The following is a 62500-nucleotide window of genomic DNA, read 5'->3' as shown; positions in this document are numbered from 1 at the left end:
CACGTTGATTTTTTATGTCATAAATCCTCTTGATATATATATATATATATATATATATATATATATATATATATATATATATATATATATACATATATATATATATATATATATATATATATATATATATAAAGATAAAGATTCTTCTTTTTCTAACATTTGTGACACATAATTTATCCAAAAAATTCCAAAATGCTGCAGCTAAGCTTTTCGAGTGATGGTGTAGTTATCATGTATAAACAAAAATATCCACGTTCATTTAAACTCTGTTTACAAGAGCACTGTGAATTACCGTCGGGTTTATATACATAAAAAAGAAAAAATTTAATCTCTCTCACTTTTAATTACCACATTACCATTGCAGGAGATAAAGAAAAAAATGTTATATTATTTTTAAAACTTTTTTTTGTTATGCAACCACTCTGACTGAGATGTATGTTGACGTTATTTGTCGGCTGGTGTGAAAGCGAAAATTGCTAAAGAGTTTTCCTAAATGCACTGCGACATTTTTTATTAAAAATTAAATCTGTGTTTGCAAATAGTGCATTAAATACTTAATACCGAATGCTGTACATTTTCCAAAGCGCGAAACCTAAGCTCTTTGACGAAAGATGTGTAAACAATATCTCTTTGACGAAAGATGTGTAAACATATATCAGAAGTAAAAACTAAAACTAAAAATTTTTTTTTATGCAATTAAATCAACATTACTTTATGCAGTTCATCCCAAAAGTCTTTGTCAAATTTGTAAATCCATTCCTAACCTCCTCGTTTAGCGGACACATCTTTTAGTACAATAAGTATTTTTCTAAAAAAAAATTATAGCCCAAAGGTATTTAAAAAGTGCTACCTCGAAATTAAATCCAAATTACCAAAGACCTACAATAAATCCTCTATATTTTGAAAATATGATCACACAAAAAATATATTAAATTTATTACATTAATATGTCGGACTGCAATAGTCCAATTTAGTATCAGACGACTGTTCAAAATTTGATTTCATTGTTTGTCCAAAAAGATTATCAAGCCATTGCACATTTGAACGAAACACTGGGAAGTATACATTGTTTTGCTCTTTAAACCACAATTAATGAGCTATTATGTGACTGGCGAATAACATATACAGAAAATTTGACCGGATAAGTTAAGGTGTCTCCTAAAAAAAAACGTATACCTTAGTTTAACCAGACCACTGAGCTGATTAACAGCTCTCCTAGGGCTGGCCCGAAGGATTAGATTTATATTACGTGGCTAAGAACCAACTGGTTACCTAGCAACGGACCTACAGCTTACTGTGGAATCCGAACCACATTATAACGAGAAATGAATTTCTATCACCAGAAATAAATTCCTCTAATTCTTCATTAGCCGATCGGAGAATCGAACGCGGGGCCAGCAGAGTGCTAGCTGACAACGGTACCCACCCTTCCAATGAGGAACAAGGTGTCTCCCTATCCGTCGTATTACACAGACGCACTGGAAGATACAGAGAACTTACAGACACTGGTGTGAGAGAGGCTAATAAAATTTCGCCGATCCAGACTCCCTCCCGGTATACAGTTAAGGTCTGAATTCAATTTTCCATGACACCGAATGAGCTATATGGTTCCAGAGCTTGGCCTCAGGCCTCGACCTGGTGTTTTATTCTAATCCTTCGGGCCAGCCCTATGAGAGCTGAAAGTCAGCTCAGTGGTCTGGTTAAACTGCTTTAATAATGATAATAATCAATTTTCCATGGAGCTTTTGTTCCTATTTTATTTCCGGAAAATAGACGTCTCTTTTCAGTGACTGTTAAGAAGGTTGCTGGGTGATCATGGGAGATCTCTCCATGGGCACGATGTCCTTCTTATTGCCAACTTCGTTTACAGAGATTTTTTAGGGAAGGTCCTTCTTACTACAAACCACGCATACGAATCTTTCTTACAACATACATTTAATGAAGGCATTCGTACTAATAACGTCGATGAAAAATACCTCCTTTCTAGGTACTTCATGAGCTTCAAAAATTCCGAAAAAATAAAGCAAGAAATTATTTTTGTGATGAAAAAAGAATTCGCCCCTCAAATTATCACTTTGAGCTGTAATGCCTTGATTGAATTAATAGAGGGACTGGCATTAATTACAAGGAATTCATAACGGTTTGTAACCTTGAAAGACTGAAAATATTGTAGCTACCACATCTGCATTCTAATACACACCGAAACAAAATGATAAAGACTTTGAAGTTTGGCCCGTAGCCAAGTTCTTATACCCTGCAAGAGAAAAGGGATATATATATATATATATATATATATATATATATATATATATATATATATATATATATATATATATATATATATATTAGTACGCACGTATGCATGCAGTATACAACTAGTTTTCTCAAAGCGTCTTAGTAATTTGAAAGATGCAATATTTCCAAACCGAGTTCTTATCAGTCTGTGAAGCAAAAATATTGACCTGACACTTTCGTAAAACAGCGCCTAAAGCCTTATGGTGAGACAAAAATCTATAAATAAATTGATCATGATGGGTAACCGCATAGTCAAAAAGCTTAGGTAGTGGGATTTTATTCAGAATTCTGTCAAAAGCCCTTAAAAGGTTGAGTGGCAGTAGAATATTTTCCACGGCCCACACAGAGGGCCATCTGACATCTTAAATATAAGATATGTTAACCGTTGCATGGAATGCATTACTTAACTCTAAAATTGTTAGCTTCGTTCACACCATCAACCTCATGTAACGCCAACGCTTTGTAATATTCTTCTCCCATGTGTTAGCGATAAGAGAAATAACGGAAAATAAGGCGGTTTTCAAACTCATGATAAATATTCATGAAAAAAGCGGCAAAGAGCTTTATACCATAAAAACCTATTTTCAATTCTGATCCTTTGCCTCCCATCCAGTCTCTTGTATGTTTATCATATTGTACATAAGAAAGATAACCAAAAAATTCGATGTGTATACAAAAAGAATATAAAATACTTAAAAAAAAAAATAAACAATGGAAAGACTTCCTCGCTTACCACCTAAATACAAAATTGAAGGGAAAAAGCTCATTCTTCTTTCTTTTGGTATACCTGAATGCACCTCCAACAACGAGCCATCCGCTCATACGCCAGAACTGTAAAACCGAATTGACAATCGACGCGACATCTGGGAAACGATTTTTGAACCAGAATACGAATGGGGAACAATCCCTCGTCAAAGGGACCTCAAACGAAACGCCTTTGTAAGGAAGATCTCTCTCTCTGTCTCTCTCTCTCTCTCTCTTTCTCTCTCTCGCCCCTTCGTGGAAATGCCTCAGTAGCCAAGGGGGGTTTCTCTCGACTGTAATGGAGTCAGTGAGATAAGATCCTTTCTAATACCGTCTTATTCTGAGAGAATGCTCTTGGTACGGCAGCCGTTGGAGATACGAGAGCGCATGCAATATGTAAACGCATGTCACATATATATATATATATATATATATATATATATATATATATATATATATATATATATATATATATATATATATATATATATAATAATAATAATAATTCTATGGCAGCCGAAGAAAATGTATATAGAAATATTAGTAATTTACTAGGAATATAATATAAGAGTCCCATAAGAGGCAACATCCTATTTAACACAAACGCACTACATGAGACGATGAAATAAAAATGGACACATCAGCACTCAATTTCATGCAAAAAACCCTACGTAAAGCCATATATAATATCATTATAATTTAAAACTCTCCTAACATTCCCCAACTTACCTCTCTTTTTTTTTTTTTATAAACATGAGCTTTTATTCCAAATTTTCTACGTTCTTTTAAAGAAAATAAATTTCTCTTCCCTGTTTTGGACAAACCTCTTTTACAATCCCTAGTTTTTCACGCCTCGCCCACACATCATCTTCTAATAACACATGGCATTGGTGCAGCGACCCGTTCCCTTTCCGTACAATCTGCTGTACATCTTTCACGGCAGGCAGTTCCAAACGAACGTCAAGCCTTCGACGAGTTCAGGGCTTGGAGTTTTGTATGTGGTGCACCTCCCGCGAGTGTCGCTGATACCTTTCTCTTTTGAGACTAACCACTTTATAGACTCTAGCCGTGGTGGATGTTGGCTAGACTGACTATTCCCCAGCGGTCATTGCAAAGTGCCGAGGGAGACTGGCAAAAAACGCCATCTTAGGAAGTGTAGTTGTCTGTAATTTGGGTACATATTAATCATTCAGAAATTTATTTAAACAGACTTTTTTTATTCATGTTTAAATACATTTCTGAATAATAAATATATAACCAAACTGCAGATAACTACAGTTCCTAAGATGACATTTTTTGCCAGTGTCCCTATGATTCATGATAAGCCTTCTTACAGAACTTTGAACAACTTAATTCAACAGTATGCACCTGCCATTAACTGTAAACTGATTCCAGTTAATTCTCTTATTATTAAATCGTTATTCCAGTTCAAAGACAAAATTAGCCCTCTCGTGACTTCAAGCATCGTTTATTAATTTTCTTGCCCCCGGTGTAGTCAGGGGAGATACGTGGATGCCTCACACCGCCTGCTGAAAGTTCGAATTGATTGTCATAAGAGGGTTAGTTATAGAACTGGAGTCAAATTATTTACTATGGAGTTCTCAAATATTGAGAACACACACACACACACACACACACACACACACACACACATATATATATATATATATATATATATATATATATATATATATATATATATACATCTACCTATCTGTCTATCTATCAATCTATCTATCTATGTACATATATCTATATATATATATATATATATATATATATATATATATATATATATATATATATATCACATATATAAATATATATATATATATATATATATATATATATATATATATATATATATATATATATATATATATATGTGTGTGTGTGTGTGTGTGTGTGTGTGTGTGTGTGTGTGTATGTATTGCCCTGCGTCAGATAAACTGTCTGTCTATTAATAGTAAATAAGAATGATTATATGCTTGGACCAATTTATTCGTTGCAAGATATATTTGACTCGCCATATAAAAATGGATGATGAATCTGTGGTTTCATGCAAATTAAACGATAAATAATAAAAACTTTAAATAAACACTTTTATATACAGAAATGTTTTATACGGACTCATTAATTCTTATATTTTGAGCGCCCACGTTGCCCTGAAAGTCTTTCTATTACGTGATAATTAGGTGACAAAACGCATGGAATATAAAAAAACGTTAGGATTATGAATTATTTCATTGTATCGATCAGCAACCTAATTTGCATACGACATTCAAAATGACCGTCATCTATCCTCTAGCGATAAAAATACTTCTGAACAAGAGAGATTTTCACTGGTGTGCTCACGAACACACACACACACATACACACACGAACGTTTCCCTTCGAAACAATGAAACAAACCAGATTTTGTGTGCCCCATTCAGGGAAATTATCTAGGTCTGCAGCGATTTTATCTGGAAGAGAGGAAACCGGAGTCCCAATATCCCTTTTCAGAAGATGCCTCGTATTTCTGAAGGGTCGTAGCGCTTTTTCTACACAAAGCCAAACTAAATTCAGTTCGCGTCCTCACTCCTCGATCTCCATGCTATTCCTGGTCACTTTCTTTCTCCTCAGTCATGGATTTTTTTTTAAAAGTCATCATTTATTTTGCGAATTTTAACGTTCATTTTTAGGTTTCTGTTAAAGAAAATTGTTGTGACGGCTTTGTCTGTCCATCCGCACTTTTTCTGTCCGCCCTCAGATCTTAAAAACTACTGAGGCTAGAGGGCTGCAAATTGGTATGTTGATCATCCACCCTCCAATCATCAAACATACCAAACTGTAGCCCTCTAGCCTTGGTAGTTTTGTTTTATTAATGGTTAAAGTTAGCCATAATCGTACTTCTGGCAGCGCTGTAGGTAGCAACAACATAGGCCACCATCGGACCATGGCTGAGTTTCATGGGCCGCGGCTAAGAGTTTTATGTACTGTGGCTGAGGCCACCGCAGGACAGAAAACTCGATTGTGCCGAAGAAAATTCGGCGCATTTTTTACTTGTTCTATGTTTTACTTACTTAAACCGTATTTCTTCAATAAGAAATTACAATTTAATAAGCACCCTGTTCTGTCTCAGCCTCCAGGAAAAGAAGAAAAAGGGAAAATCAAGAACGGGGAAAGCCCGGACGGGAGGGGGGGGGGCACAATGGGGCGATACAACTTTCTTCCTCTTATATGGAGAAAGTTGACAAACCATGAGAATCGGAAGCAAGAAGAGAATTCCAAAATTGGAAGACGATGTTCTTTTCCTTGACCTTCTTAATAATTTCATAGTTTCTTTTTCTCAATCACTTTTAGTTTTCTGTAAAAGAAAACTATTGAGAAGGCTTTGTCTGTCCGTCCGCACTTTTTCTGTCCGCCCTCAGATCTTGAAAACTACTGGGGCTAGAGGGCTGCAAATTGGTATGTTGATCATCCACCCTCCAATCATCAAACATATCGAATTGCAGCCCAATAGCCTCAGTAGTTTTTATTTTATTGAAGGTTAAAGTTAGCCATAATCGTGCTTCTGGCAACGATATAGGATAGGCCACCACCGGGCAGTGACTAAAGTTTCGTGGGCCGTGGTTCATACAGCATTATGCAGAAACCACCGAGAGATAGATCTCTTTTCGTTGGTCTTGATCATACGTCGTAACGGCTATAGAGAAACTCGATTGCGCCGAAGAAACTTCGGCGCATTTTTTACTTTTTTCTTTTTTTTACATCATTTTCACTTCCTCAAAACGTGCTCAGTAAAGAGACGGAATTTCAAAATAGCTACTGAGCCGTTGCAACAAGCCAAAAATTTTGTCCTTTCAAATGAACTGTAGATTTGAACAACAAACTGGAAAGCTCATAAAGTATAATTTAAAATTTGCGGACTTTTTGAAACTTCTCGAGCAGGTTATGACGTTGATATCTTTTACATAATCCATAGCCAAAGGAAGATGCTGATCCGCAAAGCGCTTCGGGGTGTACCAATTAGGCTTAAAGGTGCCTGGCCTCATTCTCCATTCCTAATTATGCTAATGAAGGCTATGATGAAAATGAACGGGGCCGAGTCATTATAAGCGTTACTGAGATATATATTTTTTTATTTGTCATATAAATCGATGACGGCTGAAAATATATTTGTCCATCTCCCAACTTATTAAGGATCAGTTTAAATTTGCCTAAATAATATTTTCCGTTTCTCCGCATTTAAAAATAATTTTCAAAACTGAGAAGTCTGCTTTAGTTATGAAAGAACCGACCGAAGTTGAAATCGTGGTCACATGTAAACCAGGGAGACAAAGTCTGGCACTCATTTTCTATGCTGCGAAAAGTGAGGCAATCGAACGGATACTGAAAGGGAATTGACACATTACTCTGTTTGAAATTAAAAGCATGGCTATGTTAATCCCGGTAACAAGCTCATACTTAATCGAATCAGAGAAAAGACGTATGTGGCAGTGATGGAGGCTCGAGGGTGAATTAACTTACGATGGCGGGGATTCCAGCTCCTCGAATATGCTTGTTTTGCCGTGTCATTTTCTTGGTATATATATATATATATATATATATATATATATATATATATATATATATATATATACATACATACATACATACATACATACATACATACATACATATATATACATATATATATATATATATATATATATATATATATATATATATATATATATATATATAAATTCGTTTTTTGATAAGTGATGCATTTGTCATGGACTCGGCTAAATTACTGGTTTTACTTAAATACGAACAAATGAAGAAAAACCTAAAAGTAAGTGTGAAGAACCGTAGGCCTAGGTTAATCAGTTTTTTTTTATCATATAGTGTACAGATTTTCAATTACCCTTGATGAATTATGTGAATTATTGTAAAAAAGTGAATTTATATTGACCGTCAAGGAGAACTGAAGGGAAATAAATGACATGGTGATAAGACTTCTCCACTACCAACTCTGATAAAGCATCTTTCCAACGACTGCCTTTTGGGATTGTGCCAGTATATAAGCAGGAATGGATATTGGATTCATACCTTGGTGTCTGAATGTCTAGCCATATCTTATCTGGCACACTTAAAAGCATACGTGGGGTTACAATGCCACTAAGTTTCCGTCATGATTCCTACAGTTTATTTTTACCTTCTGGATAAGACCGCTGAGCTTCATTTCGGATGATTTAAAAATTATTTTCTTTCTTTAAAGTTAATTAATTTCGGATTATTTAAAACCTGTTTTGTTTTCTTTAAAGTGAGCTTCATTTCGGATGATTTGAAAACTATTTTGTTTTTATTTAAGTGAGCTTCATTTGGGATGATTTAAAAACTTTTTTTTAAGTGGGTTTCATTTCGGATTATTAAAAACTATTTTGTTTTTTAAAGTGAGCTTCATCGGATGATTTAAAAACTATTTTTTATGTGAGCTCCATTTCGGATTATTTAAAACCCATTTTTTAAAGTGAGCTTCATTTCGAATGATTTAAAAACTATTTTGCTTTTATTTAAGTGAGCTTCATTTTGGATGATTTAAAAACTCTTTTTTAAAAGTGAGCTTCATTTCGGATGATTTAAAAACGATTTTTTTTAAAGCCAGCTTTATTTCGGGTGATTTAAAAACTTTTTAATTTTAAGTGAGCTTCATTTCGGATGATTTAAAAACTATTTTTTTAAGCGAGCTTCATTTCGGGTGATTTAGAAACTTTTTATTTTAAGTGAGCTTCATTTCGGATGATTTAAAAACGATTTTGTTTTCTAAAGCGAGCTTTATTTTGGGTGATTTAAAAACTATTTTTTCCAAGTGAGCTTCATTTCGGATTATTTAAAAATTTTTTTCTTTTTTTTTAGTGAGCTTCATTTCGGATGATTTAAAAACTATTTTCTTTTTTAAAGTGAGCTTCATTTCGGATGATTTAAAAACTACAGTATGATATTTTCTTTTTTTAAGTGAGCTTCATTTCCGATGATTTAAAAACTATTTTCAATGACTTCTCTGTCTCTTCCGCCATCTTGACGGGATGGTCATTTACTTCCATCACGCAAATCTTTACTCCTGTGTCTAGCCTTATCGTTCCTCAGAACGCGTTGGAAAATTCCAGGAAAACGTTCTTAACTCAGACTTTAAGTAGTCCGGCCTTTTTGAAAGTCTTTTACTGACAACGCTGATGTTACGGCAATGAGTTCTCGCCATCATTTTATCAAATTTAGGATGTTTTAAAGATGCAGTCACGTAATCCATTATTCGCCAAGCGGGTATTACGACTTACAGCAGAAGGAACTATCAGTTAATGGTAGTACTGTTTTGTGCAGGTATAACCACTTTGCATGTGTTGCCTTTTTTTTTTCAGGCAAGGGCCTATGTGATGAGCAACCTTAATTCCCTTTTTTAGACCAAGTCTGAAGAAAACAACAACAAAAAAGTGGGGGAAGGGGAAGAAGAAGGGTGGACGTGCCCTTTAAAAGGAGTAAAAGCTTGTGAAAGTCAGAAAAAAAACAGGAGCAGGAGGAGAATTCCAAAGTTTTGCAGCAAAATGAAAGATAATTCGGGAGGACTTGGCGATCTAATGGTACTTTCCAGCAGGATCAAGGTAAAAGTAGCCTTCTATGTTCATGTGAGGAAACAGAAGTAGTCGGACAAGAACGAAAAAGCCGCCTGAGGAAGAGTTCTACTCTTGAGCTCAAAAGATGAGGCAACCGAAATAGTACCTGTAGAAGAAGCGACAAGCCACCTAGAAGCAGGAGAGGATCAAGAGTTGAGGTGACAATGGGTTCACTGATCTAACGGACTGCCTTATATTCAGTCCTTGAGAGGAGACAAAAGTCGAAGCCACCAAATATAAAAGAAATACTTCAAACATGGACAAAGAGGTTTAATATGTAAGTTTAACAACTGAAATAAAGACAAAAAATATCGGCATCTAAACATCACATACACCGAATTTCCTAGCAAATACTCAAGCAACTGTAATAATGTGATCTTGGCAGGACAAGTTTGAAGTGACCAGGACGTCGCAGTTAAGTATACCTAAGTTTAACCAGACCACTGAGCTGATTAACAGCTCTCCTAGGGCTGGCCCGAAGGATTAGACCAGGACGTCGAAGGTAAGTATATTTTCACCCAAATTAGTGAAGGACTGGATGGAACAGGAAAAGCAGAAATAAGAAGAAACTGTGCTTTAGAATTACTGAATCTGATTGATCCCTATGCTCATAAGGTCCGAGTTAGCAGATGAGTATAGAATAATCCGAGATCAAGCGCGAAAACAAGAGGACTAGGAAGAAATGAAATAAGGAGGATGATCCTCTTCGGTGGCCGGTAACAAAGTCACAGGGAAAAAAAAAGTCACAATTTTGGCTATGAAAAAAGTCCCAGGAAAAAAAGTAATATTAATTTATGGTGGCAATTAAAGTAATAAAATAAAATACTTTAGATCTTTCCTGTACCTTTGGGGGTATATAGTACTAATATTTCTTGGGGTCATTATCTTTATTTACAGTCTTTTGTTTATGTTTTTACGGTCATCCCCAAAGGGCTTGTACTAAACATGCCGCAGAGGTGGATACATACCGGGTTAAAAACCTTGGGGGTCACTATCTAGGAAAGATTAATGTGACTTTTTTACCTATGACTTTTTTTTTTACCCGGACTCGATTCTTCAACCAAAGCCATAAACAGGAGAAGAGGAGGAATGGAGTAGGTCATCGTCAGTGAGGAGGAAAAGAGTAGGTGAAAAAAAACACCACTACAGATGAGAAGGGGATGCCCGGTCATCAACAACCAATATAAAATGACAGTACAAAAATGACAGTACAAAAATATAACTTGAAAGACAGAAATTTGGTAACAACCGAATGCCCGACTCTTACAAATGCCCAAGAGCTGCCCAGGGCAGCAGCTAACGATTCTCCGAAGTCCCACATCGATGACCAAACGTTTACCTACGAGATAGGAAAGGTCGCCAGGAGATCTACCTTACCTAGACCAAAGTGGTGATCGAACAGCAGGGAGGAAGAGGAGGAGTTAAAGTGTTTTACTATGTAAGAGTTGGGTAAAATTTCGAATACTTTGGTAATAACAGGAGTTAATGCAATCGGATGGTAGATGGAAAGAGGAAATATCCAGCGCATAATCTCAAACACACATACAAACATGTCAAATGCAAGCACACGCGCATACGCCTGACAGAGTTCCCGGTTTCGAGGCTCAAGCCGAATCTGGAATTCTTTCGGCTGATGCCATTAAAGGCTGATTCGCATTATAACATCACGTCACTATCAAGCACACGGCATCCACCGTCACATCACGGCACGTTTTCTTGGAAAGAATATTCTGACGTGACGTGACGGTGCTTACGCAAGTTTCTTAACGCTAAATCTTTGAGTCGTTGAGGTTGGGCACGAACTGAACGGGATTGTGATGGATAGTGTGAACACAAGGCACGGCTGATGGGACGGTGATGTGACGTGATGGTATAACGTGAATCAGCCTTAAATCCCTTGCTCATACCATTCGTGGCCTAAACACTTAATGGGTGGACGGTATGAAGGTGAACGATCACTGAAGTGACGTGATGTGTCGGTGACGTGATGGTATAACGTGAATCAGCCTTAAATCCCCTGGCTCATACCATTCGTGGCCTAAACACTTAACTCGGTGCCTGGTAGCTAGACGAATATGAAGGTGAACGATCACTGAAGAATATAGCCTGTTGCTGGCGACCTCATTCTAAAAGACTTGCGGAAAACAATAAGGCTAACATTTGGAGCAAAGCCTTCTCAAGGGAGACAGCGTGGGGTGAAGAAACAACACATAAATATTTACGACAAAATTCCACGAAGTCTTTGCGTTTGTGCCCACAACCTCTCTTCAGTTTCCATGTTCGGATCCGACTCCTTTTTCTTAAAATTTTTTTTTTTTTTTTTTTACTTTCCGTCGATTATTTTTTTCCTCGGCACTGTGAGTGCATTTTCTACATAACTCATGGGACGAAAGGCTGAATGTACTGTATGTTATATTGCCTAAGAATCCAACATAAATATTCTCAAGAAATATAAACATATATAAAAACAGTATATATATATATTTATATATATATATATATATATATATATATATATATATATATATATATATATATATATATATATAGAGAGAGAGAGAGAGAGAGAGAGAGAGAGAGAGAGAGAGAGAGAGAGAGAGAGAGAGAACGTATTTTTAGCAATGATGATTAAAAATTCTATGCGCAAAAACACACACACACTTATATATACTGTATAAATATATACATATATATATATACATATATATATATATATATATATATATATATATATATATATATATATATATATAATATGAATATACATAAAGAGAGAGAGAGAGAGAGAGAGAGAGAGAGAGAGAGAGAGAGAGAGAGAAGAGAGAGAGAGAAAACGAATTTTTAGCGATAAAGACTAAAAAAGATTTCGTCTATTTATGAAAATGAAATGAAAAAGAATATAACACTCTAAGGATTTTTGCAGTCCTTCAGAAAAAAAATGTCAGTGGCAATCATTGGAACTTTCCAGATGCCTTGTTTGCATATTCATGTAAATATAGCTGTACAACAAGCAGAAATGAACTATATGAGGAATATAAAAACGATATATTGCTACTGACACACAATTAGGTTGTACAATCAAGTCTATTTGATAGCAAGAGGCTGAGCAATTGCTTGAACAACTGAGCAATTGCTTAAACAACTGAGCAATTGCTTGAACAACTGCTTTCTATTCGGTCCCATAATATTTTAAGTATCCCTTAGTGTTTAACCAGACCACTGAGCTGATTAACAGCTCTCCTAGGGCTGGTCCGAAGGTTAGATTTGTTCTACGTGGCTGAGAACCAACTGGTTACCTAGCAACGGGATCTACAGCTCATTGTGGAATCCGAACCACATTATAGCGGGAAATGAATTTCTATCACCATAAATAAATTCCTCTAATTCTTCATTGGCCGGTCGGAGAATCGAACGCTGGGCCAGCAGAGTGTTAGCTGAGAAAGGTACCTACCCGTCCAATGAGGAACTTGGTCCCATAATATAACAACATATAATATTATGCACTGAATTCATTAGGAAATTTGAAGAAGTCAAATCTATTATGCACTGAATTCATTAGGAAATCTGAGGAAATCAAATCAATCTTATGAATTCGAGGAATATTTAGCCACAAGGCAGGAGAATTTGACAAATGTGACGGTATTAAAACTGGATGATCCTGAAGGTCGTCGTTCTTTGGAGAAAATGTTGCGTGGGGTGTTGGGGGGGGGCGAAGAGCACGAAAAAGTTTAGAAAATGCGGGAAAGAAAGTGGAAGAAAGTTCTTTCTCCTCTCATCGCTTTGTCTGATTGTCTTTTGTCAGATAGTTTGCGAAAAAAAAGTTTAGGAAAAGCTTCGAGTCGAATGGTATAAAACGTTTTGAGACTGTGGGACACGCACCACATATAAATGGAAACATTACTTTTAGAAATTCAACGTTCAGTAAATGTTCAGTTGGAACTTCTTTGAGTTTAATTCATATTTCTTTAGCCTTGTCTCATTCAACTAGAATTGGAAATATTTTAATTGGTTTTTTACAAACTCTGCAAGGAATTAGACAAAAATTTATCAAGAGCTATTCAGTCGCTGATAATTCGCGCTATCAACTGATTAACGTAAATCATGATAAAACAGTAAACTAACTATGCTATCAATGGGATAACAATAAGGAATTCTTCGTAAAATACATGTCCGATTTTGAAAAGCAGGTTCCGCCAGCTCCGAAATTCAAGTCAAACCTTTGAAAGTGATCGGAGTCGATGTCAGACCTCTCTCGAACATTTTGTCTCCAAGGGTACGGTTGGATTAACTAACAAGCACCTTTGAGAACCCTTTTCTGGTACTCAGTCTACGCCTGTCATGTGTCAAAGACGCTGTTTGCTCTGCTCTCGTGATTACATCCGTATGAATACAGTTTGGCCTTCCTTTCCATGTATATTCCTTGAAACTAAACATCTCAAACGAGTAATCTGTGTTTCATGAACGAATTGCAGAAGGCATTTTAACTTCTGTTAAGATTCTGTAATGATATGTTCTTTATCTTTCTCTTTCTCCCTTTTATACACACATTATTACACACACACACATATATATATACACATACATATATATATATATATATATATATATATATATATATATATATATATATATACATATACATATACATATATATGTATGTATGTATGTACATAAAATAATATAGTGTATATATATATGTGTGTGTGTGTACTAAAATGTACGTTTCTCCCTTTATACTAAGGTAACTCCTATAACTAGACTTCACGGGTACGCAATCCACTACCTAGGTCAACACAACCCCAAAGATTTCTAGGCAACGTCCACAAATCATTTCAACCGCGAGGGATCGATCTCAAACCCGTTGGTACGATATGGATTCTTAGAACCCAGAATTTTACTAGAAAAATACAATAACACTACAGAAACGAAAAACGGAAAAATTAACGATAGACCAAGAGCGAAATGATTTCCTTTAAAGGCATCTGCACCTAGTCCGAATACCCAAACATGAATGACAGATTTTGAGCCTGTGACCAAATTCTAATGAAAATTAGAGGGAAAAAAAATCATAAGTTTTTATTTAGGTCCCTGTTCCGGTCACCAACATAATGTCGTGATTCACCTGAATTTTAACGAAGCTAAGAAATGTTGTGACCTGGCATTTGCCGAATGTCATGAGAACAAGTCAATCTAGTGTTGCACAATCACCGTTAAGGCAAATGGCAAGGCAATAAGAAAGCACACTTACGGACGGCATGATTGCTACAATCATAGAAATGGGCACTATCAAACTCGTTATGACTTCCGGCAACAGGATCTTGTTAAGTTTTGCTATCACGCCTATGCAATTGCCTGCTATATTGCCAAACATTGCGCTGGAAGTCACGTCACTTCGGGGAAAAACATCTACTTCGCTCAAATCTCCTATTTGAACAGGCCGTAACTGAGGAAACACAAATGTGAAGAAGGACCACTTTCGCGGATATCGGACAACATTGTCGACTATTTGATGAATATGACGAAGTTATCTGCAGTAATGTAAGTGACGTAGGAAAACGCACATGAATATATACAAAAATGAGCAGTTTGCAATGGTATAAATAAGGGAATGTGTTTCCTGTTTCCTTTGCCCGTATCCATACTTTTCCAATAATACTGGTAATGTATTTGCTTCTGGTTGCAGCACAACTCTATTTATGGGTGTTGCTATGCGAGCACCTTATTCTCAGAGCACGAGGGCATTAGGACAGGTTTCACTGGATTCATCATGATTCCCAGGAATTCTGCCCGTGACATCAAATACACTACGACCAATCAATCAACCACAAGAACCCCTCTTGGCTACTGAACCACTTGCACGGAAGAAGGGCGGCTCACATCAGCAGAATTTAGGTTGAGAATCGTTTGACGGGCGAGACCGTCCTGCCTTCGAACTCTCATTTCGGGAATCGCTTCTATAAACATCCTCATAACGAAGCGCCGATTGGCAATTTGGTTTTACAGCATTTGAAGTGAAACGCGAATTTGCTCAACGATACGATGATAAACGAAAGCAGTTAATAGCATTTAAACAAGATTTCTGCATGTATACGACCTTAATATCCTTTATCATTATCATGCACAAACATACATACATACACACACACACACAAACACGCACACACATGCACACGTGTCTCAACACACATATTTGTGTGTGTGGGTGTGTATGTGTGTGTGTGTGTGTATATGTATGTATGTTTTATGATGTATGTACTATATATATTTATGCATGGTAATATATATATATATATATATATATATATATATATATATATATATATATATATATATATATATATATATATATATATATATATATATATATATACATACATACATACACACACACACATATATATACATACACACACACACATTACACACACATATATATATATACATACACATATATATATATATATATATATATATATATATATATATATATATATATCAAACAAACTATAAATGTCGTTTCATATTAAATTCACTAACTCTCAGAATAAACATCGAAGGGAAATTCATAAGTAATATGCAATCCGTTACCAGGAGAACTTGAACCACTGAATGGTTGGGGAACAACGATTTTTCTGTAACGCTAGCAATTCGTCGCTCCCCAACCACTCCGTGGTTCGACTCCCCATACTTCCGGATCGCTTATCACTTATAAATTCCCCTCCGGTGTTTATCCGAGGTTGAGTGAATTCGATATTTAGCGACATTTTGAGCTTACTGTACGTGATTATAGATAATAATGTCACAGTGTATATGAAAAGAAATTCATATATATATATATATATATATATATATATATATATATATATATATATATATATATTTTAACTTTATCACATACACAATTGTTCTGTGCATTAGTAGAATTACTAAAAGGAACTCAATCAAACTGGATGGTATCTAATGGAGTATTTATTCAGAAAAAGTTACAAGCTTTCTTGGACAAACAGTCCACATCATCAAGCATCCGCACCCAAACATGAATGACAGATTTTGAGCCTGTGAACAAATTCTAATGAAAATTAGAGGGTAAAAAATCATAAGTTTTTATCTGGGTCTTTCCCTTATTTAGGTCCCTGTTCCGGTCACCAACATAATGTCGTGATTCACCTGAATTTTAACGAAGCTAAGAAATGTTGTGACCTGACATTTGCCGAATGTCATGAGAACAAGTCAATCTAGTGTTGCACAATCACCGTTAAAGCAAATGGCAAGGCAATAAGAAAGCACACTTACGGACGGCATGATTGCTACAATCATAGAAATGGGCACTATCAAACTCGTTATGACTTCCGGCAACAGAATCTTCTTAAGTTTTGCTATTACGCCTTGATAATGTGGACTGTTTGTCCAGAAAGCTGTAACTTTTTCTGAATAAATACTCCATTAGAATACCATCCAGTTTGAATGAGGTCCTTTTTATATGTATATATATATATATATATATATATATATATATATATATATATATATATATATATATATATATACATATATATATATATATATATATACACACATATATATATATATATATATATATATATATATATATATATATATATATATATATATATATATATATATATATATATATATATATATATTTATATATATATATATATATATATATTATATACTATATATATATATATATATATATATATAAATATAACTATATATATCTATATCTACATTTATATATATAAATATATATATATATATATATATATATATATATATATATATATATATATATATAATATATATTTATATATATGTATTTATATATATATATATATTATATATTTATATTTATTTATTATATATATATATATGTATATATAATATATATACATATAAATATATATATATATATATATATATTTATATATATATATATGTATATACAATATATATATATATAAATATATGTGTGTGTATGTGTGTGTGTGTGTGTATAGAGAGAGAGAGAGAGAGAGAGAGAGAGAGAGAGAGAGAGAGAGAGAGAGAGAGAGAGAGACAAATAACGTTCACAGGGCAAAACTGTTCTGAATATTTACCATACAGGTTCGTCTTTCAGCAATTACAGGCCATTGCGTCACTTTGAAAAGCCTCTCCTGTCCATTTATTGCTTTTCCTACAGCCAGTGCATTTGGGGGGGGATGATTCCCAGACGAAACTATCACATCAATATGAAATAGTTATTATGCCAAACGTACCAGGGAGGGAGTTATCCCCTAAGCAATTTCAACTGAAAAAAATAAATTCACTCAATTTTTTAATACCTCAATCATTTAATTTAAGGAAACCCTATGAATTCAGTAATCACAAGGAAGTCGCATGAGTACAGGCAATCCACATAAGTTAATCAAAGGAAGTCAAATCTCGATAGGTCATTCAAGTCTTAATTCTGACGAGGGAGCCAAATATAATTCTACGTAATCTGCTTTAAATGTTCGGCTCCGTTAGTCAGAGTCTCTTCTAAAGCAAGGTCTTCACACAGTTTTGTTTCCTTTTTCCGAGATGTCATTCAGAAAAATTTACAATGAAGTCTACAATGTCATCACAGACGCGAGGGTATCACTTTCTAGCCTTTGAAGGAAGGCATAACAGAAGGACCGACGTAGAAGTAACTAATCCCAGACATTCGACGGTCTTGCGAAGACATTTGCCATTAACATGCTGCTTTCTGTGCAAATACAGCCCATCTATTAACAGGAGTAACAGCCGCAATTCAAGGGGAAAACCACACGACAGGAAAGTGTTGAAGGCAATGAGAAAAAGGCTAGAAAATTATACCAAAGAAAATTTCATAGGCTTCCTATGGAAGAGAAGAAGAGAAAGGCATACATGGAGTCACGCAACTCACTGACTTGGACTTTCAAACATTAGAAATTAAGTTCAGATGAACTCTACCTTTCTGTCGACTCGTTATATGAAATGTGATCCTGTAATCCCTTTACAAGAAAACCCCTAGATGGAAATAATATTGGGGATTCTCTGGCTAATCGACAGGCACACAAAGAAATGTTCAGGAAATGATTATAAAAACAGATTTATTAATATTAAATCTAATAAAATCTATAACAAAAAAAGGCCATAACAAATGAAGTTTGTGTCTTTTTCTTTATATCAAAAAGAAGTACCAGCAGCAGTCGATACAAAAAAAGCCATCTCCAGCGAAGTCAGTATTATCACGACGTCCTGCTGCCGTCTCGCCAAAATACAAAGGACAGCCACTGCACCTTCAAAACTGCCGACAGGGTTCCACCTGCGGCCAACAAACAACCATATGCTCCATGCCCAAAACACCGGCTGCCCAAGAAACGTCTTAACGTCGAACCTTGCTGGTACTCAAAAGTTCTCATCCCCAAGAGAACAACCTGTTCGCTTCTGCTGCCCGAAACCATTGGCGCCACGCCACCACAGACGTAAATCCGAAAATAAGAGGGAGGGAGAGGATTAGCCAAATAAATAAACAGGTAACTACCGTACCGCCCATTAGAACAACCAAAGATCCTCTTCCCCAGACAGAAAAAAAAAATTACAATTTTTTTTTTTTTTTTTTTTTCAAAATCAACCTCCTCCTCCAATGTGGTGAAAACTCCGACAACCAGAGCAGAGCCAATCCTGTCACGGTCTCATTGTAACGAACCGAGGGGTCCATAAGAAAAACACAGGTTCTTTAACATAATATTGGGGCTGCTCTGGCTAATCGACAGCTGCACAAACAAAGAAGGAGAAAATAAAAAAAACAATAAAATGAGTTATATTAATTTATTTATTAAAATATTTTGAGACATCTTAAAAAAATCTATAACAAAAAAATAAAGGCCATAAACAAAAGCCAGGTAAACAAAAGTAGCATTAAACAAAAATAAAGCAATATAAATTTATATCAGGCAAAAAAATACCAAACATAGTCCTCCATACCAAAAAAGCCTCATCTCAACAGCAAAATCCACCAACTAGAAAACCCCGTATTGGACGACGTCCAGCGTCACGCCAAAGATGAGCAAGGTCACACGGGCCACATGGTCACACTCCAGCCAAAACTGCTCCACTGTAGGCGTCTCCATTTGTTGCCAAAAACTCGACCAACCGATCTTAGTTGGTGCTGCTGCTCCAGCCTGGGCCCAAACACCGGCTGCCCAACCAGACCCGACTTCAACAAGAAAAACTGCAGCTGGTATGAAAACATCAAACAAAATCCCCAAGAGAAGGAGGCTGCAATATATGCTGCCCGAATGAGCGGGGAACCAGCAGTTCGCCAGAACCACCACTTAACGTGACAATATGTGAAAAGAAAAAAAAAAGATTATTTTTTTACACAAATAAATAAACAGGTATAATCCCGTACAGCCCAAGAACAGAGCCATCCTGTCACAGTCCCTATGCAGCCCCTGTGGTGGATTCTCTCTTACGAAGGAGAAATGAAAAACACAGGATCTAGTTATTAAGATAATAAAGTTGTCTTTTTTTCTTTTAACAGCTCGCAACAATGCAGAAGGAGGAATAACAAAAATACATACATTTTATAAATATAGATTTATTAATATTAAATCTTAATAAAAATCTATGAAACCAAAAAAAAAGGCCATAACAAATGAGCTCAGGTCCGGGCCTCGAAACATATATATATATATAAATATATATATATAGTATATATATATATATATATACATATATATACAACATATATATCACGATGCCGTCTCAAATATTATTAAAACAAAACTGCTTTGACAAGAGAAATACCTGCGCCAACAAACGTTGATTTGCCTGTTGAATTATAGAACTCTTTGTCAGCAGCCAAGCATTCCTAAATATGTCGTGTGTTTGGATGCAACAAATTCACAGCACACTTACTGACAGGCAACGCATGAATGATCAATGTAATTCTTCCAATTAGACATGAAAAGAGAATTTCGCACCACCGACTCTGTCGTTATGTGACTGGAATAAAGTGCTTTAGTGGTAACGGCTCACTGAAATAAACGCATTTCCTCATGTCAAGAAATGATCTTGGACAATGTGAAAGGTTGTCATATTATTCATTAGTATCACGTCCTGCAATTATCCACGGGCAGTTTGTTCATTTTCGTTCACCTGACAAGGGAAAATGGTTCGTGAAATCAATGGATTGTGAAATCAGTGGATTGATCATTTTCGGCAACATTTTTTTTACCTTAAATCATAAACATTAAGCTTTTCGCGTTTAGAATCAATAAAAAAGTTCATCCATTATAGCTTTAGACACAGGATCAACCGTCTGTTGTTCCTTTCATTCATTCTCAAGATACGACTGCGGGTCGCAACAACTTCCACACCATCTAGAGAAGATATGGACCTGGTTTTTTATGAACATGTCGCACTTTCGAACGAAAGTGTAATTTCGTTATTTGCCGATGGTATTGGGCTGGTCGCGGACGATATCGTATAGTTTTCGGAGCAAGTAATTTTATGGGCTGTTTGTGGCCACAAGCCTTTGAGAGTAAACTTGTTAGCCGGCAAACTGCTCGCTTGTGCACGCGGGCAACGCTCGATCGTCTGGATGGGCCTTTATATTCATAATTGATAATTCGTTGAGTTACAGGTCTTGACATTTTACAGTTTTATACTTCGTGCATAATAACAGAGTGAAATAGCTCTTACACCAATTGTCATTTCAAATCCTTTATTTTAAACTCATATACCACCTCATCAAAAGCGTAGGTCTAGTGTACTGGCGTTAGTCATTAAGCTTTTATGGCATATAACCAAGGAGAGTCAACACTGTTTCTGCAAATTATAACGCCTAGGACAAGTCCGGTTGGAGAGGGGTTGGGTAGGGGGTCCGGGTCCAGCCCAGGTGAAGCCCTTCTGCCATATAAACCAAGGCACTCAAAGCTAGGGTACAGAAGCGTAGTTAACCCCTGGTATTTCAGTTACAGTTTCCTTTACCCTTTAGGTATGAATGAACCTGTCCTCTATGACCTTCATACAAGCTACGGCCCTAAGCATGACACCGCAGTTGCTTTCAATATGACTACGCCCCCTTTAGGTAAGAAGGAACACATCCTCTGACCTTTATACAGGCTACGGCCCTGAGCATGACACCCCAGTTGCTTTCAATATGACTACGCCTAACCTAAATTGCTGAAGGATAAAAACACTTCTAAATAATTCATGTTTAGTTTAAACTAAATTTCCTTCAGGGGCTTCTTTCCTGTATGCTAGGTTAGGACAAGTCAATTTGATACGAAGGCATCAGCTCGTTTCTGTAGAGATTTCGCTACCTTTGTGGAGTCAAATTGAAATATTTCTCTGGGGTCACTTAAGAGGCTGTTTTTTCTTAAACCATCATTGGGATTTTCAATATTTACACCATTTGCCAAAAGTTACTGGCCCTCAGTAGATTTACTCGACACTTTCACCGAACTTCTAATATTGTCTGAAGGAACTAATTTTAAGACTTAAGTCAAGAAACACTCAACACGGGGGGCGGGGTTAGTCTTGGTGGGTTAGTCTTAATAGCTACTCAAATACGGAAGCTATCTATGAGCTCGTGTCCTATCAGACTAAACTTATGTTTAACAAAGGGTTATTCCAATTTCTAGTTCAATAAAATCCAAGACAAGTTTAATGCAACTTATTTCTGTTACCGGACAGTCGTTATTAAAGATTAGATATATTTGTTGCTTCTAGCCGAACTACTACCAATGTGGAATTAGGTTTTAAGAATCAGGAACCACCAGTAGTAATGAAAGTTTACTTGAATTTATACTTTGTTGTATAGTTGATAGAGTACTAGTCCTGGCAGCACAACAGTATTTTAGCTTAACTTAAACTAAGCGGCAGGCAATATAAATTCATCAAGTTACAAAACAGTTTTCATGTCAAGGTGTTTACACCTGTATTTCCTACAGACCACAAGTAAAGTTTCAGGCCTAAACCAAACACTTTCAGGCTAATTAACATCCAAATAAAAAAAAAATTCCTAAATCAAAAAGTTTCCCTAAAGTAGTTTTCCTCAAGTTAAAAACCAATCCATAGTTTTTACTTTAAATCAAAAAGTTTCCCTAAAGTAGTTTTCCTCAAGTTATAAACCAATCCATAGTTTTAAAGTAAAAAAATTAACTAACTTATTCCCTTAAAATTATAATATTACCAAGTAACAGTACATGCGATATGACTTCTGGTCTTAGAAGTTCTGACCAAGTAAATCTGTTGTAAAACCCTGGGGTAGTTAAAACAAACTTGTCAAGGTAAACAGCTTAAAAACTTGTCAAGGTAAACATCTTGAGTTAATTAGGAATTTTATTCAGGATTTAAAAATACAAATTCTATTGAAGGTAATTACATTTATGATAAAACATTTAAAACAAAGAATCGAATACCAAATACAACTTTCAACCACCAGCGTAGAACGAATGCTATGAAGATCTAGTGCCACGCTTAAATCCCATATCTAAACACTGGAGTAATGGCAGCGAACAGTACTCTCATAACAGAAGTCATTTTGACGTTGTCTTAGTGTTCCAGTAAAACTACCTGGAGAGCAAAGCGGCCGGTAGTCATGTTTGTCAATCTTTGTGTCAACCTTAAAAAGAATGATATTTCATATATAATCAGACCAATAACTTAACTACACCAATGCAGAAAAAAAAGCCAGTGCTTGCAAACAATGGGCTAGTGGTACCCAAAATGCTAATAAGTAGTTACCAAAAGTAACGAAAGTAGAGGTCAAGACGTCAGGTCCAAGCAAAATTAAACTTCAAATAATGTAACTAACATTACTGGAATAAAGCTGTCAATTGTTGTCATTTGTATTTGTCTAGGTTTATTAGTTGCATGGACAACTAAGCACAGGTCTGTCCATTGTATTTAAGTGAAAATAAAGCTCTGATTTTAATAAGGCATGAATATTTTGATAATTTATTGACTATTGAGTTAATACCCAAGTAATATACAGAAGTAAAACTGTTTTAAGTAAAGAAAATACAACTGCGCTTTACCTAAATGTTTAAAACTATGACAATATGATTTTAAAAGAACTAAAAATTAAAGAAAATTCTCGCTGAACTTCGGAAACTTCAATCTTAATTATATTAAAACCCGATTCAAAACCAATAGTTACGATATTTAAGAGCCTGACTAAAAATAAATTCGAGTTCAAAATGATTCATTACTGAATATAAGCAGCTACGTTAACGTATGACTAAGAGCCTGGCTGATAACTGAAAATCCTAGAAAATTAATGCTTCAGCAGCTACGTTAACTATGCTTAAGAACAGCTACGTTAACTTTTCGTGCTTTTAAAAGTTAATCTCGTAGAACGTTAACTTCTATACGATGCTACACTGATGCATTAACCACCTGAAAGGAAAAAATTGATTAGTTAAAAACCTCCCACGCACCTGCCCCTAGGTCACTTGACCTATGGAACAGGGAATGGGAGGGGCCTACACGCCTCCACCCTTTAGGGCAATGATGACAGAGATTAGAGGTAAAAAAAATAGCTTTATTATAAGTCATATCACCATAACTAAAGTCTACAGCGAAATCTCTATAAAGATAAAAAATTTTAAATTATAGCAAAATCTTACGTTAAGTTGATATCCCAATAATCTAAACTCCAATTTTAAAATATTTAAGATCGGTTCAAGAAACAAGAACAAAAAGACTTCAAAAACACCAAGACATTAAGTTGACTAGAGAGCTTACGTTAAATTAAAATCTCAATTTAAGCTCCAAATTTAAAATATTGGAGATCAGTTCGAGAAACAAGAACAAAAAGACTACAAAAACACCATGACAAAGTGAGAAAAAACTTTACTGAAGTGACGAAATAATTTAATAAAGCAAAACCGTACAGTACCATAACTTTTGTAAAACCAGAGAGGGACATCACGTAGTATACGGTCTTCAAACGAAGCTCGAGTTCAACCCACAAACAGCCCATAAAATTACTTGCTCCTCCGAAAACTGTACGGTATCGTCCACAACCAGCCCAATACCGACAGCAAAAAACGAAATTACACGACGTTGCTCAATCGTTCCCGTCTTCAACCCGTAAACTGAGTGAATATAGGATCCTCTTGCCGGACAACAGTTGCTGACGTCACCATCAAGGACCATGGAGTCACCTGTCTTCAACTTGGTAGATTTACGCAGAACATTTGCGCGTCCTTTTTGTTTTGTTTTTGTTTAAGGGGACACGGTAAAAGATCTGCTGATTGCTTTAACGCAAGCTTTCTTTCCGTTTGTGACTTCTGGGTTCTTTGATAAAATAACTTCGTATATCGTAACAGAAAACCTTTATCAATAATTTACCGAACAACAGTATGAAAATTCTTCCATATGTAAAGATAATTGTCATGCTGTTGAAAAAAATGAATAACTTATTTATTTGTACATTTTAAGAAACATTATATATATGTATATATATATATATATATATATATATATATATATATATATATATATATATATTACCTAGGAAATTTTATATTAATATATGTATATATATTACTGAACATATATAGAATGAAAATTATCGGTATATAAAGATAACTGTCATGCTGTTGAAAAAATAATTACCATTATTTATTTGTACATTTTTAGGAAACACACACACACATACACATAAAATATATATATATATATATATATATATATATATATATATATATATACTGATATATATTACCTAAGGAAATTTTATTTAAGCTCCACCAGATTTAATCGATGTTTGGAACGTTTTGGCAAGTAGCGTCGCATTTCGGCGATAAACCCATTTTGGTGCCACGGCCATTTTTAGTATTTTGGATGCTCTTTGCGCACAGTTTTAAGGCACAAAAAGTTACAACAGCACTGTTATAAATTAAGCTAGGTACTTCATAATACGTATGGTCTGATGTTTAATTAAGTCACGTAAAAGTGCATATGCGTTTTGACATTTTTAAGGGAACATAAAATACAACATGTCTGTTACAAATTAAGTTTGGGAGCTGGGAAATACTTATTTGGAAATAGGAAAATCAACACTTCACAGGGGTTGGGTTTAAATTCAAAAGTTGATATGCAAAACAACTAGACTTTTACTGGCCACGCCTACCAAAATGTTTACCTTACTCAGCAGTCTAAATTTCGCTCTCTAGATTTGGGCTGCCATGGGTTTTGTATTACTTTGCTGTCCTTTCAGATTTTTTTTAAAGGTAAGTGCCTTCGTTTCATCCATATGGCGGTTGTGGAAGCATTAACAAAACGTGGTAAAGTAAAATTTGCACATAATGGATTCTTCTACATCTCTGACAGAGCAAGCAACACTGATATTGAGCTAAACTTGTTGAGTTCAAGGCTACATACTAAAGCCGGAGAAGCGGCATGGGAACTGAACGGCCATTTACATGAAGCTTCTGCTGCAAAACAGAACACGACCTTTTGGAAATTAATATGAAAGAGAAAGCAGCGGAGTCTTTAGAATCACCGACTGTAGTTGTTAACGAATGTTTGAACAAACATCTGCCAGTCCTAATGTCCGAGAAAAATATGTAGAAAGCGTAATTATGATAGGCCCAACGAGGGGGAGGGGTCGTCATAAACATAGGTACGCTAAAACTACGCATTTCAATAAATATACCTGAATGATTAGTTGACCATTTGGGCAACTGAATTTCCCATGAATCCACTTGCGTCATATTTTTGCCTCGCGCCCAAAAACCTGGCACTAAATCAGCCTAAAGGGGCCGTGCCAAATTGCCTGCGCCCAATCGTCTCATTCCGATTTAGGGCCGATTCACACTGTACGGTTCGTCTTCGTACAATTGGGATTCGCTTACGATCCAGCAAAATGCGATGCGTATTGGACACGGTCAGTTTACATTCAACGGCTGCTCTGCTTTGACACCAAACGGATTCTGCATGAAGGTGCTCGCTGCATGCAATAGCGTTGCTTTTAGATGATGATGAAGAGAAAAGGGATCATTAATAAGAAGAAAAGAGTACGGGAACACAAGCGCCAAGTGAAGAGAAACCAGAGGGTGCAATACGATGAAATGATGATGATAATAATAATCAGGATTTTCTGGTTCTGGTCGCTTATTGTCACAATACCAAGAGAAAAAGGTAATTATTTGTTTGCTAATCACTTGTTGAATTAATAGTAACAGCATTAGATACTGGGTACATGAAATAAAATGGTTACTTTTCGTTATGCAGTGCGAGGATCTGTGGTACAAGAGACTGTCCTGTCCTGAACACACCATATCCAAACATGTCTTATTTCCAAAAGGAGTTCTGAAGAGGTTAAATGTGACAGTGGGCGACTTTCCCGGAAAGTTTCTTGTCTACAGTTTGTGAGAAGGAGTCGTTGCCTCTTGTTTATCATCTTACAAAATTTTCAATTTATCTACAATTTTTTCTCTTTGCCTCTTGAATAACTTCCCTTAAAAATGCGTTTGTAGTAACCAAATGGTTCTTTAAACGAGAAATACCATTCCTAAGACAAACTTTGCAACTATACACGTCCTCTTAGCTGAACAGTAACCACCTAGTAAACTTTAATATAAAGTCCAAAGATAAATTATAAAGAAAGCCCCTTCTAGAAACATTTCCACGTGAAAATACATATAAACACACACACACACACACACACACATATATATATATATATATATGTATGTGTGTGTATAAAGAAAGGAAAATGTGTGTGTGTGTGTGAAAATGTTGAAATGTTTAAAGAAGGGTAAAATATATATATATATATATATATATATATATATATATATATATATATATATATATATATATATATATATATATAAATACGTATAAGCGTATTTAGATACGTTTTATGAAACTTATGGTTTACCGAGTTTAGGAGGTATGAAATGTCACGGATAGTTAATTGTGAGACAAATTTAATAGAAGAACAGCCTGGCTTTGTTGATCAACAACAACTTGGAATAGATATTTATAACACATTATAATTATGTAGTGCATTACAACACAGTGCATGAATAAATGTCATCCAGACCTGCTAGAGGACTTAGGTGAAGTTTGTGAGGTTTAGCCGGCTTCATTGATAGCTATCATCGTCATTATGAATGACTGACCGGCAACGATTACGGTATAACGAATTTCTGAAGGACCATTTTCTGTTCTTAAATACTGTTAAGCATACGTTAACAATGAGTAACAAATGAGAGAGAGAGAGAGAGAGAGAGAGAGGAGTTTGGGGGTTATTTATATAACATCACAGCTTTAAAAGTAATCTATTGTACCTCGGTTTCTGTAGTTCCTTGTAAATGTTATATGAAAAAAGAAATGAAAATATAAAACATGTTATTAACTTTTTTTCCGTGCCGTCATATTGTTCCAAGGATTGTGTGATTTTTCCAAAGATTTAGCCGATTTTATGAACATTCTTCTGCAGTCCTTCAAAATTGGATAAGATACTGGATGCTTTCGTAAAGGAATATTTTTACTTTATAATTTTTTAATGGGATAAGGTAGTCGACTTATATAATACCAGTAAACTTTGTTAGAAGTGTGAAAAAACCTGATGTCAAAAGTAATAATTCATGTTTCTTTTACATTTTATATATGGGGTATTAATCAATGATGTTTTGGTATGTACCAGACTTGAGTGCATATATATCAGTAAAGGTACTTCATTTGTGAATGGTTTAAGTTTATGACTTGTGTAGTCTATTATGGATGTAAGTTTGATGGTTAGGCTAAATATAAATAAGTATATATAAAAAATATGTATTAAACATGATTATATTGCATTTATTTTATAATAAAAGAAAACAAAAGTCTTTTAAAACTGCACTCACGAAAAATGACACCCTCGAAGTTGTCATTTTTCGCATGCTGCTTATAATACTTAATTTGGTGTGCGAAAGTTAAGAACATATTCAAAATGCTAGCTTCAGCTTCGTTTAACATCTGTGATTTCAGTCTTTCATTTATTTGCCTAAATACTTCACGGGTCTCGCACGCCTGAACAAGGTAGTTAGCGCGCCTGTTGTCACCCACCCTTGACCTAGCAACTCGCTATTCGTATTTCAAATTGGTCATTCGTTCTAAAGCTGCTTCATTTCTATAAGTCTGGATTATTTCAAAATCACCTTTTCCCCCTTGCCTTCGAGAGCGTCTGCATGATACTTATTTGTAAATAGTATCTTGTTTTCAGAGAGTAATCTCCTCTATTTCTCTCAGCACTTAAATACCAGCTGGTTTTCAACGTCTCAAGGAGGAATTAATCGTCGCATATCTATCGACAGTCTTATTACTGGCACAATATTATTCGACTTATCAATGTAACGACTAGTGGAGAAACTCGTTTTTTAAGATATAATAAATATCTCAAATAACCTCACTGATTTTGGTGACCGGTAATAAAGTTACAGGAAAAAAAGTCAAGAAAAAACAGTCATATTAATTTATGGTGGCCGGCAATAAAGTCCCCGGGGAAAATTTCACAATATTTCTTGGGGGTCATTATCTTTACGATATATACAATTTTTTTTTATGTTTATACGGAAATCCCCAACGGGCTTGTACTGAACACGTCGCAAAGGTGGACGCATACCGGGTTAAAACTCTTGGGGGTCAATAATTATAGGAATTATTATTGTGACTTTTTTTACCTGGATTCCTGATTTTGGTGTTCAGTATAGAAAACGGAAGGCAGTGATGGGAGGATACCTTCTATGTTCCCTAAACTTTCTCTCTTTCTGTTGGGTTTGTTAGCCCTTCCGCACTCTCCTCTCCCTGCTGCAGTGGAGAGAATTTTCTCCCATATTTTAATAAAGAATAATAAAGACTGATATTAGGAACGAGCTAAAATACAGACACTAAATGGACTTTTATTAACCAAAGTACATATCATTATGAATTTTTTATACTGTACATATACAAAAAGGGTGTTATCGCAGTCGAAATAACTTCAAGGTTTTATCCAAGACACCCGACAGTCTCTTACTCTCTCTCTCTCTTTTTTCCTTGAATCCTTAACTATCAAACAAGATTTGTTAAATTTTAATAACTAGTTGTTATCAACACCTCTGGTAATCTGCAAACACCAATCTCTCTTCTCGAATCGTTAATAATTAAACAAGGTTTTTCCAAAATTGAATGGCTAGTTGTCAACAGTTTTTTACATAACATAATTTTTACATTTTTTTCTCAGTCTTTACTAATTTTACAGAACATAACTTTCCTGTTTCTTCTCAGTCTTTGCAATTTTTTTTACTTCACTCAGACTTAGTCTTCGCATTTCTAGGTTAAGGTAAGCTCGTACTATATATATATATATTTTCACTGAGCTTATGTCTTGTTCGTCAAGGCAATGTTCTCTCGAATGCTCCTATTAGATATGCTTTTGAATTTTGTGTCTATTTGTCCAGATAAAAGTTTTTGATATATTAAGTATAAATGGGGATTAATATAATCAAAATCCGGAAATTAGGGGAAGTAACTCCATCTGGATGATGGGCATGTGCTAGTGTGTACCTTTATTTTTTTCTACAGTTAGTCATATTTCATAAGGTTTTGTACTTAAACTTTTTATAGTCATCAGTAAAAGTTTTTTTGTCACTTTACAGCTGCTAACGAGAAAGCCTTATTGTCATCATATCGTCTAGCTAAAGAGAGACTGCTGCATACTGTAGATGAAAAGGTTATTCTTCCTTCATGTTTGGATATTGTGCGTACTATTCTTGATGAAAAAGTTGCCAACAAATTATCAGTAATAACTGTCAGTGACAATACAATATCACGGAGAACTTGTTCAGCTGCGTAGCATTTAGAAGGAATGCTTATTGCACGACAGCAATCTAGCCTAGATTTTGCAGTACAGCTAGACGAAAGCACTGATATTGCAAATTGCGCTACACTTTTAGTTTACGTGAGATACGTGTGGCAAAATGATATGTTGGAAGACTTGCTGTGCTGTCCGAATCTGACATCGTTTACAACGGGTGCGACCTATTTGCTGCATTAAAAGTATCTTGTTCAGCAGTATAAATTAAACTTGATAAATTGCAAAGGGAGTACAGGTGATGGCGCAGCAAATATGACCGAAAAAAATAGCGGTGTTATTAAAAGGTTTTTAGATGCAGCTGATAACAATGCAATTTGGAATCGCTGTTTTATACACCGACCAGCTCTGGTGTCACAGGGACTTTCGGAGAATGTTAAGGAAGTATTGAAAAGTGCTGTTAAGATTGTAAATCTCATTAAAGGGAGCTCTCTGAATAGTAGCATATTCGAAATACTCTGATCAGATATTGGGTCCCAATACACCCACTTACCGTATCTCACAGAAATTCGTTAGTTGTCACGAGACAGTACTTAGCAGGGTGTATGAACTCAGAACTGAGCTTCACATGCTTTTGGTGGAAAGACATAATCCCTTGGCACAACTATTAGAGGATGATATCTGGGTTACCAAACTGGCTTGCTTAACTGATATTTTTGGCATTCTCAAAGATTTAAACATGAAACTTCAAGGAAAAAGCGGCAATATATTTCAGCATATTGAACAAATTGAAGAGTTTCAGAAAATGTTGAGGCTATGGCAAGGTTGACAAAGTGATCATCCCACCTATTATATGTTCCCAACATTGTTACAACGTACTGCTGAGAACGTTGTCAATGATGACATATTAAAGAGGATTAAAACTAGAGATTTTGTCACATCTCACTTCCCTATCTCAAAGCTTTGATAAGTATTTCCTCAAAGAGAAATTTGAACCAGTGAAGAAAAGCCTTTGGATAAAAAAATCCAATTGCTTTCCAAAGTCCTGAACCAAATAAGTTAAACTTGTTACCTGAAGAGGAACCTGAATTGCCGCACCTTAGTTGTTCCTTCACACTTGAGAATGATTTTGAGAAATTAAATTTGTGCTCATTTTGGATTAAGAACAAAGGGGAATTTCCACTACTGAGTAAAAAGGCTCTTCTGTTATCACCGCCTTTTGCAACTATTTACTTGTGTGAGCCGGGATTTTCGACATTAACTCGATGAAAGACGAACGGCAGAAACAGGCTCAACACTGCACCCGGTATGCATGTAGCATTGCCTGTCTTCCTCTGTTCCCAACTGGAATCTGGTGCTTGTGAACAAACAAGCACACCCGTCTCATTAAATGTTTTTTTTTCAAATATTATTTACTTTATGTTTGTGTCGGAATTTCCTTTAAATTTATTTTTCTAAAATTAATATTTTTACATTCATACAAATAGATACATGCAATTCCAACTTGTGCGGAATATAAGAAATATACATATAAATTCTCGATGCTAAATAGGCTAAATGAACACAGTGAACAGAGTTTGTCTTTGATTTATTACACGTGGGTATAATGGGTCGCAAAGCAAAATGTGGTTCTTGCTCGCAGTAAAAAAGTTTGAAAAGCGCTGGTCTATGGGGTCCAAAAAAAAAAACCGTAGGATTAATGATAAGTTCAAGGATTGGTCGGGCCTATCATCACTGAACTACGCTTTCTATGTATTTTTCTCAAAGCAGGCATATTAGAAAGGACAGCTAGTCCAGCTTGCGATGTCTGCCAAACATTCGTTAACAACTACAGTCGGTGACTCAAAAGACTCCGCTGATTTCCCTTTCGTATTAATCTTCAAAAGGTCATATTCTGTTTATGCAGCAGAAGCTTCATGTAAATGACAGTTCAGTTCCCATACCACTTCTCCAGCTTTAGTATGTAGCCTTGCACACAGCACTAAAATTTTAGCTCAATATAAGTGCTGCCTGCTCTGTCAGAGATGTAGAAGAATCCATTGTGTGCAAACTTTACTTCACCACGTTTTGTTAATGCTTCCAAAACCGCCATATGGATGAAACGAAGGCATTTATCTTTAAAGAAAAAAATCTGAAAGGACAGCAAAGTAATACAACACCCATGGCAGCCCAAATCTAGCGAACGAAATTTAAACTACTGAGTATGGTACACATTTTGATAGCAGTGACTAGTAACGTCTAGGCGTTTTGCATAACTTTTGAATTTAAACCCAGCCCCTGTTAGAGTGTGGATTTTCCTATTTCCGAATAAGTATTTCCCAGCTCCCAAACATAGTTTATAACAGACATATTGTATTTATGTTCCCTTAAAAATGTCAAAACACACATCGTACTTTTAAGTGACTTAATTTAACATCAAACAGCGCGTATTATCAAGTACCTAGCTTAATTTATAACAGTGCTGTAGTAATTTTTTTGTACCTTAAAACTGTGCGCAAAGAGCATCCAAAATACAAAGAATGGCAGTGGCTCCAAAACGGGTTAATCGCCGAAATGCCACGCTACTCGCCAAAACGTTGCAAACATCAATTAAATCTGGTGGAGCTAAAATAAAATTTCCTTATGTAATATGTTTCTTAAAATGTAAAATAAGTAAGGTATTTACTTTTTTCTACAGCGTGACAATTTACTTTATGCGCCCAAGAATTTTCATTCTATTGTTCGGTAAATTATTGATGAAGGTTCTCTGTCATGATATACGTAGGTCAATTTTATCAAAGAACCGAGAAGTCCCAAACGGATTCAAAGTTTGCGTTAAAGAAATCAACAGATCTTTTACCGTGTCCCCTTAAACAAAGCAAAAAACAAGGACGTGCAAATCTTTCGCGTAAATCTACCAAGTTGAAGATAGGTGACTCCATGGTCCTTGATGGTGACGTGAACAACTGGTTTTCGATTTCGGCAAGAGGATCCTGCGTTCTCTCAGTTCATGTTTTGGGGACGACGGACCGACTTCGTGTTATTTCGTTGTTTGCTGAAGGTATTGCGATGCTCGTGAAAGATACCAGATAATTTGTGGCGAAGCTAGTGATTTTATGGCGCTGACACTCGCGACTGGGGTTTGGTGTTCTGAAGTATGGTGTACGTGATGTCTCTCTTGGTTCTGCATAGGCAAAGGTAATGTACGGTTGTTTTATTAATGTTTCGTGACTAATGATTCATTAAAGTTGGGTTTCCATTAACGTCATTGTTGTAAGAGGCTAACTTGTTCTTGTTCCTTTAACTAATACTTTTTGGAGTTTTAGATTGTAATTGGCTTTTTAATTGTTCTTGTAAAAGGCTAATTTGTTTTTAGTGCCTTTAACTATTGGCATTTTAATTGTATTTCTTGTGTTCCTTTAACTAATACTTTTTGGAGTTTTAGATTGTAATTGGCATTTTAATTGTTGTTCTTGTAAAAGGCTAATTTGTTCTTAGTGCCTTTAACTATTGGCATTTTAATTGTATTTCTTGTAAGAGGCTAATTTGTTCTTGTGCTTTTAACTAATCTTATACTTTAAAACTGGAGCTTTAGACTGTTATTGGCATTTTAAATGAAATAAGTAAGATTTTGCTGTAGTTTAAATGTTTTATCTTTCAATAGCTTTGGTGTACAGGTGACTTCAATATTCCTGAAATGTTTTGTAACTTTTATAATAAATACTTCCAACTTTTTTTTTTACCTCCATCGCCTACGGGGCCGTGCCCCCGTAGGGGTGGAGGCCTCTCATGCCCTGTTCCATAGGTCGTATGACTTACGGGCAGGTGCGTGGGAGGTTCAATTTTTTACTTTCAGATAAGTGCATCAGTGAAGCAGCTTACAGAATTGACGTTATCAAAGATTTTCTTTTAGTGTAGAGTTAACGTAACTTCGAAACTTCTAGCGTTCAGTTCTAGATTCTTAATTCTGTTTTTAGGGATTTTTAGTTAGGCGCTTTTAAGTGTAAGAAGTTAGGCTCTTTTAGTGTAAGAAGTTAACGTAACTGCTAGCGTTCAGTTCTAGATTTTTAATTCTGGAATTTTGGGGATTTTTAGTTAGGTTCTTAAGTTAGGCTCTTAAGTTAGGCTCTCAAGTTAGTTTTGCATTTGGCTTTCACGAGGTTTGCATTTGGTTTCCAAAGTTCAGCGAGTTTGTCTTCAATTTTGCTTCTGTTCTTTTAACACTAGTCTTTTATTATGCACTGCTTTAGTTTATTATGCACTGCTTTAGTTCTTTTCAACATAAGTGTTAGTTTCCAGAAAACTAGTTTTCTTATTGTTATGCGTTGCTTTAAACATTTAGATTTTAATGCTTTAAACATTTAGATTTTAACGCAATTGTGTTGTCCTTTAGAGATAGTTTTGTTCAGTTAAGTTACATAACTCGTAAAATTAAAATTATATCAATCGTGCCACAAATAGACATTTTATGAAATGCGTTGGTCAGACCTATGCCTACTTATGTTTGTAATTAATAAACCTAGACAATACCAGTAATAGAAGACAGCTTAATCTCGTTATTAAGTCAGATTATAGCTAATTTCATTTTGCTCAGTAGACTGACTTTACTTTTTATACGTTCGTTCATTTTGTAACTGTACTTACTGGCGTTTTGGGTACCACTGGCCCTTTTTACTATCCTTCGTTTGTTAGCACTGGCTTTTTTCTCCTGCTTTGGTCAGAATTTTTAAGTTATTGATCTACCACTAAATTTGATTTGCCTCTATTAAATTTAGTGAAGATTGACAAACATTACTATCGTGGATTTGCTCTGCAGGACGTTTACTGGAACACTAAGACAACGTCAAACTGTTATGCAAGTACTACTGTGCTCGTGGATTTGCTCTCCAGGACGCTTACTGGAAAATGACTTCTGTTATATAAGTACTACTGTTGTGGATTTGCTCTGCAGGACGTTTACTGGAAAATGATTTCTGTTATGCAAGTACTACTGTGTTCGTGGATTTGCTCTGCAGGACGTTTACTGGAAAATGACTTCTGTTATGCAAGTACTACTGTGTTCGCTGCTTGGACGTTTACTGGAATACTTAAGACGGTCAAAATGACTTGTTATGCAGATACTACTGTGTTCGCTGCTTGTACTTCAGTCTTTACTTGAGAATTGAGCGTGGCACTGAAGGTGCTTAACTTTATTCGTTCTCCTATATTAGAGGTTCAGGTGTATTACTTATTTGGTTTGTAAATATTTAAATGATACTTTAACTTAGTTACTTTTAATTACCTTCACCAATAGCAATTGTATTAAATCCTGAATAAAAAATACCTACTGTGTTTCAAGCTGTTTACCTTGACCAAGCTGATTGTTTTAACTATCCCAGGGTTTTAAAACAGATTGACTTAGTCAGAATTTGAGACCAGAAGCCGTATCGCATGTACCATCACTTAGTAATATATTTTGAAATAAGTAATGGTTTTTGAAATAAGTAATGGTTTCATATCGCATGTACTATCACTTGATCATATAATTTTGAAATGGTTTCATATCGCATGTACTATCACTTGATCATATAATTGAGATAAGTAATGCCTTAATTTTTTATTACTAGAAACTACGGTTTTTTTCTTATAACTAAAAAAACGTTTAGATAAATTAATCCGATTTAGATTACTTAGTCTAAGTGTTTGGTTAAGGCCTGAAAATTGATATTGTTGGTCTGAAAGGAATGCTTCAGGAATGCTTCAGGAATGCAGGTGTAAGTCTTTACATGTAAACCGGTTTTTAATTAAATTTTTTTACTGTCGTTTAGTTTTAAATTAAACTTGCTGTTGTGCCGCCAAAAGAACTGGTACATAATCGACTGCACAATTAAGTATAAATATTAAAGTAAATAAATTACTAAAGATCGTTCCTGACGAACGTAATTCCTCATTGGTAGTTCGGCTAGAGGCAGTAAATACTGATAATTACTTACATCTGAAGTACGTGGTAAAACGAGAACCACTGGGAAAGCCGGTATTAAATATTAAAATACTAGCACCAAATGGGGAAAGTCTTCATTGTTTGATGGAAGAAAGTGTTTAGGGTAATAATCATTTAGTTTGGTTTTTACTTGAAATGATCGCCATGGAAGTTGACTGTAAGGTAACAGAAAAATTAATTGCACTAAAGTTTACCTCTTGGGTTTTCTTTGCAACAAATGTAATTTTTAACTATTTAATAAAGGGCTAATATTCTGACAAAATACTAGGCTTATAGAAGGCATCTATATTACAGTTATTGCGACTAACCCCCCCCCCCATGTGTTGGGGGGGGGCAAACTTCATGCCCAACTAAGATGTTCAAACTGTCTAATGATTTAATTTGAGCCATAAGAGTATAAAATTAATTTGGGATAAAATTTATTTTCGGCAGGGGTCGATTGATTCTACTAAAGGCCAGTAACAGGCAAACGGTGTTGACAATATTGAGAGAATAACGATGGTTTAAGAATTTAAATCCTTCAAGTGGTCCCATAGAGGTAACGAATTCTCGACGAAGGAACTTTTTTTTTTTTTTTTTTGGTTGGCTCTATTGAACATTTTTTTTTTTCTTTTATTAAGAAAATATACATTTACAATTCTTACAATGTGTAATTTTGTATATACATCATAATATATTTACACAAATAAAGTTAGTATTTTGAGTATATTCTCCACATTACAATTTTTGCTATTCATCTAAATGTCTTTAAATTACATACACATTGACTCTTCCCACAAGAAAATTTACTGAGCTTTCGCATGAAAGCAACTTAGCAAAACCTTATCTGAAGACTTAACGAAGGCACCCTGACCATCATGAATACAGCCCTGCATTCCACACAGGAAAGACTTCTGAATAAGAGGAAGTTATTCATACTCGTGTATATTGAATAATTTTTGGTTAGGTGTTGTCTTGCTGAAAGCAACTGCGGTGTCCTGCCCAGGCCATAGGCTGTAGGAAGCGTCCCTCAAACCTAATGGCCTGTCCACACTAGCGGGCATGCCCGACGGCCACTTCCAGCTGTTCATATTTTCTCTCGCTTCTGAAGCGGTGTTACCAGACAATCGCATCGTTCTGGCTCCATACTCACTCGGTCAGTATAGTGGAACGGGTTATGGGAACAGTGCTTGCCGGTCGGGCAGTGCCCGCTAGTGTGGACAGGGCTTTAGGCTGCGTCCACACGATCGAGCTTTGTTCGACGAACTTTGACCGATGTGACGTCAGCAGCGGAGAAACAGTGGGCAAAGTCAGAATTTTTGCCCACTTCTGACGTCACACCGGACAAAGTTCGTCGTATAAAGCTCGATCGTGTGGACGCAGCCTTAAGGGTAAAATAAAAGAAAATTAAGTGATATACAAGGGTAACGTTAACTAATCGCCTCTACCCTGACCTTGAGTGCCTCGCTCTATATGGTTTCAAGGCTCCACCTGCCCTGGTACCCCCCATCAACCTGTCTTGTAGGCGTTGTAACTCTCAAAGAAGGTTATACTTTCCTTGGTTATATGCCACATAAGTTTAAATGACTGACACCAGTACGCTAGACCTGCGTTTTGATAGTGGTATTTGAGATTATATATTTTTTTAAAAGGGTATATCAGCCCAGAAGGGGGAGCATTATCCTTAGTTGAACTTCCTCCCTCTGGAAAACTGATCTACGACAATAACCCCGATGGGAAAACTGATCTGAGGGGAAAGACAAAAGATAGACGGGTTTGATTAATGAAAGCGTCAGAACTCCCAGACCGCGTACGCTTAAATCCTTGTGTGCCTCTGTTACCGTAACCAGTGAATTAGGTACTTTTTGCTTGGAGCTAGTGACCTTGCCGAGAAACGAGAAACTGCCACTTTCTGTATATATATTTTTATATATACATATATATATATATATATGGAATATATATATATATATATATGTATGTATGTTAGTACTTGTATTTGTATGCATACATGCATGTCTAAAAGTTCTCTGGGATAATTTTGGTTGTGCCATGCCTTAATATCTCAATTGCTACTTTAATTATTATGATATATAACTGCCTTTGTTGTCATACAGTTTTGCTGCCTTTGTTGTCATACATTTTGCTGAACGTGTTCAAGAGCGTTTGTCACAATATTAATGTATTTTCTGCAACGTATTATAATTTTTGCAGGATAACTGCACTTTATGTATTTTGGCTTAATTAAATTTCAGGCATTATTTCTTTTTTAGTTTGCAAACCCTTTGTAAGACTCGTTTACCGTAATTATTTTGCTTTTGTGGACGTAAATGGTTAATATATCTCTTGTCAAATTTATTAGCTTATTGAAGTATTCACCTTAAATCATCTAAACACTAAAGGTTGGATCTAATGCACTGACTCTTCCTCACTTGCGGGCCAACGGCCTGATGATGTTAACCAACTACCAACTCCAACCTAACTTGTAGGCATTTGAAGTTTTACACTTTGTTTGATGTTCCTTTTGCCGATATGCCACCTTAGGCCTCTTCCTAGTAAATTTGCTTTTCGCCCAAGAGGCATTAAAATGGGTTCTCGATAAATCAATGAACATTAAGAAGGTTCTCGATAATGTTGGGTAGTTGAGGTGAAGACCAAGATGGACTTTTTCCATTCCATTATTTCCTAATAGACGTCGGGTGTCCTTTCTCCCAAACTCGGGACATTTTACACTTTTATCTTTCAAGCAGTACTTATACAGATGGCATAAAATAATGTAATAAGGTAGTTGTGCCAAAAGGTTATGTAAGTGCTGATTGCAGTCTTAAGTATCGAGTCTCCAACTTTCAGTGCTCTCCAAAGCTGCTAAAATGTTTATCTTTCAGACTTTGTATAACTACCTTAATCCAGTAGCTTGGTTCCTGATAGTCAAATACCCACATGAAACTGTTTGATATTACAATACCATCTTAGATCTAATAAATAACACCCAAGTCGAATCTAATGGAGGTTTTGAGTTGAGACTTCTTCAAAGAGATATGAGTACTTTCTTGTACCAAGTTCACTATTATTAAGTTGCAGCACATTTATTTTTTTTTAAGTTATCGGCTGCCAGTGTGAAGGAAGCTGCTGTTAAAAAAGACTTTTACTGATCATCATATGGTTGTTCTGTTTCCACACTTGATTTGATTTGCTTGGGTAACAACGAAACTAGTGACTGAATTGTTGATAATGTTCGGTAGTACCTGTAACTCGTTATTTATTTATTTTTTTATACCACTCTTAAAGCATTTTCCTCCTTTAATCCTAAACCGCTATTTCCAGCAGCATCATCAAATATGTAATAATCTGTTTCATTTTTGCATCATTCAAATACCCGACATTCGAGAGACCTTCAAAACACTCAGTATCTACAAAAGGCTTAATTTTTTCCGACAGAACTTCGGTATTTTCATCTCCTGTTGAAAGACGCTTTTTCACACAAACATTTCCTTTCACGCTGACGTCCTTCCGGAACGATCATTTCTCGCGGCAGCGATCGTTCAAACTCCTTTCTTAAAACGTTATTTCAAAAGTTCGTAATGTAGTCAACTCTGACGAGTTGCTGCTTCCAATCTAGAAATATTGGACCCCACAGAAGGGTAGTGCCGTCAGTGCGCATACTTAAGGTTCTCCGCAGCGTCTCTTCGGCCCTTAGCTGCAACCCTTTCCAATCCTTTTACTTTCCTCCGTTCATATTCTCTTTCTTCCGTCTTCCTTTCCAAACTCTCATAACAGTTGATTTTCATACTGCAGCTGCGAAGTTTTCCTCCTGTTACACCTTTCAAACCTTTTTACCGTCAATTTCCATTTCAGCGTATTCTATTCTATTCTATTCTAGAAATGTTGGAAAACTGAAAATTTGTAGATAGCATAACAACAGGAAACTATAATCCTAACAATTTTGGGACTTCTTAACCTATCAACAGCATGGGTAGCCAGGGCCCATCTTCAACCCCAAGCTGTCCAGATATTCAACTGTAGAAGCCACTACAACACCTTCTAAAAACATAACAAACATCTCACACGTCTCGAACTCTCGCCATACCCGCGCAATAACTTCTCGCTGCTGGGAAGAAAGGGCGTTGGGTCTGGTATGATACATGAAACATACGTACCGGGGTCTAAGCGATGTCAGGCAGGGCAGCCGATCGAGACCACAGGTCTACCCCAAAGCCAAATCAAAAAGTCCTTCAAAAGAAGGCATCGTGCTTACCCCATACAAAAATGGGAATAAAAGCACGTTAAAAGAAAAAGAAGAAGAAGAATGTTTTAGTGGTCTGGCAGATGTGTACTGGAGAACTTTTTTTTATCGAACGTGAGGGAAAGGAAATTCGTATTCGTAAGCCTGGGATGCACCTAGTGCTGGTGTCCTGTCGGTGTTTACAACGGTATCTATCTGGCGGCCACGAGCGGATCCGGGGGGGGGGACACCTTGGCACGTGCCCCCAATGAAAAATGACAAAATAGTAATATTCAAGATTTAGATAATAATAACAAATGAGAAATATAAAAATGGGAAAAAATAATAAATTACTATAGAATATATGTATGTATGTATATATATATATATATATATATATATATATATATATATATATATATATATATATATATATATATATATATATATATGTTTATATATATATATAATATATATATATATATATTATATATTATATATGTATGTATGTATGTATGTATGTATACACATATACTATATGCATGTGTGTATACGAAAATTGGTGGCCCACCCATGAAATTTTTCTGGATCCGCTAGTGCTGGCGGCCCTCCAGTAGAGAAATATTCAATTTACTGCTAACAAGGCTTTAAAACGAAAAGAGTATTCGTGGCCCAGTGTGCAACAACGATTCGATTTATGCATTCCCTGAAATATCACATGAATGGTGTTAATGTTTTTTTGTTTTATGATACGCCTAAGGAATTAATTTAGTATTTGAAGAGGATATGTAAGGGGAGAAACGCGTAATAATGGAAGAGGTTTTTAAGCCTCGTCAGAGAGGCGGTGTCGGAACTACAAAACAAATCACCGCTTGTCAATTACGTTTTGAATACACTTAGGAAACCAAAGTTCCTACAAAATGCAGCCGCCTGCCATGGCATCTGGATTCTTCCTGACTGGAACGAAGCTTCTATATTCTCTAAAAGAATGTATAAAAAAAATTGTGGCTACCTATTTTCTGACATTATGTGAATACTTAAAACCGATACTGAATATAACATTTTCAGCTGCTGAACAGAATGCAAAATGCACCTTCGAACTGTCAGTAAGGAGGACAACTTTTTCCTCATAAATAATTGAACTTTTATATCATTAAGGTATTATAGCTTTAATACTACAAATACCTTCAACAAACTCTTTCACTTAGTTCCATGTATTTTGCATTGAAATATCTCATTAAACGAAATATATTCATTCGCCTTAAATGTGCATCAGTTTGAACGCACACCACCACGCATTTTACTTACAGGTAAATTCTCTCTCTCTCTCTCTCTCTCTCTCTCTCTCTCTCTCTCTCTCTCTCTCTCTCTCTCTCTCTCTCTCTCTCTGGTTCCAGTTATCACCCTCAACATATCTCCTTTTCGACCCCGATCGAGCACTGTTTGTATCAGAAAGTGTTTAGCATTATTTAGGAATATTTTCACCTTTTCATTATCTCCTCACACACACACACTCACACAAGAACATTTATATATATATATATATATATATATATATATATATATATATATATATATATATATATATACATATACTGTATATTCAAATAACCACACATCAGTGTATATATATTCATACAACTCGTGTTTTAAGGCTTCAGTTAGAAGTGATGGTTGAGTTGCAGTCTTTAATTTCCGTAAGACCACAAGCTTTCAAGGCAAAGTCTTCTTTATCAGGTAGTGATGAAGTCCGTCTGTCTTTGAAAGTTTATAGTACTACGGAAATTAAAGAATCTGCAATCTAAACCATCCTGTCTTAATGAAGCCTCAACGGCCCTTGATAATGAATGAAAGGTAACAGAGATGGTTTTTTTTTTTTGCTTTGCTTTCCTGATAAAGCTCCTTCAAAAGATATGCTTTTCGATTATTGACTCTTTTATTTTTTTCATTTCTTTCTTGGGTATGGTACGTATTGCCAGTGCGCTTCATACCGTTCGACTAGAAGTTTTTTCTGTAGTTTCTCTTCACAGACTGTGAAAAAAAGGACAATAAAAGAAAGAGAGGAGGAAGATTTCACTCCCACTTCTGTTAACGGATTTCCTACACGTCCCAACCCGCATCCCACAGTCATTCAAATTCACTTCCCTCTGGTCTCTCACGTTCATCCCCCTTCCCTCCCCACCCCCACAAAAAAAAACCTGAAGATCATTCTCCTCTAAATACTGTCCCGCCAACCTAACCTTGCGTTATATGAAGAAGAATTATTCATGAAAATTGGTATATATTAAATTTAGCGTCCTGTTAACGCACTATAGATTATGTTGCTTAGCACACTCCTGTATATTTCGTATTGTCAGGAATAAGAGAAAACAGCTGTTCATTCCTACCTCTTGTTATCACAGAAGCTAGACTGCAAAGGATAATCTTGGGTCGGGTCACGGTAACTGAGCTAACATTTTCTCAGGGTTAATTCCCGAATGCATTCACGTAATGTCTGTGAATGGGCAGTTAAGCTTTAATTAAGTTGATGACTCCTGCCGCTAAAAGCCTTTCATGTGGGACTTCAAAATAAGTTCACTGTTTCGTTCTCTCAGTTTGTTTCTAAAAATACTCTAAGACTTCACTTATTCATTGTTGCTCTTTACCTGCTGATGAAACGTTGGAGCTATTTCTCTCTCTCTCTCTCTCTCTCTCTCTCTCTCTCTCTCTCTCTCTCTCTCTCTCTCTCTCTCTCTCTCTCTCTCTCTCTCTTACGATTTGTAAGTTGGGTCCCTTGGCAATTTAATGTTCGTTCATGAATTAACTTGCTCGCGCGCGCGCCTACATACACACGCATACACACACACACAAATAGATATATATTCTGTATTTTCTCCGATAGGACTACAAACCTATGCTTTCAAAACTTGAGTTATTCGAATAAGGCGCGCTTACGCTGTCTTGACTCAAAATAAAATCCTATCGCCTCGGCCTATGGCCTGACCCGACCCCGTAAGGTCTTCTTCCAGTGATCTAAGCCGTCGGTGCGTCCGGCTGTCTTCAATCCCCACCCCCACCCCCCAGCCCCAACCCCCTTTTTCGTTGCTGAGTTGTTCTTTGTGCGCACCAAGTGAGATTTTTTTTGTTGTGTACCTCTATTGGCTTGCTGATTGTAATTATTTCCCTCCCAGCAACCATATTTTGTACTTGTTTTGCATTTTTTCTGGGACAATAGGTCTTTTTTTGTTTTTCCTTTGTCTGTGGTGTGCAAGGCACGCAGGTGACCGCTCGTTGTCTTGTGGCGTTGAGCATCCTATTACAGGCCCTAATGTCAAAAATGGCTATCTTGCAGGAATGTAAGTCTGACTTTAGGCACTGTGCACGCAGGGACAAACCATGGGTATTTTGAGGATTTGTTGAATAACAGGCTCAGAGTGTTAACAGCCAAAACACCATTATCAAGTAATTTGACCTAATGAGGGGCGGCTGAAGAGAGAATTATGACTATGGTCACTCCCATTACTGTATCACATTCGTTAACTGCTGAATCGAGCAGGAACTCTTGTCTGGGGAAGGTTCATCACAACAGCACTTTCATACACCTAAACAGAAGGCTAGTCACAAGCGCGATGAACCTAAACACATTGAACCATACATCTTTATTTCGCATGCACTCTGGCACTTCATGGATATAGAGGCTCCCCCTGTCTAATGCCCGTTCAACGTTCCATTTCTCAACTGACCTCTCTGGATGAGGTCAATACCCAAGTGCCCTTCTATACCCTGGCTGTAATTCACAACAGTAAACTGACTATCCAGTGCATAATTCAATTGTCCATCTCGGGATTCCATCTGGGTGAAATGAGGTTTTTCAGGATCTTCTACATGAAAACCTTAAAACTAAGAAAACTGAACAACAGTGCAACAAAACAAACATACCAAAAGTGAAGAGCTTATAGCCGGGGAGAATGAAATGATTCCTGCCGTCACTTCCTGTCCCATGGCCAAGTTCTCATAGAAAAAGAATGGTGTCTTTCCAAACCGTTCAGGTTTCTCCAGTCACCAACATAATGTTACGATTTATTTGAATTTGAGTTTATAAAATGTTTATTGTCTGTAATGTTACAGTTAGTCAATTAAGCTGTGTACCATCGCCGCAAAAGTAAATAAACAATCATTCAGACAGACGGAAGGGCAAAAAGCTGTAAGCAAATATCAATTTTGCGTACGGGTACGGAACTGTCGCCACGGACTTTGGAATCTGAATGGGCCATTTACGAAGTGTGTTTATAATCCTCTAAATAAATCGTGTCTTCCTGCTTCCTGTATTAGTAAGGATTAAGCTGCATCTTGAGTTACTTCAGTGAATAACAACAGTTTTCTTTAAATTTTACAAAAAATTAAATCCTCTCTCTCTCTCTCTCTCTCTCTCTCTCTCTCTCTCTCTCTCTCTCTCTCTCTCTCTCTCTCTCTCTCTCTCTCTCTCTCTCAAACGAAGCGTGATAATTGAAATCGCTGATCACCCGAACCGAACCACAGAGATAAATTTAATCAATGCAAAAATGAAATCTCGATTTTCGTTCAGGATTTCCATCTTTGATTACCAGGAGTTTTCTCTCGCATGAAATAAGACTCGGGAAATGAGGGAACTTCAATGGAACCCCCAGGTACAAGAAATGGGTATATATAATATTTCTTACGCAGACGTAAGAATTTTTCCTTTATTTGATAAGTATATGGCAGCTTCGGAAGGTATTTAGGAATCTTTGGTGAATAAGAGTGGTCTCATTAGAATGACTGTCTTTGACAGTAGCATTTGTAAAATTGATTTCAAATTCAACAAATTTGATCAAAATTTAGTATTCATGAGGAGTTGGCTGCTTTAAGTGGCAGTGAATTAGACAGTTCCGTATCTTGTGCCTTCTCGCAGGGGGTGGGGGGAGCAGTGCCGTCAGTGCACCTCAAGCGGTGTACTTTGGCATCACTAAAGGTTCTTTGCAGCGTCTCTTCGGCCCCTAGCTGCAACCACTTTCGTTCCTTTTACTGTACCTCCGTTCGTATTCTCTTTCTTCCATCTTGCTAGCCACCCTCTCCTAACAATTATTTCTTAGTGCACCTGCGAGGTTTTCCTCCTGTTACAACTTTCAAACCTACCTACTCTTAATTTCCTTTCCAGCGCTGAATGACCTCATAGATCCCAGTGCTTGGCCTTTGGCCTAAACTCTATATTCCATTCCATATCTTATATCTCGCTGACTCCATCGCGATTTAGGAGAGTCTCACTCGGATACCAAACCACTTCTTAAAGGAACGAAATATAGTCTGGTCACACATCTACAGTAGAATTTCAGTTGGGACTCGTTGGACGAGCAATCGTTCTGGCCCCGAACTCTAATTCCAGGTATTGCTTCAATAAACATACCCATAACGAGGCGTCGATTGGCAATTCGGTTTTGCCCTGCTGGTACATATGAATGCGCGTCTTGTCGATGCTGGTGTGCTCAGATATTTTGAGGTGAAATTTCTATTCAGCGTATTGAATGCTAAAAAAAAAAATCATTATAATTTTAGGTTACTTTTTGAGCCTTTACATACATATACATTCATGCATATATACATACATACACATACATACATTAAACATATATGTTTGTATATATATGTGTGTATATGTATATATATATATATAAATATTTGTATAGCCTATGTATAATACATACATGTATATATAAGCATATATATTTTTTTATCTGTTCATTCTCACATTTGTTACTGAAAGCAGGTACGCTTCGAGCCCCATTATATATATATATATATATATATATATATATATATATATATATATATATATATATATATATATATATATATATATATATATATATATAGGGTTCGAAACTTCTCTGCTTTCAGTAACAAATGAATGAATGGACAAATAAAAAATATGTATGCATATACATATATATGTTTGTATAATATACTGTATATATATAGACAGATAGATATTTGTAATATAAACATATACATACATACATTTATATATCCATGTATATATATATATATATATATATATATATATATATATATATATATATATATATATATATATATATATATATATATATATATATATATATATATATATACAGTATATGGTGTTCGAAACTCATCTGCTTTCAGTAACAAATGAAAGAAAGAAAAGTAAAAAATATATATATATATATATATATATATATATATATATATATATATATATATATATATATATATATATATATATATGTATGTATGTATGTATGTATGTATGTATGTATGTATGTATGTGTGTGTGCTTAAGGTTCAAAACCTTTCCTCTTAATAACAATTTGAAGAATGAAATGGAAAAGAAAGAACACGCCGCAAAATAATTAATGAATGAAAAAACAGCGTCGTAAGCGAAAATTCCGAATGCGACCACTGGAGGGGGGGGGGAGTAGGGTAGCGATTCAAAGGAGTTTTTTGAAAATCCATCGTAATCCCCACAATCCACGCGGTGATGGTCCGTCCTATAGCGTTGCTAGACGCACGACCATGGCTAACTTCAATGCTAAATAAGATTAAAACTACTGAGGCTAGAGGGCTGCAATTTGGTATGTTTGATGGTTGGGGGGATTATGATCAACATACCAATTTGCAGCCCTCTAGCCTCAGTAGTTTTTAAGATCTGAGGGCGGACAGCAAATGTGCGGACGGAGAGACCATGCCATCTCAACAGTTTTCTTTTGCAGGAAATTTAAATCAGCTTTTCTGGAAACATATACGAACATCGGAGCAATTCAAGTCTTGAAAAAATAACATCGCTTTGTACCTAAAAGGAGCACACCTATGGATGAATGTTGACTTGCTTCAGAATTCCGGAATCCTTTGTTAGCAGCAAAGCATTCCTTCTATGCCGTGTGCGAAGACCCGACGTGTTTATAGCTCACTCAGTGAGAACCAGCGTATCAATGCAATGCTTTCAATCATACAAGAAAGGAGAGTTTCACTTAACCCCCTGCCGTCATGTCTAGACTATTCAGTGAACTTGCGGAAACATTGTAATAAAACGAATGCATTTCCTTATATCCAAGTCACTCTGGGAAAGTTGCGATTATTACGCATTCCTGTCATCGTTCAGTTGTTCGCCAAAGGCTTCACCTTAAAGGCACAGACCGAGCATAATGAAAAATTCAAGATGATTAAATTAGCGAAGTCAATTTTTGTAGTTCATAAGATGTTTCTGGCATCCACGACCTTGGTTGTCTTGGCAACAGTTTGTGGAAATGCATTAACAAATCATCACTTCATTACCAGAAACAGGACAAAAAGAAGAAATGACTACTAAATTCAAGGAACTTATCATTTCCACAAATGTTGATGGTCGAAGGAAAATTAAGCAGAGAAAAAATAAAAACTTTTCAAAGATGCCCAGATTGATAACTGAAGACATGCACACAGACAGACTGAGGCTGTGCTTAGCAAACGACTATAAGCATTTTTTTTATGAGAGGTACGGCTGCAAAGGCGAAATATTAAACGAAATAAAATAAAAAAGAAATTACTTTGTTGAACGTACTAATGTGATAACGTCCTTGGTGTCTGCACACAGCCTTGGCTAAAATGATATTGTAACAAGGGACAAATTTGTTTTGAATAAATGCCTTGGGGAGTCATTCTGCTTTCTGGCATTGACATAAAAAATAGATGCCATGTATTGCCTATCAAACTGAATACTGCAAACTGCGTATTATCAACCAGGTCTACTGAATCCCCCTCTAGGTGTTAATGAAGTCATGCAGTCATGTAATCATAACTGATAAGTGTAGCTGTCCTTCATGGCTGATTTTAATGGATCTCGATGGAGCGTTCTCCCCTCTCGTTTCCCAACCTGCTGCTGCTCACTCCCTTCTAATGGAGCCTTTTACTTCAGTTAATTATTTATGATATACCCATGGAAGTATTTATTTACGTAATCCTCATGGAATTCATCAGTCAGTAATTAAATACAAGCATCCAACAAGATGCATTTAGGGTATCTCCTCTTTGGCCTCCCCTAATTTCATCTCTCCTCATTTCCTTTGCTTCAAAGGTATCACGATCGACAGGGGAGGGGAAGCAGACAGGGACTATTGTGTTAGCAAGAGGGTATCTACTTACAAATTCTCATAAGTTCTGGGTATCCTCTTGACCAACGGTCTAATTCTCCCGGGTCCAGCTCACTACGCCCATACTGAGTTGTGACACAAATTTTTCTGTTCTTAAACTTGTTATTATTACGTTTAAAAAGCACATCTTTGACTCTTCTTGCCATATTGTCTCACCTGACCAGTTCTTTAACTAAAAACATGGTCATGAATTTGAACACTGGCTCATAGTCATGATTAGTTTGACAAGTCATGTTTAGAGTTTACCTGCGACCCTGCAAAGCTAAAATGCTTCCTCTTGGAGTTCTGACCCAGATCTGCATACTAGTCTTTCGTGAACAGACTTAATTTGTAGAGCATCATCTTTGAGTTTATTTAACAGTTAACTGGAAGTCTTTTTAAAATTAACCCTCACTCTCAAAAATCATACCTACGAATTAATTATCTATCCGTACCTAACTGCAATACTATTAATACATATCTGAAGCAGCAGAGGATTAACTATAAGGTCCTAAGACAACTGCCATTTGTGTTAATAGTGGTCCCTTTACTAAATTTCCCAGGCATCTATGACAAGGATGATTCCCTCTTCTATATATTATATACATACACATATACAAATACCTACACACACACATACACACACACACATACACACACACACACACACACACACACACACACACACATATATATATATATATATATATATATATATATATATATATATATATATATATATATATATGGTACTCACAAAAACTGGCCTTGGGATGTGCACCGTAACTGTGTTTGGTAAAACTTGTGGACAAATAGTTTTCATGGAACTGATTTCGACACCGGGCCACCTCCGAAATCATTAATAATTTATCAATTACTAGATAACACCTATTACATACTCGATACAAGAAGCCTATCTGCTATTAGTAATACTCTACTTGAATAACGACAGGCTCGATTGCATAACGAGCCCATAAAAATAAATGCCAAAAGTTAAATGAAAATGAACTGTCACTTTGTTTGAATTGTAGCACAAGAAATGCACTGCCAAAAATTTTTATTACAGTCAAGTCTAATCATTTCAGGTAATAGTTCATATCCCTCGGAGTTTATTTATTCATGGCTTTCCTCCCTTCATATTGGATTCGACTTAACCCTAGTATGACGAGGCACTTCTGGGTAAACATCACCACTTCATTATATCAACACTCCTCGTCTAAGGCTTCCTCCTTCTTACCTCATCAACCAAAGAGCACGCTGATATGGCTTCACATCGAGCAGGGACGCTGCAATTCCAGAATGTCATCCATCTTTATTATTGATTTTTTCTTTATTTGCCTTTACCGAAAATTTTTCCAGAATCCTCTCTCTCTCTCTCTCTCTCTCTCTCTCTCTCTCTCTCTCTCTCTCCATTGGAGGGGTGGGTAGAGCCTTCGGCTGGCACGCTGTTGGCCCAGCGTTCGACTCTCCGAGCGGCCAATGAAGAATCAGAGGAATTTATTTCCGGTGATAAAAATTAATTTCTCGTCATAATGTGGTTCGGATTCCACAATAAGCTGTAGGTCCCGTTGCTAGGTAACCAGTTGGTTTTAGCCACGTCAAATAAATCTAATCCTTCGGGCCAGCCCTAGGAGAGCTGTTAACCAGCTCAGTGGTCTGGTTAAACTAAGATATACTCTCTCTCTCTCTCTCTCTCCATAATTAAAAAAAATGTGATTATACTGTACTCATACTTCTGTTTCCGTTATGAATTCGGAGCTTTTTCTCTTTTAGTATTTTTTTGTCCTCTGACTGACAGAGTTTTTGCAAGTAGGCGCAGGATCTAGTGCAATGTTATCTCAAGAAATAAACCGAACTAATCTTGAGACATTTTAAGAAGTTGAGAGGGTTTTCAGTGGAAACCTTTTCTTCACTTTAAAGCTTTCTTTCAGTTCACAATCTAGTTCTTGAATTCCTCTACAGGTGAAGGAAAAGCAAATTTACGCATGTTAATGAATGGCCTGCCTCATTTCTTATCTATCTTTGTGAGTCTCAGGTTTTAATTAAAAGCTAATATTGTTCCAATCGTATGTGAATACGTAGCTATAAATTAAGAAAAAAATGGTTTGTTCCTGGAACAAGGAATAAGACGTTTTGCAAAAGCAAAATATATTTCCCTCTCTCTCTCTCTCTCTCTCTCTCTCTCTCTCTCTATCTCTACATATGTATATATATATATATATATATATATATATATATATATATATATATATATATATATATATATATATATATATCATATAACTAAGATACTCTAAAATAGAATCTATAGGAACTTTAGTAAAAAGAGACGACTTAAAATAAACTAACAAAAAATCCCCCTTGATCAAGTCATAAAAAATTTCAACAGTACAGTGAAAAAAAATTCCTTAAAGATAAAAAAGAACTAATAGGTCAGTTGTCAGTAAAATTTCCCTCGATACCTTGCTTGTACGGATTAGTAAAAACACACAAAGAAAATAATCCTATGCGGACTATTATCAGTACTGTTAGCTCAATACCATATAAACTTTCGAAATATATTGCCAAGCTCTTGTCCCCGTTACTTGGAACTGTCGCCGATTCGCACGTATATAATTGTCTAGATTTAGTTGATAAATTGAACAAAATCACTTTTTGCCCCACTGATAGATTCGTCAGTTTTGATGTTTGTTCTCTCTCTCTCTCTCTCTCTCTCTCTCTCTCTCTCTCTCTCTCTCTCTCTCTCTCTCTCTCTCTCTCTATATATATATATATATATATATATATATATATATATATATATTATGCATATGTATATATATTTATATGTACACACACGCACATATATATATATATATATATATATATATATATATATATATATATATATATATATATATATATATAGAGAGAGAGAGAGAGAGAGAGAGAGAGAGAGAGAGAGAGAGAGAGAGAGAGAGAGAGAGAATATATTCTGCTCCTTCAAAACGTCTTATTCTTTGTTGCAAAAACAAGGAATGAGACTATATCTATCTATCTATCTATCTATCTATCTATCTATATATATATATATATATATATATATATATATATATATATATATATATATATATATATATATATACTGTATATATATACATATATATGTATATGATTATTCTTTGCTTATAAACAGAGGCAAACAGCTACATATGCAAACACTTTCATTAGCACCTTCAAAACAGTAAACATGAAAATATTTTCGAGACGCGTTTTTTATATTTACTTCTCTTCCACGGCTTTCAAAAAATTGTTCTGATGCTGTCACCTGCCTTGCAAGCAGAAAATTTTAAAATACCTGAAAACGCGTCGCTGTTCTGACTGTCACTAGTCATGTAAGGGAAACTCTTTCGAAATCTTAAAGCAGGTTCATCAGTACTTTTCCTTAATTCAGTACTGACGCGTCACTTAAATGTTTACCACGAAAATATAATGTAGCATATTACACCTGCGTTAATGTTAGGTTCTTTTGTTTTATTCTTCTTGAAATAGATTTCATGTGCTTCTCCCGATTATACTTCGAATTAATTTCACCTTCCGAATTTGCTTAGTATGCCAGGGAAGCTGTGTGGTAGGATTTTAATTGAGAATGTGCGACAGATCATAGATAGATAAAATGGAGATGAACAGTGTGGGTTTACACACACAAAATGGTGTGAGGATCATGCTTTGGTTAGGGAAAAGTTAAGTGAAAATTCTGAAACTAGAGGGCAACAGCTGTACGTCGCGTCACACTAGTATCTAGAAAAAAGCTAATGATTCTTGAGGATGTACGGAACAGAAAGCGAGATGTAAAGATATCTAAAAGTTTTTACAATGATGCCAAGCATGCGTTAAAGTACTTAAATGGAATGTAACTGGATTGGTGTACAGCAGGGCTGAGACAAGCATGCTTTATGGTTACGTGGCTGTTTAATATTTTTGCAGATACAATGATGCAAGAAGAGGGTGCAAATTTATGGGATAAGGAAATGGGCTGTAAATGAGTGGAGTTTTTGATGCTGGTAGATGACACATTTCATTGGGGATGGTGAAGACAAAGTAAAAGCCGATGAAAAACTTTGAGGGGTAAAAACTGAGTAAAAGTGATTAAGAATAAGGTTACGTTGGCAAATGAAGACCTTGAACTATTGAGTCAAACCCCTTTACGAGGGTGAGGTGTGGAAACTGAATACGAATGAAGCTGTTGAGGTGAACTGAAAAGGTGAGAAATGTGGAGATAAACGGATGTGGTAAAAAAAAAAAAGTCAGTGAAGGTGCAAGAGTTTATCAGAATGTTTTGAGATGGTTAGGCAAGAGATTACCAAAATGTTTTCAGATGGTTTGGCGAGAGTTTATCAGAATGTTTTCAGATGGTTAGGCAAGAGTTTATCAGGATGTTTTGAGATGGTTAGGCAAAATTTTATCAGAATGTTTTCGTATGTTTAGGCAACACTTTATCAGAACGTTTTAGGATGGTTAGGCAAGAGTTTTTCAGAATGTTTCGAGATGGTTAGGCAAGAGTTTATCAGAATGTTTTGAGATGGTTAGGCACATGGAAAGAATGGAGGAGGATAAATTCGTGAAAATAATGAACAATATGGAAGTATTAAGAAGAAGGAAGAGAAAAACTAGCTATAAAATGCCTGATAAATGGCATAAAAAAAGTATTTCTAAAAGAAGAACCCTACTACACAGGAAGTGTAAGCATACTTACAAGTTACAGTACAATGGCGAAGTGGGTTTCTACAAGGTTCATGTATAAGTGGATGAAGAGTTAATGCTGTAGAAAGTTTCTGCAAAATTATGTTATGTTTAAATGACTGCATATATATATATATATATATATATATATATATATATATATATATATATATATATATATATATATATATATATATATATATATATATATTCAAAATAATATTTGTTAATTTAGGGAAAAATCAAAAGGATTTTAGTGCATTAATTGTGATCCTTTTCCCAACCAGTGATGCAGAATTTCCATTCATTTCTTATAACAAAGCCGGAGACCCCTTATAATGTTATAAAAAAAAATCTCGACTATTCCCCCTTCCCTTCTGCGCTATATCCGGTCATTCGCACATCGATCTCCCTCCAGTTGCCTAAAACTCTCTCTCTCTCTCTCTCTCTCTCTCTCTCTCTCTCTCTCTCTCTCTATTACCTTGTTTTCAGTCCTACTGTAAGAAATGGCGCGAGGGAAATCTTTTGAGCCAATTTCGGTCAGAAAGTCAAGTGGCTCAGGGGTTTCAAATAGAGACTGAAAACAGGAATACCAATAAAAGATGATTTATATTTAAATGAAATAAAAGAGGGGGGCATTGAAAATAATCTAATAAAGAGATGAAATAAAAAGAATAGTTATTGAGAACGGGACAGCACCAAACATCGAGACTGAAATCTGTGACGATTAATAAAAGGGCCATCACTGACATCCGAGGATTATAAAAGTTGGGAAATAGAAGAGCAAGAAGAGACTTAAAAAAACAAATATGAATAGTATTTCAAGGGGAAAATTCGTATCAAGTGTTCAGATCCCTTGTGCTATGGATACAAATGTTGGCTGCTGCTCTAACACCCGGGGATGCTGGCCAGACTCACTCAAGAGGACCGTCGTCAGCATCTTCATCCCGAGAACCTTCTCCCTCTGCATCACTTGGAGAGCTGCCCATGAGGAACTGGAACGTGCGGCATTTGCTTACAAACAACAGAAGCCTAGCAGCATTATAGAGGACATGGTAAAGAAAAAACGTAGAAATTCGGGTCACAGGCCATAAAACGCACAAAAAAGAGCAAATACATAATTATTACTAGGAAGTCAACTATAATACAGCCTACAGCAGGAGACGAATACCCTTCGAGAACCAGCGCCCATGGAGTAACACTAAAGGCATCCTGTGAGGGAGTATAAGAGAGTATACCTGGTATCTGCTCCAGGTAACCAGAGTCTAAGACCAGCTGGGTTTACAATAATGCTCACAAGAGACATGAGCATACAGGTTCCATGATATATAAGCTACGCTGGCCACACAACGAAACAAATAAAGCTCATCACAATATCTGTAAAATAACATTATTGAGGTATCGAGAAAAAGATATTTTCCTATCACTTCCAACTAATAACTAGCACGAAAAATTTTCCCTTTGTTTCTTAAACATTTCAGAAACCAACGTCGGGCCATACTTGATAGCTTGACTCAAGGTTCAACGATCTTTCTCCTACAGCCTTGTACGCTGGAATAAAATGCCTTACTTTTTTGTTATCATTATGACTTATAAGGTTCATTTCAATACACTGTCACCAAGAAAAATGGAACAGAAAAGCCATGCAGAGAGATAATGGAATTGTTGAAGATAACATCAACACATTAATAAGTTAAGCAGATTAAACAACAACAATGAAGCAGAAAACAACAAATCTTAAAGACTTCACAAATGTGAGATCTTAAAAATGTCAATGCGAGTAAGCACGCATACTGTTCAAAGCAAATGACGCACTTTAGAACTACCAGAGAATGAACAATGACCATACAGGAATGGAATGGAATATAGAGTTTTGGCCAAAAGCCAAGCACTGGGACCTATGAGGTCACTCAGCGCTGGAAAGGAATTGGGAGTAGGCAGGAGAGAAACCTCGCAGTTGCACCACGAAATAATTGTTAGGAGAGGGTGGATAGCAAGGTGGAAGAAAGATAATACGAACGGGGGTACAGTAAAAGGAATGAAAGGGGTTGCAGCTGGGGGATGAAGGGACGCTGCAAAGAACCTTCAGTAATGCCAATGGGGAAAAATGACCATATAGATTTACCTAAAATATTATTATTATTATTATTATTATTATTATTATTATTATTATTATTATTATTATTATTATTATTATTCATAAACATAAAAATCTCGAATGTAACACGCCCAATAGTCTATTCATAAAAATATATCGATAAAGGAATCGAACTAGGAATATTTTATGATATTAACATGAAATATAAACCAAATGAATATTTCACAAATGTCTATCGTAGACTTGAAGACCTGCATTTTGCAAGTATTTTAGATATCAAAACACTGGACTGTGTTTCCAATAATTTATTCAGTTCCAAATGTACAGCTCAATGCTCGTTGGGAAATACTGATCGTTATTTCTGACTTCATAATTTACAAAATGTCATTATTATACCCACTGCCTCGCGGTTACAAAATTATTACCAGATCAAATACTGTTTGATGCTGACGATGTGAAAAGTTAAAAAAAAAAAAACTAACTGAGCATAATAATAATTCAAAATTGCGGAGAAAAATACAGATAAATGTTAAATGTAAATGAGGTCTACCCTATATGAAATAAAAAAGGAATACCGTTCTCGTCAAATTATATGAATATGGTAATCTGGATATGTATAATCAATGTCATATATGTTACAAGAATATTTCGATAAAGCACACATAATAATGACTGTCATTCCAACCATAAACAAATAAATTTGCACCTATCAATGTGCTTCTGAATTTACTGTATGAGCAAACAGGACACTTATAGAAAACAAATATGCATGGAAATGGTTTACTGCAATTACTTTAAGCCAGAAGCCATTAACTTACGTGTCAACCTTCCTCAATTCAGAATGATTGTAAGAACAGTAAAACTGAGCAAAATTGAGAGTTTAGTGGATATTATCACTAAGGTAATATATATGAAGTCCCAGAAACTTTGACTTCAGAAAAGGATATAGGGATTTTACTAAGTTTTCCCTTTTTAATAAAATAACAATGACTTATTCTTACTGTTGATAACTGAAGAATGAATGCAAACACCTTCCTTCTCACATATGATCAGTTATTGTGAATTCTCGTGAGATTTTTCTTTGACAAGACAACACTCACTGATTAAATTCATCTTTAAACAAGAAATAAAAATTTACTGTAAACAAGGCAAGAAAGAAATTATTTCTTTACTAAAGATTAACTATATTTTAGTAGTTTGTCGCCCCCAAAAAATGGAAATATGATGAGAAACAGATGAGTGTTGTTAGTTTCCATGGGGGTGTGTGATGGATGGGTTTGGGGTCGTGCATGGAACGTAACTTCTAGTGGCAGAGGTGGTATTTATTCTTATTCACCTGCATAGGAGATTATTAGTAGTATGACTGCTGCAAGTCGAAGGTGCAACAATCCCTGGTGCTTTTAAGACTAGATTCTTTCTTGAGACTGATGTTGCAGCTCTACAATGAAAATACAGTTCTTGAATGAAGTATGTGTAGCAACAATAACGACACCATAGAAGGAACAAGATCTTTGGAGAGTTAACACTGAAGCATGGGCCTTGTTTAGAGCTGCTAGCCGCTTTGGCTGCAGTCTTTTCCACTGCCAAAAATAACAACGAGGGTGTTGACCTCCCTGGAGAATTAGTAGTGAAAGAAGGGCTAAGACATTGCAGGTGAAGGCCTATTTATACAGACTGATTCGGGGTGTTGGACAAGAGTGTATGGGTGATGAAAAAATAAGACTCCTCTCTTCAGTGTAATGCTTGATATATTGCTTTAGATATACTGAAAATCCTTAAGCTTTGCAAGGACCACTGACTGAAGCAAAATTTCTACATGTACAGAATATTTATATCAGGTTCCTTCTTGAACTTTTGACAACTTGACCAGTTTGGTTTGTTGCAGCTATGATGTCCATCTGCTGCTCAATGGGGAGTCACTAATCCTGGGTGTGGATCCAGATGGTCAAGTTTTTAGTGCATATGAAGAATCACATGCAAGAAAACTGTTGGCAATACCAACCCCTTTTTAGGCATCCATATTACCAGCACTGCCCAGGCCGTCCAGACAAAGGTCCACAGGAAACCGACTGACACTGGGCTCTGTCTCAACGGCAATGGAGAAGGCCCCGATAAATTTAAAACGTCAGTTTTAAATTGAGCAGCAGATGGGCAGCCTAACTGCAACAAACCAAACTGGTCAAGTTGTCAAGAGTTCAAGCAGGAACCTGAATAAATGTTCTGTCCATGTAGAAATTTTCATTCAGTTACATTCCCTCTAATGATGACACTGGTCCTTGTATAAGCTTAAGGATTTCCAGTTTATGTGGAACGATATATCAAGGATTACACCTGTTTTCGCCACTAGCGACGAGGCAAGCGTCCTGCTAATCGTGTAACTGACTGATTTTCCCCCTTTATATTTGTATTTCGCTTCTTGTTATTTTCATTACTGTTGTAATATTACACTGTACTATTATGTTATTATAACGTTTTATTAAAGTAGAGTCATAATATATGCAAATGATATGTCAGTAATTATTCAAATACTGAACTATATAGCTTTTATTGGTGATTCATTTCAGTGTGATACCTATCAAAGCATGGAGCAAAGTAACATCATTTTCGTTATTCAATACGAAAAACTTTATTACAAACTTTGAACGCTTGCTTTTGGTGAAAAATTTCATCGGGAAAACCTTACAAGAAAAAAAAATAGACCTGTTATTCTGTAGACAATGAGAATTTATTTCCAATAAAAGTTTCAGAGCACCGATTTTTTTTTTTTTTTTTACAAACTGAATCTTCATTAGTCTTCCATTCGCAAATTTTATCACGTTTTCTTTGTTTACTCACACCACCTCTGGTGCTTGAATCTGCTTCCTCCATTCTCTCTGACCCACGATCATATCTGATAAAACGTGAAGTCCTGTCCTCACCACCCGCTCTCTCGAAAGTATTCTCATGCGAAGGCCAGTGACAATTCTAAGTTATGAATTACTCAAATATGACAAATTTACAAAAAACATTGTCTAAATTTTTGGAAACGGAAATCCTAAGCATTTTCGTATAACTAACTCCTACGACAATGAAGTACTGATTATGAATACCTGACTACACCTAGGATTAATCCCGCTGCAGCAATGCCTTATTCACAGCTCTTAAAAGCATATTTTGAGCTCTCAGAAAGTTAGGTATAGTTGGTGAGGAGTTTTCTTATACCTACAAAGATTGAGGTATTAATACCAGACAATTTAGATCTTTTGTTTTTTCCTCATTCCCCCATAAGATATTCCTCTTCTCAAATGCATCCACTGTCCCGAGAATCGTTTACCTTTTAGCATAAAAAAATCTTTTCCCAACAAAATACATATCTCTCTTGGTCATCATCAGTATGATCAGTTCTGCCAGTGCGTACTACTCGCTTTGCAAAGCGTCAACATACTCATTCCGTTGATATTCCATAACGTTACACGGTAGAGTATCAGAGGTCTCTCCGTCTAGGGTTTTTCCTCCCCTTTGCTTTAAAAGTACGGGGCAGTCTTCTGTTAGCACCGTATGTGCTGATGCTGTAAGTGTCAAAGAAGTTGTTGCTTTAACTCGTCATTCATAATAGCTGTTAGTTTCCTTGCACCGCTTTTTGCGTAAGTAGTTTTTTATCCTTGTCTTCACTTCACTGCCGTTTGACTGGAATTATCATTTCTCTGTTCTTAATTTCATGTTTGCCAAGTTTGTCTTGAGGAATATTTCTTTGCCAGTTTTCTGATTTTAGTTTTTTTGTAAAAGAAAACTATTGCGTCGGCTTTGTCTGTCCGTCCGCCCTCAGATCTTAAAAACTACTGCGGCTAGAGGGCTGCAAATTGGTATGCTGATCATCCACTCTCCAATCATCAAGCATACCAGATTGCAGCCCTTAAGCCTCAGTAGTGTTTATTTTACATAAGGTTAAAGTTAGCCATAATCGCATTTCTGACAGCGCTATAGGTACCCACAACATGGGCCACCACCGGACCGTGGCTGAGTTTCATGTGCCGCGGCTAAGAGTTTTATGGGGCGTGGCTGAGGCCACCATCGGACAGAAAACTCGATTGCGCCAAAGAAACTTCGGCGCATTTTTTACTTGTTTTGAGTTGTTTCCCATGAATGTGTAAACTTTCTGAATAATAATACATGTTTTTTTTTCTCTCTCAAAAATAAGCCGTTTCCCTGGCAAGGAGTAGCACAAAAGATTATACAAGACGAGTCACAGCCATGGTCATCCTTTAGCTGTTGACTCAAGTACGAACCTCTAGTGGAGAACATTTCACAACACTACCCACTCATCAGCAGTTCTTCCAGCCTCCTCTTGATTCACTGCGCCACTCGCTCTGTCACCTCAGTAAACAAAATAAAAGGATATTCGACTCCATCTGGCCAGCACTTTCTCCTCTCACCCTTTTTCCCTTCACTTTCTCTGCAGTACCAAGGCACTGATTTGCCTTTTCCCCAGTACAAAACTCTTTACCATTTCTCTGTACATTAACGTTACTGAAGCTTTGATTCCTTCTTACGCCACTTGTGCTCCGTTTGCAATTCATCTTAACGACTTGAATCTTTATTTTTAATCAGATTCAATTTCCATAAAGGAGAAATAGCTGAAACATTTCTTCTTATCTTCCAACTTTTGTATCCACAGATATTCCCCTTCTCTCCCGAATATTTCGTGGAAAGCGCCCTACATTCTTTCGACTCTTTTTTTTTTTTTCACTTCGTATTTCTTCTGACCAAAATTTCATTACATTTACTCCCAACGACCTACAAGAATCAATCGCTTCTGTTACCCTAACAGTCATGGCCTCACTCTTCTTTACATTTACTTTCAGTTCCTTTTTCCCATAAAGAATTTTCATCTCTTTCACCAGTTCCTCCAGTTTCTCTTTGCTCTCCCAACTGCAAGCAGTCATCCACTCCTCTCTCCACTCTCGGTTTTTTACTTTTTCAACAAATTTCACCCTTTTTTCTTCTTCTTATGTTTGAAGTTTCGCATCGCTCGAAACATAAAACTATTAAGCAACTAGGAAAACATGAAATAACTCTTTCTTGGACCCACTCTAAAAAAAAAATACAAGCACTTTCTTGTCTAAATATTCCATCACATACTCCGCTTTTACCACGTACATTTCTAATTCCTCTCAAAAAGTTACTCTCTACACCATACACTTCAACATTCGCCACATTTTACTTCTGTCAATTCAATCAGAAACTTATCCTCCGTTATTTCATTTCAAACATTCTTCCAACTTGATTCGTATTCATTAATTTACAGTATTTTTGAACCCGCATCAATCACTCTGCTTCTTGAGCGAAACTGGCTCAAAAGGCTGCTCTCGTTCTATAATGTAACAAGATAAATTTCTTTTAGGTGGAGAGAGAGAGAGAGAGAGAGAGAGAGAGAGAGAGAGAGAGAGAGAGAGAGAGAGAGAGAGAGAGAGCTTCTGAAGGATATGAGGAAATTAGAGGGAGATCGATGCGTGAATGTCCGGATATAACGGAGGAGGGAAAACGACAGATCTGAAAAGATTCGCGCTTTTAACTTGCAAGGGGTCTCCGGTATTTTGTAAGAAATATATGAAAATTTGGGACGTCTGAAAAAGAGACAATACATTCACAAAGAACTTCATTATATGCTTCAATACTTCTGGATATGATTATTATTAAAATGAATGAATATCACGTGGCACTTGACGTAGAAAGTACATGGAGAAATATACAAATATGATAGTCAAATCCTTTCGATATTAATCTGCAATGCACTGTAGTTAAAGGGGTCATATGAGTCAACCAGCTTTGGTAAACCATTGACTGTACTGGGCTAGAGACCTAAGCATATGGGTTAGAAGAGCCGACATTATCAATACCCTTTCTAATTTAAGCTTTCCCGAAATTCTATTGACATTTTCGACAATCTATTAATAGTTCAAAACGTAAGGAAAACATCATTCAGGAACTGTCTTTCAAAACCTACTGGGTATAACGTCTCGTTAAAAAGGACTTAGACTTGCAATTTATCACTGCAACCTGTTTTAGGTAATTTGCCCTTCCTTTGCTAGAATGCTGTTCTCCGGTATGGATGTCTGCTTCTGCCAGAGATTTATCTCTTTTAGATAGAGTGGTTGGTGGTGGCAGGTTTCAGTTTCCTAATATTAGCAGTTACGACTTGGACCATCGACGGACGATCTCTTGCTTGTCAATTTTTCATAACTTTTATTTTAACAGGGACCTTTCACATTCACAGTTGATCCCTGATCCCCTTTTCCTGCCGAGAGCAACCAGATTTACTGAACAGCAGAACCAAGATGCTGCCGTAAATGTACTTCGCTGTCGAACTACTCAGTTCTAGAGGTCCTTTATTCCTCACACCGTTGGACTGTGGAACAGTCTCCCCGAGGATGTCGTGAAATTGGAACTTGAAAGTTCAAGCGGAAATGCAATGCATATTTGCCCTAGTTCTATTCTCCTTGCATTTTTATACATTTTAATCTATTCATTAATTAATTTTTTTTAATAAGTGAGATGTCTCCTTTCTGTACTTCCTTTACCTACTCTTACTTCTTCCTAATGATACCATATTCTTTGAAAGCTTGAATTTCATGTCAATGGCACCCGTGGGTTTGTTCCATATGAATAGGGTTCATATGATTTATAATAATAATAATTCAGGCCAACAAATTTATTGTGTCATGCTCTTCTTTAGATATGTTATGTTCAATATTGCCTTAATTACTATAACAAAACAGGAAAAGCCTTATGCTCCAGCAAGTTCCGAAATAACTACAGTATAACATTAATCACGAACTGAAGGGCCTTAATACTCAAATGGAACACAAAGCTTCGAGAGTGGAGTGTATTTAGAATGCAACTACCTGCTCTTGATG

The 62500-nt window shown here is 36.0% G+C and overlaps 2 long non-coding RNA genes across 2 annotated transcripts; one reads left to right on the top strand and one right to left on the bottom strand.

Annotated features, from left to right (window-relative positions):
* Positions 1 to 23019: 23019 nt before the first annotated feature.
* Positions 23020 to 25090, bottom strand: LOC136832187 (uncharacterized). Its single transcript, XR_010851108.1, has 2 exons — positions 24595 to 25090; positions 23020 to 23316 (listed from the first exon to the last, which is right to left on the bottom strand). It is a non-coding gene; the product is annotated as an uncharacterized lncRNA (long non-coding RNA).
* An 8147-nt stretch (positions 25091 to 33237) lies between these two features.
* LOC136832186 (uncharacterized) lies at positions 33238 to 35798 on the top strand. Its single transcript, XR_010851107.1, has 2 exons — positions 33238 to 33663; positions 35282 to 35798. It is a non-coding gene; the product is annotated as an uncharacterized lncRNA (long non-coding RNA).
* Positions 35799 to 62500: the final 26702 nt, after the last annotated feature.

The sequence above is a fragment of the Macrobrachium rosenbergii genome, chromosome 49, assembly GCF_040412425.1.
Source record: "Macrobrachium rosenbergii isolate ZJJX-2024 chromosome 49, ASM4041242v1, whole genome shotgun sequence".
Taxonomy (NCBI): domain Eukaryota; kingdom Metazoa; phylum Arthropoda; class Malacostraca; order Decapoda; family Palaemonidae; genus Macrobrachium; species Macrobrachium rosenbergii.
This window is presented reverse-complemented; position numbering and strand designations above follow the sequence as displayed.